We start from the raw sequence: 72,089 nt of genomic DNA on the forward strand, positions 1-72,089 counted from the left end.
ATAGCTTTCCATTTATGTATAATCTAAGACTTAAATTTCTATTAGAAGCTCTTGCACTAGTTAGACCAGGTTTTGGGAGATATATAAGACTAAGTTATTTCCGCACTTCTTTATATTTATGTTAAGACTATTGGATAATGTCGCAAGCATAATCAAATCTTTACTTTACTTTATAAATGATTTGCCATTTCAGGGACGGTTCGCCTACCGGTGGGATAGTGTTGGTGTCATCATGACCCGCGAATTTGGGTCGTGACAGCTAGCTATTTCAATATTTTTTACTTTTGGTTCTTGGTATGTATGTATTTTGGATAATCTATATTCTGATTGTGTTGTAATGATGACTATATATCTTAATTGTATACTATGAGCAATATTTTCTTCAATTACTTATTGTAGAGATTTAATTTATTGGGTGTATTCACAGTTATTAGCGTTTCAATTCAAAGCCATAACTTCAGATGAAATCTTTGGCGCTGTAATCTTGGTACAATATCTCGGTATATTCAGATTGATTTTTTGAATTATCTTTGGTATTATTAGAAACTTCATGACTTTATACTTGCAGAGACACCATAATCATTCAAAGTGAAAGGAAAATTAGAAAAACATCCGGATGCATAAAAGATAGTATATCACAAAGAAAAGAAAAATCAGAGTGTCGAAGTGTCAAAGAATTCTCATTTCATAGGTATATCTCTTTATGACTCTTTAATATTATGTGGGTGTACACACACTCAAAGAGCAATAAGGTGTCTTATTTCGTAAGCAAATAATTTTTGCCATTCCTCATTATTTCTTTTGTCCGCCAAATTATTTCGAAGGCACTTCATTTTATGATTATTAACTAATTAAGAAAAGACCAATTATATCATTACCAACTCAGTTTATCGGAGAAACCTTTATTCATCCGTATTATGACTATTCATTTGTTATTTTGGCCAATTCGACAATTAATCAGAATAATAAACAATCAGGTAAGGCAAAAACTCAATTAGTCAATTAGGACCAACAACACAGATATTCAATCAAGGCAAGAATGATGATACTATACAAAGGATATACATTGACATGTCTAAACCAAATGCTCCAAACTTGTATATGTATGACACTCCTCGGTAATCTGTAACGACCCATTTTGTCGTTACCGTGATTATTCCATTTTTTCCCTCGTTGATCCGTTCCTGAGTCTCGTTAGAACTATTTTGACCCGAGGAGATAGTTGGCATGACTTCTTAGGCATCGTTGTGGGCTTTAGAATGTTTTTTGAAAAATTGGGCTTTCAGCGAAAATGAGTTGACTCAAAGTTGGCTTTTGAGTAAACGGACCTTTTTCAGATATTCATTGATTCCGAGAGGCCCGGATGGTCATTTAGAACTTGTGTGCTTATTCGTTTCGGTTCCTAATGCACTCGGGTGCATTTTGGGACCTGGGTTGGAAAGTTAGTTTTGAGGTATCGGGGGTTGACTCGGTCAACGAGATGTCTGATGGGAATTCCGAGGTTATGAGTGCGTTCGTAGTGCATTTTTATGTGTATCTACATATTGTTTTTGTGTGTTTTGGGTCTTTGATGATAATCGAGTTTCGAAATTGATTTTACGAAAGTTAGGGATCTGTTTCTAGTGTTCAGGTTACTGGTGTCCGCTGCAGCGGCACCAGGACAGCTGTAGCGGCACTGCTGGGGCAGTGAGGTGACTGCAGCGGCATTGCAAAGGGGTAAGGCTAGACCGCCATAGCGGTCTGAGCACCGCTGGGTCGGCACGATGGTCGTTATAGCGGCATAACTGGACTAGAACACCCCTTTTATTTCATAAACCCTTAAACATTCCCCATCTATTCTAAGTTCGTTCTAAAGCATAGAAGAGGTAACTTTGAAGGCAGAAAGGTGAATTCCATCCTAAGGCCTTCTAATCGTTAATATGACCATAGAACCCATAGAATCAAAGAGGGTTTATGGGGTTTTTCTTGAAAAGGTTCTCAAAAAGAATTGGCTTCGTAGAATGTGAATAAATGATGTTAATGTTGCTATTTATGCTAAATAATGATATATCTAGGCTTGCTAACCAATAATCTTCCATGCTAGAGTTGAATTTCATGAATTAAAGTTAGGGTTTTTAGAACCAAATTTGGGGGTTTCCGTTATATTGATGATTTTGCGAATTAACTGAGTATTCCTATGATTATAGTAATGGGTTTTGACCTTTTGGTATTTTGGTCATAAAATTCCCGTTTTGCCCTTGAGACCTGTTTTTCCTAAATTAAGGGTTGGAATTTGACCCGAATAGAAGGTAGCCAATATGGGTATCATTATTCATGGTTTCTTATCTAGAATTCATATGTGATAGATTATGATTATTTGGAGACGCTTCGAAAGACAAGGCAACGTGTGGGTTCATGGCACCTGTTCGGCTGCTAGGTAGGTTATGGTTTTCCTTTTCGGTAGACTCCATTTAGTTTCCCATATTTGTGTATTAAAAGGAACGGAGAATGCATGTGTAGGAATTAGAGATTTGGGATGGAATCTTAGGATGGTATTGATGTGTGATTGTGTGTTCAGGCTTGTGGCCTGTACATTATTTAAGATGTATGATGTGGCCTTCTTGAAAATCGGTGGATTTCATGTGACTTGGGAGTAGCGGGTGATACCTATTTCTGTGTCTAATGATGAGAATTCTCGTAATATGTGATTAATTGAGTTATGCTATTAGTAGTGAATCTAGTTGATAAATGGAAGGATAAAATGCAGCAACGATTGTGACTGAGTTCTAGATTGAGTTGTGACGAATGATTGTGAGTGTAGAGTGAGATTTCTTGCTCTAAGCTTAGAGGCTGATTTAGGGAAGAGGTAATAATGTATATCGATTTGATTAACCTGTTGAGTGTTGGGACTAGCCACCCCATTGTGTTGTGATTGATTGTTCTATTGTGTCGGCTTGATGCCATGAGTTGTTGATAAATGTTGGATTCTGTTATCGTCTAGATTACGATATTATTAGCATACCCACTATTGGTATTTCTGATTCGGATATATTATTGGCATATCCACTGTTGGTATTTGTGATTCGGTTATATTATTGGCATACCTATTGTTGATATTTGTGGTTCGAATATATTGTTGGTGTAGCCACTGTTGGTACTTGTGATTCGGTTATATTATTGGCATACCCACTGTAGGTATTTGCGATTCGGTTATATTATTGGCATACACACTGTTGGTATTTGTGATTCGGATATATTATTGGCGTACCCATTGTTGGTACTTGTGATACTGAGCATGATTATCGATGTTGATCCATGCATTGCATGCACTCTCATTTTCATGATACACTATTACATGGCCGATATCCGAGTTCATCCCGGAATGGTTGATTGAGTGAAATTGATACTTCATAAAACTCTTTTACTTGAGTGACGTGAGAGTCCGATGTCCGATGTTCATCCCGGAATCGCTGATTGAGTGAAATGGATACTTGATAAAACTCTTTTACTTGAGTGACGTGAGAGTCCGATGTCCGATGATTAATTCCGAAATCTTTGATTGCATGGCCAATATCCGATGTCAGTTTCGGAATCGTTGATAGTGCATGGATTCCGCAGGTCCCCAAGAGTGGTGTCGGTGAGAACCCCCCGTGGGCAAAGATCCGGGACGGGTGGCACTTAGACTTCGCGAGATGTTGGTGTTGTACTGCATTGCATTCATACACTATTGCATTGCATTGCACTATGATTTGCTTTTGAGATGTTGGTGTTGTACTTGTGGTGTTGGAATCAGACTAGTTATATTCAGACTTGACACATTTGGGATTAGATGGTTTACTTAGGCAATGACATGTACTTGGATCTGAATTTATTGATTGAATTTGTTGAAGTATCCCATAGATCGTCCATAAGATTAGTTATATGTTTGGTCTCTATGTGATGTAGGATAACGAGTGTCTTAATGATGAGTTGACTACTAGACTAAAACGAACGATTTAATGATATGTGAGTTGCGAGATTGTTGTGAGATTGGCTGGCGATTATTGGGGTGAAATTAACGATTAAAAGGTATTGATGTACACTGTGTGGTAGATAGACGTATGACTTGATTGGGTTGTCATGTTTATCTGTGAATTCTTTTACTGATATGTGTTACTAACCATTGTCGGCCTGTGATTCTTACTCAGTACGTGTGGATTGTACTGATATTGCACTTTCTACCCCTTTTTGGGGTGTAGATTGTTTCGGGTGGTTGATTGTGATATGAAGCGGAAATGTACGGTGCCTATCTGGAAGGCCTCCTCCTATTTCATTCCGAGACGGAGGTTGAGTCTTAGAATGTAGTGGTAATCTGAAATCATTAGTCGCTCTTGTGCTGGTCTAGACCAGGTCAGGGGAAGTTGGATTGAGTCTGTAATCATTTATTGTTGGAATCTCTGAAATACTTGAGTTTATGGGAAATATTATGATGTTCCGCTGTTATTTCTAAATATCTATTGGTTTAAATGAATCGTCTTTATTTAATTGATGTGTTATTCAATAAGAGGGTTCGCCTACCCAGGTGGGAAAGGTAGGTGCCCGCGCGGCCTTAAAATGTGTCATGACATAATCTTTGGGAGTTCGTGACACATGAGGGACTCGTGAGGTTCATATACTCGTTGCAGGCATGTAACCCAAGCCAACCATATATAATCTATTACAGGAGTGCAACCCGAGCCAACCATATATAATTCGTTGCAGGCATGCAACCAAAGCCAACCATAGGCAAGTGTATGATATAACACATAAAACATTCATCATCTCAAATATGGACTGAATATGCCAAAGGTTCAGCATCAACAACAGCAAACCGGACTTAATAGCCGACAATTCATTAACATGTTATTTCATGTGTACGGGGTTTCTTGAGATGCCAAATATAACAACAATCAAGTCTACATATAGCACATAATAGCTAATGACTACATGGTATGGCATTCTGACCACAAACGTAATGACTAGAATACGATACAAACACCTAGTTCATGGCACCGGTACTCGTACCAATGCTCGTCACATCACGAATATGAGACCCCCTTGTACGTCCTTACCCCATTATTATTTCCATTCTTAATCTTTACTTAACTAAAACATCCCTTAAACTAAGTCTAGAAAGTCTTAACATACCTCAAGGCCAAGCAACGAACCAATGAAAATGCCTTTACTTTCTAGAGTATCTCCGAACGCTCCAAATCTCGATCTAAGCTAATATTAAGTCTTCAGGAAGCTCTACCGTGTCTAAATTCACCAAATGAGTTCAATCTAGTCAAATAATACTCCACATGTTTAAACGAGTCCAATGATACCCATATTGCTATACTTTTATTCGGAATCCAAAACGAACGCAGGACATCTGAGCCCACAAATGCCAAACTTGAATTCAGTGCAAAATAGATTTACTCATAACCTATAAATTCTAAATCCAAAAAAGGACACAAGATAGACTTTAATTCGATTTCCAATTTGAAGAAATTCGTAATTTTAATTTAGAGCTTTAAAATCTCAAAAAGTGACCCCGAACTCCGGCAACCAAATAAAAAAAACACAGCAGCTGTCCGACCCCAAAATTTGATGCTACATGATCGGGAATCTCTCTTTTGACAAGCTCAACATAATGCTTGCGAGATTCCACCCAAAACAGCCTTTTGAATCACCCAATTTAGCATTAAAATGAGAGAGATATGATGCTTTGAAGTTTTAAAGCAAGTTTGAAATTTGAGGACGAACTTAGGACATAATCGGTATTTCCGAAATTGTTGCCCCATAAAATTCAGCAATTGTAAAATCTTAGTTTTAGCACCCGAAACCTCCCGGATACAAACCATATATGCATGTCAATCATAAAACACTCTACAAACATGCTCGCCCACTCAAAACACTGAAAAGAGGTTGTCTTGACCCGGTGATCAGCAGTATCCACAACTCCTTTACGGGCTCCGTAGCAAGAAATGATGTACTCTGTTAAAGAAAGTCCTTCCCGCAAATTGCTTTGAATAGGTAAATCAATCATTTGTCCTTGAAGATAGGCGTCCTTGGGGTGATCTCGTAGTTCCTACGGGGTGGAGATGATGTGGTCGGTCCATGGATTTTCGTGACCAAGGTCAACTCTAGATTTTCAAAATACCATATTTTCAACCAACGATCCAAATCACACCTGAATGTCCCTGAACCAACAGTTCAACTAAGTTAAAAATCACATTTCGGACCTACTGGAATCGACGAAACTTCAAAAATGATGCATTTACCCCTAATGTTGAATTTAGTCAAACTTTTTCATTTCTTAACTTAGGAACATCCAATTTTGCTAAAACTTATCTGAAAATCACCTGATTACCTCAAGGACTACGCCGCTCAACCCTGCAAGTCATAAATACCAAGATGAATATATGAGAATGGTATTTTGGGGAAAACAAGTCTAAAAGCTCAAAATGACCAAGCGGTTCGTTACATCATCTATCACTTAAACACATGTTCGTCCTCAAACAGTAAAGAAAAGCACCAAGGCTATCAAGAAGCCGAATAATCTCTGTCATAAACCTTATGAAAGCCTCCATGATAAAGAATAATGCCGATAGCGCCGCTTGTTCACTTTATCAGTGAAAACTTCCTTTAACTTAGCTCAAAGACCCAAATTTTTATTTTTCCATACTCGAAATTTTCTTTCACAACTAATCCTCATATATTTGGACTGACTCCACCTGAATTCCCTGATATTGATTATAATCACAACTCTTAACACAATTGATTGATTCCGAAAATTCCCTCTTAGGCACCACAATCCTTTAGTTATTGCCTCAATCCATTGCCAAACTTATATTGGTGAAATACTCTAAGTCTATTTATCTTTCTCTCTCACCTTCCAAAGTCATCTTTAGCACCAAGAATTCATAGAAAACACGTTGTCGCACAACGCACATCTAAACCATGACTTTTTTTGACCAAAACATACTTTGAGCTTGTTTTGAGCCAATTCTAAGCATTTCCGTAAAAAAATGACCCTATCCAAGGCCGACTGCGCTAATTCAAATCTGTTAGTTTCTTTCATCGAGCTGAAGCTATTGAGTAATAACCCATAGTCCAATTCCTCTTAAATCTTCAAACAACATACTATGCGCATCACCCAAATGATTACTTCACCCTAACGACTTCCCATAACTAGTTGTACCTCCTCGATACATCACCCAGTTTTGGCGTAACCCATTAGAACTATCTGAATAACAGTCATCAGTAAAATATCATCAAGTCCACTTGCAAACTACAATAAAGCCCAGTAACCCCATCATACATCTGTTATGAACCGTAAATTTATCAAATCTTTCGAGTTGGGTTATTAGAATAACCATAAATCTTCCTAATAATATATCCATCAGCTACCCGGTATTACATGAATAATTATGGCCCAGTGTAAAGTGCACAATTCCCTAAATGTCACGAATAGTCACCTGAATTGACTCCAAACCCTCACAAAACTGATTATAGACCTTTCATAAGTCTGTAGTGACCCGTTCTAAGCTTTTTGCTCGTGAATACTCAATTGTGTGCTATCATTCCTGACTTCAAAAGCTGAATTCTACCCAAGTCATCAACTTAGCGCTGAGGAACTATACCTTATGACTTAAATCTCCCTGTTTTTAAAGTCACACTAGTCACGCAAATCTGATAAAACTCCATAGGATCTAAATACATCGAATATTCCTTCTTGTGCTTGCACTTAACTCGTTAACCACTTTGAATGCCATGACGCAAGGCCGACAGTCTCGTACTCCTTCACAATCATTGAACCTCTGATTGTAATACCTTTTTACTCCTTTAGCAAATTCAAGAGTACCAATTCTTGCAATCTATGTGCCTTACCATGCACAAACACTCCCAAGTTGTTAATATTTAGAATACTCAACCGTGTTATCTAGTCACCAACGCTTCGACATAGTCTACTATCACAAACACAATCTCACCTCAAAAATGTGACTTTAACTTTCAAACTAAAGAGATTTCAAGACTCCAATTTGTTAAACACACTACAAGAAATGATCTAGTCGCCATAGAAAGCACAAATGTCGCCACAAAATAGTTTTAGTGGCGACTTTGTGGTTGTAGACAATACCTAGTGTCTAATAGTTATCCATGGCAACATAATTAGTCTCCACAAAAGGTCTATTATTAGTGGAGACAAAGCCGCTACGAATTCTCTCTGAAAATTTGCTTTTTGAGAATAATCGCCACTGAATAATACCTTTTAGTGGCGACTCAAGTCGCCGTTATACACATTTAGTGGCGACTTTATAGTCACTACAGATGAATTATCATATTCGTGGCCATATTAATCGCCACATATAATCTCACCTTTTGCGTCAACTTGCGTCACCACTGATGCTATTTTGTGTCACTGAAAGGTCGCCATAGATACTCTTGTTTTCGCAACAAAATAAGTTGCCACCAAAACATTTTTTACCTAGTAATAATATACAATTTTACATATATTTATAATAGCCGCCAAACCATTTAACAACCTACTCATATTTTGGTAACAGAACATTCCTCAAAGCAGAAATACAGAATCTTTTTATTGTTAAAAAGTCTACTCAACATATAGTTAATATATTATCATTGTGCTTACAAACAAAAGAAAGCATTAAAATGTGTTCACATATATGCCAATCATTTCTACCATAGACAAAACATGAATAGAGTGTCATCAAAATATTCCAATATCTTCAAACTATGCCAATGTCTTCATAAAGCTCCTCGAGCAGCTTCCTTCTCCATTGTTTTTTTTTTATGACATAGGAATCCGCAGCCGCTATCCTTCGGGTGTGCACAGGGTAAACCCAGCTCATGTGCAATAGTTTGCAAATCACACGGGAGAGATAACCCGCACTAAGCAAGCCCCGTGCGACGAGCTCGACCCAGAAGGCAAATCCCCTACAGTCGTAGGCAGGGGGTTTTGAATTTGAGACCTCCATTATGAAAGCCCCATGCTCAACCAACTAAGCCACCCTTGCAGGTTCCTTCCTTCTCCATTGTTAAATACTTTATCCATGCTATTAAGAGAGAGAGAGATAAAAATCATAAGCATGAAAGCAACTTCCCACCAAGTCAAGGAGGAGCTAACCAATTAGTTTGATTTTAGTTATACTATTGAATTATTTAAGCCAATTACAGAGGCCAAGTGACACCTCCCCCCTCAAAAGGATAAGTCAAAGTATGCTTCTTATCAACAAATTATACATGAGCTTTCAGCGAGTTAAACTACCATAACCATTCCATATAATAAGATCCTAACATATTCGTGGTAGTAAATTTCTCATTCCCAAAATATTATTAGCTTACAATATGTTTACAGAACTTCGGAACTAAGAAAGCTTGAACTTTCAAAATGTACTATAATGCCAAAAGTTATCGGAGTGTCATGATGGATACAGAAAAGAATGTAGACCTCAAATCAATAGAAATTCAGCAACTTTTCCATAGGAAAAAAAAAAAACTACCAAGAAAACACACAAAATAATCAGCATCAATTACCACAAACTCACATTTCTAACATGTATTTAGCACATCATTTATAAACTTATAGTAAGGAAGAAATAAAAGATAAAGACATAAATCTGTTGTGCATGCCATGAAAAAATTACTCAGAATGCTAGTATACTTTTGAAATTACGCAAACAAGTGGATAGTAATAGAACCTAATGACACCACACTTTGAGAAATCCAACTCGATGCATCAGAACAACAATAAACCAAAAACAGGGAGAGGATCAAATGACTAACAGTTTTAGATTACCAAAATTATAAGGCCGAAATGCATCAGATGCTTCACATTAAATAAAATAGGGAGAATAAAGGTTCAAATTTCGAATTGTTGGAAATCTTACGGAAAATACTTCATCGCGAACACATGTAGGGACTTTTCTTCATCACGAACACTTGTAGGAACTTCTTTTACACTTGAGGAAAATGCTTGATCACTAACAATTGTAGAGAATTCTTTGTAGCTTGAGGCATGCCAATGACACTGTCCTTAAGGATATTTCACCCGGCATGGGTGTATCCCCCAGGATTCAACAAGCTCTTCTAGTATAAAACTAGGAGTCAGAATCTAACAAAGATTTATCTCAAAAGAAAACCCAGCACACAAAAATATGGGAGGAAGAACTTTTCTTGATTTATCTATTTTCTACACCCTTCAACAGTTAAGCCAAAGAAACTACATTCTCTCTCACAGAGTGAAAAACACCATAGGATTTTATATATCAGAAAACTATAAAATGAGAGGTTGAATCCACTAAATGATACAACGGACAAATGCCAATATCCAATGTATTAATCATATACCAACGTCCAAAAATATTAAGAGTAGTAAATAACCATAAAGACAATATTTAGCCATTAAGACCATTAATTAACAAATTGAATATAATAATACCGTTTGAAACTGTCAAATGAATTCTGCAATTAAAGCTAATAAAATAGAATCAAGTTTTTGTATTAAAGCCAATAAAAAATGTTATAGAAATAGTCCTTTTATTTTTGAGATATTAAATAGAAAATAATATTTTTCTAACAATCTCTCATATATCTCAAAAATAATAAAATAAATAAAAATAAGAAGTTTTGAAATAGAATAAAATGAGAAGTTTTGCTGGGTTCTCACAAAAGAGCATAATGCGTCGAATCTGGTGTCGCGTAGAATATGAACCAGACCTAGATAAAATAAGTATAAACTTACAGAATAATTGGTGAAGTTTAGAACTTCTATGAACCAAGAATTCTTTTGTAAGTCAGGGTCTTATTCTATCACATCATATTCGCACAATCTTTGTCGTTATCACGGTTTTGCGCTAAAAGGCCATGCGCGTGTCCTGGTGTTCATGAGTGCTCAAGATATCCGTCACAATTTCATAGAAGCGGCATCACTCCACACTCATATAGGTCCACCCATCAAGTGTACTCTGCAGAGCAATACACCACCTATAAAGGATATGGTAATGGATTAAGAGTTTATAACTCAACCTCACTTTACCTTGCAGAATTGCACTATATTCACACACCATAGGAAGAGATATAGAGCCTGTTTGGATGAGCTTATGTCTATAAGCTGCAAACAACTTATAAGCTAAAAAAAATAAGTTGGGGTAGTCTAACTTATTTTGTTTGGCTTATAAGCTGTTTTCAGCTTATAAGCTGCTTTAGATAAGCTAAGTCAAATGGGCCCAATTATTTTTTTGAGCTTATTTTAAGCACAAAATGACTTTAAGCTGGCCAGCCAAACACTCAAAAAAACTGAAAACAGCTTATAAGCAAACTTATAAGCAACTTATAAGTCAATCCAAACGGGCTCATAATTTTATAGTGCACACTTGATCAACTAATGACTTGTTATTACCCATATGAACCTAATTCATGGGATCTCCAATCACATAGGTTGGGTTACCATCATTGTTGATCTTCTCAAATTGACTTAAAAATCTCATTCCCCTCGATGTTTCTCATAGTCTGTGTATTGATCAAGTTCACCTTCTGACTTCACATAATTAATGAAAATAATTTCATCTTACAGCAGCTGCTTTATCACACTATGTCTCAAGCGAATGTATTTTATTGCCATTGAAAATTTTATTTTCCATTACAGCTAATGCTATTTAGCAATCCCAATTTTTAAACACGGTTTTATTCCGGTAGGAATACTTACAAAGAGGTCTCTTCACCACTTAGCCTCATCACCAATCAACTCCAAAATAGTAAATTTCATTTAATTGGTTTTCATGTTATGGCATCCCACCAAGAATAAACACATAACCACATGTAAATTTTGAGATCCACTTAGCATCATATTATCTCTCTAGTACAACAACAATTCACAATAACTAATTCCAATATTTTCAAAAATAGAGGAGTAAAAATCATCATCCAAAGATTTCTTTGAAATCATCATTTCCAAAATCTGTGATGCAACACTGTATCAACATGCAATTAAAAATCTTAAAACCTATTTTTCTTTTTTTAGCATCGTTTAGCATAATCTTAGCAAGACGCCCTTCAATCTAAATATAGTATATATAGATAAAGAACGCAAATAATTGCAGGCTAATTTTATAGCTAATAACACTGCCTCTGATTGCGAGTAACGGCAATATAGCAATTGACTTTAATGATTTTAATGGGTCAAATGATTAACATTTTGTAACTGTTATATGAAAGTCATTAAGGCTATTAAAAAAATCATATCAACACAAAAGCCTTCAAAGACCTTGTCAGTAATAGTATCAGGTACATATTTTTCACCTCTTTGAATTCAAAGATACATCATTATGGTTAGAAAATAAATCGAATTTCAAAAACATTCAAATGATCGGTTATATAAGAAACATATTCAAACATATGATTAATATAGCAAAGATCCATTAATATAATATTTAAAATAATAACTTTGGAGGTTTTTTTTTCACATAAGAAAAACTTAAAACTCGCATTTTCAACTGACATGCTCAAATCTAAATAAATCATATGATCAGTCAAGTACACAAAATATTAAAATTTCACCTTGAAAATTTTTAGAGACAGATACATCATGGTTACAATACTCATTGCTTATAAAAACATTGTTTTTGGTTTGCACAAGATTTATTAGATTCAAATGAAACTTTTTCATTTCAAGAACTTAAGCAGTTCTAGAATCACCAATATAAATAAATCATTCTTCTTCTTTCACTTGGGTGTAGAACACAAAATTATGTTAGCACAAATATGCTTAACAACACCAAAGCCTAACACCCAATCTCACACATTAGCCACAAGATTCGCTAGAGAAATGACCACAATAATTATATCATCCGCTTACTCAAATTTACTTTTCGCTTAGCGGGATTATCATTTCTCTGAATCTTCATCCATTTAGGGGCATAGATGGCTTATTTTGCCACACACAAAATAATACATATTTTCATTGAAGATTAAATTTTCGAGGTCATAAAGACTTAGTCATCCACACTAATTCTAACATTTTCACTTACAACCTCAAAAACTCACTGGACCGATCCAATTCATGAATTCCACGTGAAACCAAATTCAGGTAAGTCATAGAACAATTTAAAAGCTAAATCTATAAGGAACATTTGTATATACATATTAACAAGTGAACTGAAAATATATATACATTCATACTAAATCCCCCAAACAACTATTCTTATTTGAATATCAACTCCTTCTTTAATTGGTAAGAACCTGCGTTAGCACATATGCTTAATATAGAGGACAAAGTACAAGAATTCTCCTTGATACCTTGAGAAACCATTTAATTATACAAGTGCAGTAATTTTCTTGAAAACCGTTTTGACTATATGAGGAAATTATAAAGTTCCATCTAACCACTTCACGTTTTGGAAAACATAGTAGTAGTAGTAGAAGAAAATAACTGTGAACCATGGAGCCCCTTTATTAATTATAAATCATGAAAGAATGGGTCTATAAGCCTTTAGCATAAAGTGGACCCGTAACTAAATATATTCTTCTTCCCTTAGACTTTAACAACCACCCAGACCTATGTATGATTAGCATTCAAATATAAGAAGAAACATACCTGGAACTTAGACAGATTGTACTAAGTTATTATCTATTATTTTTCCGTAAGAATAGAGCGAGAAATATCCTTAAGATTGTTGGAAATCTTACGGAAAATACTTCATCGCGAACACATGTAGGGACTTTTCTTCATCACGAACACTTGTAGGAACTTCTTTTACACTTGAGGAAAATGCTTGATCACGAACAATTGTAGAGAATTCTTTGTAGCTTGAGGCATGCCAATGGCACTGTCCTTAAGGATATTTCACCCGGCATGGGTGTATCCCCCAGGATTCAACAAGCTCTTCTAGTATAAAACTAGGAGCCAGAATCTAACAAAGATTTATCTCAAAAGAAAACCCAGCACACAAAAATATGGGAGGAAGAACTTTTCTTGATGTATCTATTTTCTACACCCTTCAACAATTAAGCCAAAGAAATTATATTCTCTCTCACAGAGTGAAAAGCACCATAGGATTTTATATATCAGAAAACTATAAAATGAGAGGTTGAATCCACTAAATGATACAACGGACAAATGCCAATATCCAATGTATTAATCATATACCAACGTCCAAAAATATTAAGAGTAGTAAATAACCATAAAGGCAATATTTGGCCATTAAGACCATTAATTAACAAATTGAATATAATAATACTGTTTGAAACTGTCAAATGAATTCTGCAATTAAGGCTAATAAAATAGAATCAAGTCTTTGTATTAAAGCCAATAAAAAATGTTATAGAAATAGTCCTTTTATTTTTGAGATATTAAATAGAAAATAATATTTTTCTAACACGAATGACTTATTCACTGTATATCCAAATACTCATACAGTTACCAACATATTGAGTTGGAAAAAATCAAAACTAATGGCACTATCTTGTTATAAGCTTTATCTTTTTCCCACACATACAATTTATTCATTGATCATAACCAAAGTCCAAACTAATGCCACTGTCTTGTTATACTGGACTAAAATCACAGGCAGAAACACAATTACCATATAAATGTCAACATTGGAGGGTAATAATGTTAAGCCAAAGTTTGGTACTTCGGGATTAAACATAAAGTTTCAGGTAAGGGGAATTGTTATTACTTCTTATTTTTTATTAGTTAGGACAATAACAACAACTCATGTAGTCCTTTCTCACATTTTCATATTGTTCCGAGAAATGCCAACCGAAATCATAATTAACTTATAGCAGTGAACAAACCTGGACCATTATTTTCAACCTCTAGAGTGGGATGTGCACTTTCTGTAAAAATCCGGGATGAATGTGACTCAACTGAAAGCTATTTCCTTGGTCACTCCATATCACTATCCTCTATGTCAATGTCCTCTTCACTTTCTTCATTCTCGGACATATCTATATTATTGTCATTAATGAAATCATCTTCCTTATTATGCACACTTTTCTGAGCTTGTTCACTTGCATCATTTAAATTAATGCTTTGTGGTTGAACATCAGCCCGATGTAAAGACACCGCAATATCATTTTCTTGATCATCAGTATGCAACATATTAAATTCAACTTCCTCTTGTTGATAAGCTTCTCTATTCAGTAACACTTCAGCTTCAACCTCTATACAACTATCATCCTTTTCAGGCATATTATAAAGGTCACGAGGATTTGTTTTTTACAACGATGAGCCATTCTTTGTCAACCATATCGTTCAAGTAGAAGACTTTTTTTTAATAAGGTAACATTCGTTCAAGGTAGAAGACTTGTTCAGACTGAGATGCCAACACAAATGGCTCATTTGTACGCAAGGCACAACGAGTGTTCACACTTATAAAACGATATTTGTCAATCTTATATCCTTTTCCTCGGTGAGCCACATCCCACCAATGACACCTGAATAGGTAAGCTTTCCTATTTCCCGTATAAGAAAAACTTGTAAATATGTCACGACCCAAACCGATGGGCCGTAACAAGTGTCCGACCACTACTGGCCAAGCACTCCTGTGCTTGCATTTACTTCTCACTGACTGTCCTGGGCCCATATACAATCTGTAATTGAGCTATACAGTCTCCCAAACAACCAACATAAAAGACATCGTACCAGGAACTCATGGCCAACGCATACATATAAACATAAGCACTAAGAGTAACAGCGCAAACCAATTTGGCCACTACATATATACGGTACAACAAAAATGAGCGCCGACGAGGCTGTATAACATCATGGCTACATATCACTGTCTACAGACCTCTATAGAATACAGACTGTAGAAAGGACAGGACAAGGCCCTGCCATACCCATATATATACGTAACCAAATAGCATACCAAAAGGGTTGTAGCTCCGGATCAATGGAGCGTACCGACTACCGCTGAGGGGAGGTCCTACTGCTGTGAATCGTCCGACTGGCTACCTGATCCTGCGGGCATGAACGCAGCGTCCACAAGAAGGGGCGTTAGTACGAGTAATGTACCGTGTATGTAAGCCATGAATAATAACATATGAGGGATACATAGCATGAATAATAACATAACGGAAATATAGAGCATATCGTAAGATAAAAGAGTAACCTGTACATATGCGTGCTCCTTAAGGCGGATGCCATGCATGCTTAAGTTTCTTTGAAAAATATTTCTTGTTCATGTATACATAAAATAGAACATATCATGTTGCCGAGGCGTCGGCTCCGATCCATTTAACCACATATGTCCCGCGTCCGGGCATCCCACGTCCGGGATGGTATCATGTCATATAATACCAACTGATCAGGTGGTGACGTGACTATAGCGCTCTGGCCCTCTTTCCCATATACATATACATGTATCATGTTCATGTATCATGTACATATATCATATTCATGTATCATATACATATATCATACAAGCAGCATGCAGGAGAGCCCAAGGAAAGTTATGTCTCTATAGGAGTGACGTAAGGTCGGTAACCTCCAATTATTTTATGGAATAATCATCATCGCTTTGTCTTACCTTGAAGGAACAATTATTATAAGGTGAGACTATCAATGAAGAATAGCATTAAGAGAACATAGAATAAGATCATAAATCTCATGAGGCGTCAATTCATATACTACTTTGAAGTCTTTTGAAAGCGGAGTCATTATCAAAGAATAAGGTTGAGGATCAGGAAACAGCTCAATATTCTCATATCGTCATTGAAATCATAAATTGGAATCCTTTAGACATGAAATAGTTCTCATCATAGTCATCATAGAAATATTCTCCTCTTTGGCCTTATTGTCATAATGTGAAAACATGCTCATCGTTGTTATCATAAGAGTTCACATAATCATAAACCTTTGGTTTGGAAAATATGAGCATTTTGGAAAAACATTTATGGACCATCAGGAAATGAGTCATGTATTTGGAATCATAAGCTTTTAACTTTTGAAAATAAGAGGTTATGGAAGCATTTATGAAATTGTAACATAGGATTCATGCCTTTGAAAGAAAGGGGCAAGCCTTAACATACCTGTTCAACCTCCTATTGGCTACGCTTATGCGTCCGAGCTCGTAAGTCTACATTTAAGAGGATTTACACTAACGTTAGCCTCTTTATCGCACACTTATTCCAAGTTTCAAATCATACTATTCTATATTCTACCGAAAATCGGGCAACATTTCCCCTGTTTATATGCTTAGCCCGAATTCTCAATTCAAACACCAACAACAACAATAACAATACCAACATCAATAGCACCATTTCCAACACCAAAGTATTCCATAGAACAACCCACACGCTGTTTTCCAACTTCCATAACTAACCAACCCGTTATACAATTATTTAACCACACTATCTTCGTAAATAAGCCGGTATTAACATAAACAGAAAGAGATTCATACCTTTCTCTTGGTAATACTGCAATATCTTCACTTCTCCACCATGGACTTAAGCCACAATGCAAGATACACAATTTTGTTATCGCAACTATACGCCGTCTGGACCGGGATTTGGGAATTATACCTGGTTTCGGGCTAAAAAGTTGATGATGGAAAGTTAGAGAGTATTCTGGAAGGTTTGGGGAGGTTTGGGTGTGTTTTGGACGAAAATATGAGGAGGTCTCCCCTTTAAATAGCGGTCCAGGTTCTGCCTGGACCGAAGGGGGCGCGTTCGCGCTGGCTTAGTTTTTTTGCCTGCGCCTTCGTTCAGTAAAAAGGTCATAACTCTTGATCTCGATATCGTGTGAGGGCCCATGACCTATGGTTGGAAAGATATTTCAAGTATCTACAACTTTCATGCTTGGTATTTTTCCAAATTCCAAAATTATGATATCGTTTTGGCCCCTCCAAGTCAGATCATCCGAAAATGTTTCCTTAAATCGTCCTTTTGGAGGTCTTATGCCCATTTTTTGCTTAAGGGTCCTTCTTAGGACTTGCTCAACTTTCCATGTACTACTCATAGATCTCTTCATATGTCCTTTATAAAACTCTGATGTGTGGGCCCCACTTAGTTGCAGCAACGAGGGCTTTTGCTCAAGTGCCATATGAACCAATTCACCCCATATGGTCTCCAAATGTCATATATATGTTATTATTACATTCTTATAATATAAACTTCATCCCGAACCCGGGCCTCAAAATCGCTCAGCGCGTTCGCGCTGTGTTGGCCCTTGGCCTTCTGCGCGTTCGCGCCACTCCCTGGCGCGTTCGCGCAGACCATTTTCCTAGTCTGCCAGCCCGACTTGTAACTTCCATATCTCCTTACCCCGATGTCCTATTGAGGAGCGGTTTGTTGCGTTGGAAACTAGACTTATCGAACTTCACTTTAGACTTTTGTTTCACTTCAAAACTCTTAATATACTAAAACATATTCTTTCTTCCAGTTAGGCTAAAATTTCCGTACCAAACCTTGCCCAACTTTTCTTCAAAGCCTCGGAAGCTTAATCTCCTTAGTTCACTGGTTTTCCAATCCTCCTATAACCTGTTACGTGAACTCAGACTTTTATAATCGTAAAACGAGCACCTATGATCCTGCATCTTCTCGACAATAACTCCGTTCTCTGCAATTGAATGGCTAATACCTAACGAATCTCAACGTACAGAAACTATGGGGTGTAACATCCTTCCCCCCTTAGAAACATTCGTCCTCGAATGTTGCAGTATTGCCAACCCACAACACCATCTTTGATTCCTTAGAACCGTTATTCTTCCTTTAGGGTCCGATTACCGTTTTCTTAGACTATAACTTTGTTCAGTCTCTTCTCATCTTCCCTTAACTCTTTCATTGCCTTCAGTCAGCTTATTTCACTTCTTTGTCTTTATGTACATGGTCAGAAATTAACTAGCATCTCGCTCTCATTTTGTCTCCACTATTGTAGTCTTGACTTATCGTGCCATAACTATTCATCGGCCCGTAAGTATTTCTCTTTTTGTTGTTCCTTGTTTCCTTGTTAGTGACCCACTACCTTTCTCATATACGGTGCCTTTTCTGTGTTTATCCCTTCGGTACCATCTCGGGCTACTCTTTTTGATATCTGTTGGTCTTGGGTATACACTGTACTGGCTCCTTGTAGTTCATTGGTCAGCTTCATTAGTCCTTACATCCTTGTCACCATCTCTCTTACCCTTACATTCCGAGTGTTTATCCAGCATGACCTTGTCGCTAGTGGGCATAATGGTTGTGTTCCTTAAACTATTCCTCCTAGTTCCTTTCCAAGACCACTTCCATCAATCCAAAGTACGTATATACATAATGGTTTTTCATCCTTTACTATCCTTCGCAGTACCATTATACTTATGGTAAACTTATAATCCCAGTTCAAGCTAAATCCCTGGGGCTCCTGCCACAACTTTTTCGTTAGCTTCCTGCTCCCAAATCTCGCGATACAAACCCAGAAGCATAGGATTACGGCAATTCTCACTCTATTACAACTCTCTTACAACGTATATATATATATATATATATATATATATATATATATATATATATATATATATATATATATATATATATATATATATATATCTAGCTTCGATTTCTTTGTATCGGCGATCACTTCATCTGTCGTTATTCCTCATTGGCTTTCTGGTATGACCTTTTTACAATGATAGTTGGGCATAGCTTCACGTTAACGGTTCATATAATTCCATAGCATATACTCTCATGTTCAGTATAATTAGCGATCCATGAAGTGTTTTCTAATATCCGGTGAACTCTTTTATTCCCATCCACAAGAGCAGTGTTTTTCCTTTCCTCAGAAAATTACCAAACTACCAATCTTTGTTTCTTTTGTTATAATTGTTATCCCTTCCGGTGTAAAATCCCTTTTTTTTTTGTCATTCTTGGATTCACTGTCCTCTCTGTCATCCTCATGAATTTGACTTGGAACCCGTTCTTGCTCTCTTTACTACCCTTTTAGGCATATCACTACATACTTAGGTACGACACAATTTTACCCGATGCGAGGGATTCAAATCATGGTCTAGAAATATCGTAGTTCATATTGGCGTGAAGCATTCTCTTACGGTGTCTTCCATACTTTCTTTCTATGTCTGCCTCATGGCACACTTATTTTCCGTTCATTTCTGCTTCTTTCTGATATCTTCCTGATACGCCGATATGTTTCGAACTCTGGCCCCAAGCTAATAAATTTCTCCTTCTGGAGCTTGAAAACGTCATAATTCGTTTCAAGTCCAATATGTTCTTCCTTCCCCCCTTATTAAGGAGGTCCTAATACACCAATAGCTTTCAAATATCCATCATCTTCGGCAATTATCTGCCGCCCTTCACGACCTTCTCAAGGTTGGGGTTCTGTCATTGTATGGTCTGCCTTATCTATCTTCACTCTTGTATCCAATCGGAACACTTATAAGGGTTAGATCCAATTCTGATGCCTTCTTTTCTGTCTTTTCACACCTCTGTCTTTTATGACTAGAGGTTTTTCAGACACGCAAGTTAATGGGGGCATCGAGATTCACCACGTCCTTTATGAATTTTTCGGTTATACCTTACTCCTCGTCTCTTTTCCCGACTTTGCTTATGACATCTCTAAAACTTCTTACCCTGAGTTCTTCTTCCATTTATGTCTATATCATCATTTTTTCAATATTTCCATACCCTTCCATCCACTACTAGTCCTTTCGCCCGTTTAGCTCAGTTACTCATACTTCTTCTTAACTATGCGTTTATGTTGCAGCTGTGCATCCAAGTTTTCCGAATGTCCTGCTACTTCTTGCTCTTAGCACGAAATTCTTACGATGTACACTCTCTCCATCCTAATTCATCGAGCCTTCATCCGTCTTTCTGATGTCACGACTAGGTTGTCTTCTCATCTATGCACATTCCTTACATTTCATTCTATTTCCTTTATAATCGAACCTCTCAGTATTTACGAAAGTTCTTGCCTCATATCATTAATTTTCTAATCACATGGGTCACCCCATCATCTTCGTTCTTACCTCGGTGATTGATCGGTTTCCTACCGCCAACTCGTTAAAGTATCCTTCTTACTCTCATCGTTAAGGATTTCCAGTTAATTTGCTGCTAAATGCTCTCCCTTTTTTTTCGATCAACCCATTAGTATACCTTCCCTATTTTCATCCTTAACCTTCCTTAGGTTCCTTCCTCCTTGAGCGCCTTTCTTCTCTCGTTATTTACAGTATCGACCCTGAAGTTCGTGAAATATTCCTTGAAACATGCAAACCCGTTCTATTCTTAAGTCACCTTTTAGGAAAGCTTCTCTATATCCGAGGAACCATATCAATATGGCTACACATTTATCCCTTTATAAATATATCTTTCGAGAGTTGGTAGCATCGTTGCAAGGTCTAATCATTCTTTCTCTTACTTCACATTCCTCGTCGTGGTCACTATCCTTTTAGCCCCACTTATCAAAATTTGTTCTCTAACCCCACACATTCCTCTTTTGTTCCATACTACCACACTTTATCCCTGTCACATACCTACCTTCGAATTTTTACCCAAATAGTCTCGTGCTTAGCTCGTCGTCTCTCTTGGAGGCCTCACTCACTCATGTTTCTTACTTCTTACTTTTTCGATATTTTGATCTCCTTACCTTCCATATACTCACTTTCTTTCCTTTCCAGATGTCATTACATTAGAACTCTCCAAACCTAACCTGTAGTGAAAGTAACATCAGCTTACCTGGTAACGTTCTTCTGTCACTTGAACTTTATTACCCTGTTCGATCAATGTCTTCCATATACCGCAACGCCGGTTGCTGGGATACACATACCCATTGATACAACCACATATGGGATATCATACGCATTCATATATATATATATATATATATATATTTATTTATTTATTCTAACGCCTCGCTTACAAAGTGTCTCCAAATACTACTCAAACTCATCCTAGTTCCAGGGCTTTGATGCACCTTCTTTCTCTTCACCGATCTAGTCCGCCTCGTCCTACGCGACCTTTTAAGGTTTCCAACTATTCTGTATACTCTAATTTCCTGTAGGCTACTCTAGCTTCTCATTTGTCTCTTATGTCTGAATTTATAGGACTTTTTAGTACACTTCCCAGAAGGTAACCCATCCTAACATTTCTCTCACCCCAGCACGCTTAACCTTGAAACTCTGATGAAATCCGGTGCGTTAATGCTAGTATGATCACATCCACCTAACCGCATGACCGTCATCACATAATCTGGAGCAAGTTGAAGTCTTAACAGATTCCAAAACATTATCGTAACACATCTCCCTCCGAATTAGAAAGGGTCTTTTACTCTTCTGACTATACAATTACTATTTTAGCCTTTTCAATCCTCAATATTCACCTTTCACCTATGTGTATGACTACCATTCATCCTAGATTTCCAGATTCCCACTGGTGGCGAAAACACCTTGATTGTCGTTACTTATAAATACTTGGTTATTGGCCCTTGGATTTCCGCTCGCCGCTATTAAGTAATAATCTTACACCAAATACATATACATAGAAAATTCCAATAAAGGCTCATATACCTGTAGTCGATCGGTCTCTAGTCTGATCTGGCGGACTATAAGGTGAAGTGTGCTCCTCATCATTGTCTACCCACCATCTGCTCGTTTAGCCTTCGTCATCTCTCTCATCTGAATCCGAGGGATATAGATAACCGGGAAATTCCTGATTTACCGACGGCCAGGATAGGGGGCTGGAGTAATCCGTAACACTCACTGGGGAGGCTGGTCTGACTTAGTGCTCTACCATAGGAGCAGCTGGTACGGCCACGACAATCTCCTCCTCCGGTGTCCCAGACGAATACTCGGACGGATCCGTGTCATAACTATCCTCTAGGGGTTCCTCCTCCCTAGGAGTCAAAAACTCTGGAGGAATCGTTGCTGGGTCCTCCGAGGGATCAGTCTCAATGGAATAACTGAGGCTCCTCCTACTGGGTCCTGGAGCCTGGGGTCTTGGATCTGATCTGGGGGCCTTCTTAGCGCCCCCACTGCCCGAAGTTGATCTCTTCATCTTTTTGTCAATCTGCACCAACCTAAAGTTTATTCGTGATATGCATAAGTTGCTGCACCATATGGGGATAGTGGAGACCCGCGACGTTGATTATGTGTCCTGCCAGTTTCGCGGCGACGCGAAGATGTGGTGGAGGTATTTCGTGGCGTGTAGATCTGAGGGTTCTCCCCCTTTGACTTGGACTCAGTTCTACCAGGTCTTCCTTGAGAAGTATGTGCCCCGATCTTTGAGAGAGGCTCGTAGGGAGCAGTTTCTACACCTTAAGCAGAGGGGCATGTCCTTGGAGTCTTATGTGACCCGTTTCCTCTATTTGGCCCGATACTCTACTCTGTTGATTCCTACCAAGGCTGATAGGATCAAGTGCTTTGTTGGAGGACCTGTGGGCTCTTTACAGATTCCTTACCTTTAGATGGAGTCTATGAGGGCTTCCTTCCAGTCCATTATTGAGCATGCTTCGATGGTTGAGGGCGCAAAGGCCTGTGCTTTTAGTGATGGTGACCAGAGGCCACGTCAGACTGGCAGCTTTGGGGGTTCTGGTACGAGGGGCGCCGGTCAGTTTTCGAGGCCACCTCAGCCCTATTCAGATTGTCTCGTGCATTCAGCATTACTGAATTTCTCTAATGAGCCACCTAGACAGAGAGCTCCTGAGAGCTCGTTCTCTAGACCAGTGGACAGGACTGCTTCATCCGAGTCTTCAGTTTCCATGTTTCAGCACTTGACTCCTCTTACCTATTTCTCTTGTAGGGAGGTTGGGCATATTACCAAGAGATGTCCCCTACCTAGGCAAGATTATCAGCCGCCAGGGCTTTTGTATCATCCGGTGGTCGATGAGGGATTTCTCAGAGAGGCAGTGCTCAGTCAGGCCGCGGTATTTCCCATGGTTCTAGAGGTGGGTCCCAGCCAGCTAGAGGTGGTACTCAGAGTGCGAGAAGGGGGTCTCAGACTGGGCGTGGTGGAGCCCATTGTTACTCATTTCCTGGTAGGCCCGAGGCAGAGGCCTCAGATGTTGTGATCTCAGGTACTATTTTTGTCCGTCATAGAGCAGCATCTGTATTATTTGATCCTGGACCCACTTATTCGTATGTATCTGCATTTCATGCCGTTGGTTGGGATTTACCCTGTGATAGCATAGATATACCTGTTCATGTGTCTACTCTAGTCTCAGATTCTGTGGTTGTTGATCGAGTCTACCGGTCTTGTTTAGTTACTTTTATGGGGTATAACACCTGGGTAGATTTAATGATTCTGGATATGGTGGACTTTGATATTATATTGGGTATGTCCTGGCTTTTTCCTTATCATGCGATATTGAACTGTCACGCCAAGACAGTCACTTTAACCATGCCAGGAATCCCTAGGCTTGAGTGGAGAGGTACTCCTAGTCCCGCTCCGAAGAAGATTATTTTCTTCCTTCGGGCGAAGAAATTAGTAAGTAAGGGGTGTTTAGAATATTTGGAGCATGTTTGTGATACGACTGTTGCATCTCCATCCCTTGAGTCTATTCTTATTGCGAGCGAGTTCGGAGAGGTATTTCTGTCGGATTTGCCGGGTATGCCACCCGATCGTGACATTGATTTCTGTATCGATGTGGACCCGGGTACTCGTCCTATTTCCATCCCACCATATCAGATGGCACCAGCCGAGTTGAGAGAACTTAAGGAACAATTGCAGGATTTATTGAGCAAGGGGTTCATTAGACCGAGCGTCTCCCCTTGGGGTGCTCCAGTGTTATTTGTGAAGAAGAAAGATGGGACCATGAGGATGTGCATTGATTACCGCCAGTTAAACAAGGTCACTATTTGGAACAATTGCCCTATGCCTTGTATTGATGATCTATTTGACCAGCTTCAGGGTGCCTCGGTGTTTTCTAAGATTGATTAGCGTTTCGGCTATCACCAGTTGAAGATTAGGGCGGAGGATATTCCGAAGACAGCATTTCGGATGAGATATGGCCACTATGAGTTTCTACTGATGTCTTTCGGGCTTACCAATGCCCCGGCTGCATTAATGACCTTGATGAATGTCATCTTTAGGCCGTTCCTTGATTCTTTTGTGATTGTGTTTATTGATGACATCTTGTGTATTCCAAGAGTAGAGTGGAGCATGAGATCCATCTTCGTACCGTCCTTGGGCTATTGAAGAAACATAGCCTAGTTGCGAAATTTTACAAGTGTGAGTTCTGGTTAGAGTCTGTGGCATTCTTGGGTCATGTGGTGTCCAAAGAGGGAATTATTGTTGACCCATAGAAGATTGAGGCTGTGAGGGGTTGGGCGAGGCCCACTACTGTTACCGAGATTCGTAGTTTTGTGAGTTTGGCCAATTATTGCCGTCTCTTTTTGAAGGGTTTTGCTGCCATTGCTTCATCCTTGACCAGATTGACTCAAAAGGATGTTCCCTTCCAGTGGACGGAAGATTGTGAGGAGAGCTTTCAAAAGCTTAAGCTTTTTTTGACCACAACCCCGATCCTAGCCTTACTTGTGAAGGTCAAGGACTTCGCGGTCTATTGTGATGCTTCCCGTATGGGTTTGGGTGCGGTGTTAATGCAGGAGGGTAGAGTGATAGCTTGTGCTTCCCGTCAGTTGAAGGTTCACGAGAAGAATTACCCTACCCGTGATTTAGAGTTGTTGGCCATAGTCTTCGCCTTGAAGCTATGGAGGTATTACTTGTACGGTGCCCATTGTGAGGTTTTTATCGATCACCGTATCCTTCAGCATGTGTTTACCCAGAGAGATCTTAAATCTAGGCAGCGCCGATGGATGGATCTCCTGAAGGATTATGACATCTCTGTTCTGTATCACCCTAGTAAATCCAATGTGGTGGCTGATGCCTTGAGTCGCAAGGCAGTGAGTATGAGGAGTTTAGCTCGATTGGTTGTTTCCGAGCGTCCGTTGGCCATGGAGGTTCAGACTCCGGCTAACAGTTTCGTCCATCTCGACCTCGGGCAAGATCTTGGCTTGTATAGAGGCGAGGTCATCGTTATTGGATCGGATCAAGGCTAATCAGTTTGATGATTCTCAGTTGAGCAAGATCCGAGATAGGGTGTTGAATGGGGAGGCCAAGGAGGCCATGATCGATTCTGAGGGCATTCTGAGGATTAGGGGACGCGTATGCGTTCCTCGTGTTGGTGATCTGATTCAGTTGATCTTATCTGAGGCCCACAGCTCTCGCTATTCCATTTATCCGGGAGTGACTAAGATGTAGCGTTATTTGAGACAACACTATTAGTGGCGTCGTATGAAAAGGGATATAGTTGATTTTGTGGCTAAGTGTGGAAATTGTCAACAAGTAAAATATGAGCACCAGCGACCCAGTGGGGTGTTTCAGAGGATGCCCATTCCCAAGTAGAAGTGGGAGAGGATTACCATGAATTTTGTCACGGGTCTTCGGAAGACCCTTGGCAAGTTTGATTGTATTTGGGTGATAGTGGATCGATTGACTAAATCCACTCACTTTGTTTCGGTTCAGGTTTCTTATACCGCGGAGAAGTTAGCCGAGATGTACATTCGAGATATTGTGAGATTACATGGGATCCCTATTTCTGTTGTATCTGATCGGGGTACTATCTTCATTTCTCAATTCTAGAGAGCATTTCATGATGAGTTGGGTACCCGATTGGACTTTAGTACCGCTTCCATCCCCAGATCGATGGCCACTCCGAGCGGACCATTCAAGTGCTCGAGGACATGTTGAGAGCGTGTGTTATTGATTTTGGTTGTCATTGGGACCAGCACTTGCCCTTGGTGGAGTTTGCATACAACAACAGTTACCATTCGAGTATTGGTATGGCGCCTTTTGAGGCCTTATATGGTAGGAGGTGTAGATCTCCGATTGGTTGGTTCGATGGGTTCGAAACTCGACCTGGGAGCACGGATCTGTTGAGAGAGTCCCTTGATAGAGTGATATTTATTCAGGCCAGACCTGTGGCGGCTTAGAGCAGGCAGAAGATGTATACGGACCGGAAGGTTCGGGATTTAAAGTTTACTATTGGTAATCAGGTTCTATTGAAGGTTTCACCCATGAAGGGTGTTATGAGGTTTGGTAAGAGGGGCAAGTTGAGCCCTATATACATTGGCCCATTTGAGATCGTGTATTGTATAGGTGATGTAGCTTATGAGTTAGCATTGCCGCCAGGCTTGGCGGGAGTTCACCCGATTTTCCATGTTTCGATGCTGAAGAGATACCATGCCGACGGTACCTACATTATCCGTTGGGATTCTATATTACTTGATGAGAATTTGACTTATAAGGAGGAGCCTATCGCTATCTTGGATAGGCAAGTTCGAAAGTTGAGGTCCAAGGAGATTGCTTCTGTGAAAGTGCAATGGAAGCACCGTCCTGTGGAAGAGGCTACCTAGGAGACTGAGTCTGATATACGTAGCCGATATCCCCAGTTGTTCACTAATTCAGGTATTTTCCTACATTCCTTCTTTTCTTTGCTCGAGGACGAGCAACGGTTCAATTGGTATCTGATGTTACGACCCGTTTGGTCGTTATAGTCCTTTTGGCACTTTCGCCCGTTCTAGAGCATTGGTTGGCTCACTTTTGACCCGAGGGGACCGTTTACATGCTTCCCAAGGTGTCTAGACCGGAGTCGGGTAATTTTGGTGAAAATATAGGCTTAAAAGTGAAAGTGGTTGACCCAAAATTGACTTTTGGGCAAACGAACCTTTTCCAGAATTCCGTCAATTTCGAAAGGTCCAGATAGTCGTTTAGAATTTATGTGGGCATTTAGTTCGGTTCCCAATGCACTCGGATGCATTTCGGGACGTTGGATGGGAAATGAAAATTAAGGCATCGGTGGTTGACTCGGTCAATGAGACCTTAGCTGGGAATTTCGAGGCCACAGGCGCGTTCGTACCACGTTTTTATGTGGGACTAGGTATCTGGTATGTGAGCAGATAGGCTCGGGAGTTAGTTAAAAAATTAGATCGAAGGAAAATATTGGGCCAAGTTTCTGGTGTCCGGTGCCCACTTTGGCGGCACCAGCACCGCAACAGCGGCACCGCTGGGGCGGTGGACCTGCCGCTGAAGCGGTACGAGTCATTTAGGCTTGACCGCTAAAACGGTCAGGTGGCTGCTGGGGCTGCCCAGGTACAGGTACAGCGGTGACGGACAGTGACTGATTCATTAAATGTGTGTTAAATGAGTCTTAGACCCTCATTATTTCATATCTCAATATTGGGGGTTAGGAAAGTTGTTCTTGGAGACAAATTGAAGGAATTCTGGGAGGTAAAACCTTGTCTAATCCTTTACTTCTGTTTAATCACAATCATCTTAGACTTTCCCCTTCTCTTTTCAATCCCTTAGAAATGGAATATGAAGGAGGGTTTTGGGAGATTTTTCTCTAAGATTATACTTGATAAATTGATGATGTTAATGTTAAAATGTGATGAATCTAAGCTTAGTAAGCCTATATCTTCCACTTTTAACGTTGAATTTCAGATTTGGAGAATTAGGGTTCATACCCAATTTGGGGGTTTTTACTAGAAATCAAATTTAGGGATAATTCTTGAGCTAAATCAACAATTAATGATTGGGTTATGATTACCTAGAATTCAATTTGGTATTTTCCCCGCGAATATCCCATTTCGCCCTTGTGGGCCCGTTTTTCCAATTTCTAGGGTTAAAATGGACCTAATTGATATCATAGTAATATTGGTATCATTCTCCATGGTTTCTAACTTAGAATTCGATTATGCTTAGACTACTTTGGTTCTGAGCTTCAAAGGAAGGGCAAGGCGATAAAGTGACTTGTTGGTGTTACGGTTCGGCAGTCTAAGTAGGTTATGGTTTACCTTTGTTCAGACTTCGTATAGCGAATCACATATTTAAATTATAATATCGGAGACAGCATGTGAACCTTTGGGTGTGGAGTTGGGATGGATATTTCCTTAGGTTGGGCCCTAATATGTGTTGGGACTAGTCACCCCGTTATGCGTGTCGATTATTCAATTGTGTTGGCTTGATGCCATGTGTAGTTGGTAGATATAGAATTCTGCTCGTTTTCCTGATTTGGAATAGGATTAACATACACGTTTTTGGTACTTGTACTTGATATATTGTTGGCGTACCCACTGTTGGTACTTGAGTTATTGATATATGTTGGCATATCCACTGTTAGTATTGTGATGTGATACGTTGTTGGCATAACCGTTGTGGTATTGGTGATATTGAACTCGACTGTTGGTGATTGACATATACATTGCACGCATTCTCTCATATTTATCATGCATGGCCGATATCCGGTGATGATCCGGTATCGTTGATTGAGCCAAATTGATATTTGATAAACTCTTTTACTTGAGTGATTATGAAAAAAGGCCGATGTCTGAAGATCCATTCCGGAATCGTTGTTTATATGAAACTGACACTTGATAAACTCTTTTACTTGAGTGATTGTGATGAGAGGCCGATGTTCGAGGTTCAATTTCGGAATCATTGATTTATGAAACTGATATTTGACAACTCTTTTGAGTGATTCTGAGGAGGCCGATGTTCGATGGTTATATTCGGGCATCATTGTTACATGGCCGATTCTGATGTTATTCCGGAATCGTTGTTAGTGCATGGGCTCCGCGGGTCCCCTAGGGTGGTGCACTGAGACTCCCCCTGTGAACAATAAGCTAGGATCCCGTCTGTCTGTTTGGCAACGATTCGGGACGGGTGGAACTTAGACTTCACGAGTCACGCTGTTACACCTCGAAAAATTTCCCGTTGATACGCAAGTGAACGAACTAGTGATGTGTGCGAGGAGTGCGAGAGTATAATGTTTCATGAGCAATGTGCGTAAATGGACGAGAATGATTAGAATGAAAAGTCGAGAAATTTGAAAAGTTGAAAGTTGGCAAAACTGCCCAGTGGTCGTAAAGTGCAAAATACGGACCGTAAACTGGTATACGGTCCGTAAACTGTAAGGTCGTAAACTGCCATGCAAGGCTTCGACTTTCTGCCCAGTGGAGAAATGGTAAAATACGACCAGGAGGACGGACCGTAAAGTGATTTACGGCCCGTAAACCATGGTCGTAAATCACCATGCATGCAGCCTAAAGTTTCTGGCGCTGCTTAAGGTTAAAGACGACCACGAGGGACGGTCCGTAAACTGAAATACGGACCGTAAACCTCCATGGACGACCACTGTTCACCCCAGCACAGATTTTCAGTTCATTAAATATAAGGACCAAGACTTGTTTTATTTCATTTCTACACTACACTTCTCTCTAGAATCATCTCTCTACATTTATTTCATAAGTTTTCAAGGACTATAAGCCACCAACAACATAAACAAGTGAATCAAGTGTAAGCAAGCCATTAAATACCATTCAAGTCAAGAAATGCAAATGGAGAAAAACTAGGGTTTTGCTCAAAGTGGAATATTATTAACCAAAGCTTATTCCTACAACTTCTAAGGTAAGATTCATAATTTTTACATGATGTTTAAGTTATTGAAGAGTTGAAATACATGGATTGTAGAAAATATGGTCAAGTAAGTCATGAATGATGAATAGTGGCATTTTGAGGAATAGCTTGAATTGAATCATGAATGTTGTTGTGTTGTGATATGAATGCATTATAAATGTTACTAAGATCATGAACTAGACACTTTAGACGAATGGACGAAGTTGGATGTTATGACCATGAATATGGGTGAATTAGAGGCAAATTAAGGAGTCTAAATAATGTGGATAACGTGAATGACTAATGACCATTGTTATGATACTAATGAAGGTATAGACGCTAGCATTGGAAGGAAGCGTGCAAGTGTAGAATAGTCCGACGAAAAGGTATGTAAGGCTAACCCTTCTTTCATGAGGCATGGTTCCTTGGCCAAACTCTTAAATCCTCTATATGAGTATGTTGTATTCAAGTGACTGACACTCCGAGCTCATAAGCTCACGACCCTCGATACGTGCTACGAATGTACTACGCACCCCATTGACGAGTAAGCATAAGATAGAGATGTAGCGAAAACGATGATGATAGTGATGACGATGATGATAATAATGATGCTAAAGGTGTCTACGGGCTATTATATTCACATGTGCCTATGAAGGGCTATAATGACACCCCGAGCTTATAATGCCGGGTAGAATATATGTATATGGATGTATATATATATATATATATATATGTATGTATATGATTACGTAACGCGCACACACATCTGCAGATGGTACGGATAACCCTGAAGCCTTGGTAAGGCCAGGTAGAAATAACATTGAGCCTTGGTTGGCCAAGTACGTATGAAACACCGAACCTTATGGTCGGGTACGCTATGTATGTATATAAGTGTATGGCTATGTATATAATATGAATATGAATGTGAAAAGACTATGTATACGAATACGGGCCCTATTATGAAATACGCATGAGAAATGGAAAGTTCCTATGAAAGGCAGGTAAGTGACATGATGATAATATTATTGTCTTCCCTCCTATGCCACTTCATATATTGTCTATGATGCTTCTACATTGATGTTGATCATGTTTTACATACTCAGTACATTCTTCGTACTGACGTCCTTTTGTTTGTGGACGCTGCGTCATGCCCGCAGGTGCACAGGGAGACAGACTTGATCCATAGCTGCTTATTCAGAGATTACATAGCGGAGCTCCATTTCCTTCGGAGCCATAGCTTTTGGGTACTTATTCTTTTGTGTATAGAATTATGGGCATAGCGGGGTCCTGTCCCGCTCATGTGATGTGTTATACTCTTCCTAGAGGCTCGTAGTCATGTGTATATGGTTAGACATGTCCGGCCTTATCAGCCTATGTTTTGTATATCATTTTGTCGGCCACGTTGGCCCACTTACATTGATGTGGCATAGATGTCTATGGTGATATAAATGTACCGTTGTCCAATTGGGACTAGTTGACGAATGAATGGAAATGTATGTATAATTATGTGGCTCACCTAGATGTAAGTATAAGAGTAAGCTAAGAGGGTGGTCGGGTGGGTTAGCACCGGGTGCTCGTCGCGGCCCCGAGTCGGGTCGTGACAAAAGTGGTATCAAAGCAGTTCAATCCTAAGGTGTGTCTACGAGCCGTGTCTAGTAGAGTCTTGGTTATGGGTGTGTTGCGCGCCACACTTATAAACAAGGAGCTGCGGACATTTTAGGAATATATGACTTTCTTTCTTCATAAGAATCGTGCGATAGAGCTATGATGTAGGAAATTCTTGCTCCTAAATCGTGTGTTGTGTATTTCAGAGATGCCTAAAAAGAAAAAGGCTACAGCAGCCCAAAAGGGCAAGACGGTGGCAGAAAAGCGGGCTAAAAGAGCACCGCCACCGGTAGCAGAGGAAAGTGAGTCCTAGAGTGCGACTCAATCTCAGTCCTCCCAGACAGTGCCTATTACTGAGGAGCATGAGGGATCCTCAGCCCCAGCTCCAGCACCTCCAGCTCCTCCACCAGATGCTTCGGGCCAAGATGTGAGAGAGGCCATTAATTTGTTGATTCAGTTGGTGGCGGCCCAGACTCAGAGGCAAAGCTCGGGGCAAGGCGACAGGGCTGTTAGTGCAAAGGCCCGTGACTTCATTACTTTGAAACCCCCGGAATTCTTTGGGTCGAGACCGGAGGAGGATCCTCAGGACTTCATAGACGGTATGTTGAGGACGCTCCGATTGATACATGCTTCAGACACTGAGTCGGTAGAGCTAGCGTCGTATAGGTTGAGGGATGTCTCAATCCAGTGGTATACGGTTTGGATGGCTTCACGGGGAGCCAATGCACCTCCCCCGGTATGGCAAGAGTTTGTTGATGCTTTTCTCCGTCACTATATGCCTCCAGAAGTTCAGCGAGCAAGGACCGATAAATTCTTGAATTTGAGGCAAGGTAGTATGAGTGCTACAGAGTATAGTCTCCGCTTCAACTCCTTGGCCAGGTATGTTTCGGCCATGGTAGCGGATATGGGCGATCGGGTTCACCGGTTCGTGAAAGGCCTAGGGCCACACTTAATGGATAAATGCTTGACTGCGTCCCTTCAGGATGGCATGGATATTGCATGCATTCAGGCACATGCTCAGGAATTAGAGGAACACCTACAGCAGCGGAGAAATGAACGTGAGCAAGACAAGGGACATAGCAAGAGGGCTAGACCTTCGGGTTCGATAAGTGAGTCCAGGGGCGGGCACAGACAACAGTTCCCCAAGCATTCAGGCTATCCTACTACCAGTACACCTCCACAGTTTACGGGGCAGAGAATTGACAGATCTACTCATTCCGAGCCGAGTCAGGGTTACTGGGGGTCTCAGTTTAGAGATGATTCAGGCCAGTCAAGGCCACCTGTACCATGATGTTCCCAGTGTGGGAAGTTGCATTGGGGTCGATGCCGATTGGGCTCGAATGGTTGCTTTTCATGTGGTCAACCAGGCCATATCATGCGTGATTGCCCCTCAGTACAGGGTAGAGGTAGGACCCAGCCAGCAGGGTCGACAGCCGGATCATCAGCATCTGTACGCCATACGGGGCCAGGTTCACATGCACCAGTCGGCCATGGTAGAGGTAGAGGCAGAGCTCCCAATACTAGCGGTCCTCAGCACCGTATTTATGTTTTGGCTGGACGCCAAGATCTTGAGTCTTCTCCTGATGTGGTCACAGGTATATTATCGGTCCTCTCTCATGATGTATATGCTTTGATTGATCCGAGCTCTACATTATCATATGTTACTCCATATATTGCGGGTCGATTTATAGTCGAGCCGGAGTTGATCAAACCTTTTGAGGTGTCTACGCCCGTTGGCGAATCGATGATAGCTAGCCGAGTGTATAGAGATTGTGTAGTCGTGATATGTGACCGTCGTACTATAGCTGACTTGCATGAACTAAAGATGGTAGATTTTGATGTCATTATGGGCATGGATTGGTTGGCTTCTTGCTACGCCAATGTCGATTGTAGAATGAAAATGGTTCGCTTCCAGTTTCCGGGAGAACCAATTTTAGAATGGAAAGGAAATACGGTGTCACCAAAAGGTAGGTTTATTTCCTATCTGAAGGCAAGGAAGATGATCACGAAAGGGTGTATCTATCACTTAGTGCGAGTTCAAGATGTTGAAGCTGAGTCTCCGACTCTTCAGTCAGTTCCAGTAGTGAATGAATTTCCGGATGTGTTCCCGGAAGAGCTTCCAGGCCTTCCTCCCGAGCGGGAGATTGATTTTGCGATTGATGTGTTGCCAGACACTAAACCCATATCTATTCCTCCTTATAGAATGGCGCCCGCAGAACTGAAAGAGTTGAAGGAGCAATTGAAAGACTTGCTTGATAAAGGCTTCATTAGGCCCAGCCCCGTGGGGAGCCCCTGTATTGTTTGTCCGAAAGAAGGATGGCTCCTTGAGAACGTGCATTGATTATCGACAATTAAATAAGGTGACGATTAAGAACAAATATCCTCTTCCGAGGATTGATGATCTATTTGATCAATTGCAAGGTGCCAAGTGGTTTTCAAAGATCGATTTGAGGTCCGGGTATCACCAAGTAAGAGTTAGGGAGAAAGATATCCCTAAGACAGCTTTCAGAACAAGATACAGTCATTTTGAGTTCCGAGTGATGTCGTTTGGGTTAACTAATGCACCGACAGTGTTTATGGACTTAATGAACAATGTATTCAGGCCTTTTCTGGATCTATTCGTGATTGTATTCATCGATGATATCCTAGTGTATTCTAGATCCGAGGCAGAACATGCGGATCACTTGCGTATTGTCCTTGGAGTTCTTCGAACTCGAGAGTTATTCGCGAAGTTTTCCAAATGCGAGTTTTGGTTGAACTCAGTGGCATTTCTGGGCCACATTGTTGCAGTTGACGGTATTCGAGTGGATAGCCAAAAGATTGAGGCAGTGAAGACTTGGCCAAGGCCCACGACCCCTACGGAGGTTCGTAGCTTTTTGGGCTTAGCAGGTTATTACAGAAGATTTGTTGAGGGTTTCTCTTCTATTTCTGCACCGCTTACAAAGTTGACTCAGAAGTCAGCCAAGTTTCAATGGACAGACGCTTGCGAACGTAGTTTCCAAGAGTTAAAGGGTCGATTGACTTCTGCCCCAGTTCTGACACTCCAGAGGGATTGGAAGGATACGTTGTTTATTGCGATGCTTCAGGTGTTGGGCTAGGCTGTGTATTGATGCAACATGGCAAGGTGGTTGCATATGCTTCCAGGCAGTTACCGAAACATGAGCAGAATTATCCTACCCATGACTTAGAATTGGCCGCGGTGGTCCATGCATTAAAGATATGGAGACATTACTTATATGGTGTCCACGTGGATATTTATACAGATCATAAGAGTCTCCAGTACATCTTCAAGCAGAAAGAGTTGAATTTGCGGCAACGGCGATGGCTAGAGTTGCTAAAAGACTATGATGTTGAAATCCTGTACCACCCCGGAAAGGCAAATATTGTGGCTGATGCTCTTAGCCGTAGGTCGATGGGAAGTCTAAGTGATGAACGACCAGAAAAGAAAGAGATGGCCCGTGATCTTCAGCAGTTAGCTAGCCTAGGAGTCCGAGTGGTGGACTCAGGTAGCAGCGGAGCTGCTATTCATAATTCAGCAGTTTCATCGCTAGTAGCGGAAGTAAAAGAGCGACAGTATGAGGATCCCACGCTAATGCAGTACAGAGATGCACTCCCTCAGAAAGAAGAGTCATCGTTTGATATTTCAGTAGACGGAGTTCTCTGATGCCGGGGCAAATTATGTGTTCCCGATGTGGCAGGTCTACGCCACCAGATTTTGAGAGAAGCTCATTGTTCCCGTTACTCCATTCACCCTGGAGCGACGAAAATGTATCATGATCTTAAGTCCGTATATTGGTGGAATGGTATGAAGAAAGATATAGCGGAATTCGTGGCTCAATGTCCTAATTGTCAACAGGTGAAAATCGAGCACCAAAAGCCGGGTGGATTATTGCAAGCTATAGAAATCCCGACGTGGAAGTGGGAAGTGATTAATATGGATTTCATTTCAGGCTTACCCCGTTCTCGACGTAAATATGATTCCATATGGGTGATCGTGGATAGACTCACTAAATCAGCTCATTTCTTACCGGTCAGGACGACCTATGTGGCTGAAGATTACGCAAAGCTTTATCTTAAAGAGATAGTGAGACTCCACGGTGTTCCAGTATCTATTATCTCCGATAGGGGAACTCAGTTTACAGCCAAGTTTTGGAGGTCTTTCCAAGAGGGTTTAGGGACCCAAGTGCGCCTTAGCACGACATTTCACCCCCAGACCGATGGGCAAGCTGAACGTACTATTCAGACTCTTGAAGATATGTTACGGGCATGTATGATAGATTTTGGAGGAAATTGGGATGACCATTTGCCACTCATTGAGTTTGCTTACAATAACAGTTATCATTCTAGCATTCAAATGGCACCGTATGAGGCTTTATATGGGCGAAAGTGTAGATCCCCGATTGGGTGGTTTGAAACTGGAGAGGACAAGTTGATAGGGCCAAATTTGGTCCAGCAAGCTATAGAGAAAGTCAAGCTCATACAAGATCGGTTGTTAGCGGCTCAAAGTCGCCAGAAGTCCTATGCGGATAATCGTCGAAGGGACTTAGAGTTCCAAGTTAAGGATTGGGTATTCTTGAAAGTGTCGCCAATGAAAGGCGTTATGAGATTTGGCAAAAAGGGGAAGCTCAGTCCCCGATATATCGGACCCTATGAGATTGTGCGCAAAATAGGCAAAGTGGCCTATGAGCTAGATCTACCTCCAGATTTGGAGTCAGTCCATCCAGTATTTCATGTCTCGATGCTTCGGAAGTGTGTTGGAGATCCTACGAGGATCGTCCCAGTGAATGATATTCAAGTGACAGAAAAGTTAACTTATGATGAAATACCCATTGCCATATTAGATAGGCAAGTACGAAGGCTTAGAAACAAAGAAGTGGCCTCAATTAAAGTTCTGTGGAGAAATAACAATCGAAAGGAAATGACATGGGAAGCGGAAGAGAATATGCGATCCAAATACCCACATTTATTTCAGCCATTGAGAGAAGTCCAAGATGAGACGTCGAGATCATGAGGTATGTATGATTCCCTTTTATACATTCAGGTCGTGTGTGGCCAAATTTCTAGTGTTGTTGTATTATTGCCCTGTGAGGCATTGTTATTGTGGGTTGCTGTGACAAGGTGGTAGTGCCACATTACAGAGAAAACTCTGGCGAAATTTTTATGGAATTCCCCAAGCCTTTAACATTCGAGGACGAATGTTCCTAAGGGGAGTAGAATGTTACACCTCGGAAAATTTCCCCTTGATACGCAAGTGAACGAACTAGTGATGTGTGCGAGGAGTGCGAGAGTATAATGTTTCATGAGCAATGTGCGTAAATGGACGAGAATGATTAGAATGAAAAGTCGAGAAATTTGAAAAGTTGAAAGTTGGCAAAACTGCCCAGTGGTCGTAAAGTGCAAAATACGCCGTAAACTGGTATACGGTCCGTAAACTGGAAGGTCGTAAACTGCCATGCAAGGCTTCGACTTTCTGCCCAATGAAGAAATGGTAAAATACGACCAGGAGGACGGACCGTAAAGTGATTTACGGCCCGTAAACCATGGTCGTAAATCACCATGCATGCAGCCTAAAGTTTCTGGCGCTGCTTAAGGTTAAAGACGACCACGAGGGACGGTCCGTAAACTGAAATACGGACCGTAAACCTCCATGGACGACCACTGTTCACCCCAGCACAGATTTTCAGTTCATTAAATATAAGGACCAAGACTTGTTTTATTTCATTTCTACACTACACTTCTCTCTAGAATCATCTCTCTACATTTATTTCATAAGTTTTCAAGGACTATAAGCCACCAACAACATAAACAAGTGAATCAAGTGTAAGCAAGCCATTAAATACCATTCAAGTCAAGAAATGCAAATGGAGAAAAACTAGGGTTTTGCTCAAAGTGGAATATTATTAACCAAAGCTTGTTCCTACAACTTCTAAGGTAAGATTCATAATTTTTACATGATGTTTAAGTTATTGAAGAGTTGAAATACATGGATTGTAGAAAATATGGTCAAGTAAGTCATGAATGATGAATAGTGGCATTTTGAGGAATAGCTTGAATTGAATCATGAATGTTGTTGTGTTGTGATATGAATGCATTATAAATGTTACTAAGATCATGAACTAGACACTTTAGACGAATGGACGAAGTTGGATGTTATGACCATGAATATGGGTGAATTAGAGGCAAATTAAGGAGTCTAAATAATGTGGATAACGTGAATGACTAATGACCATTGTTATGATACTAATGAAGGTATAGACGCTAGCATTGGAAGGAAGCGTGCAAGTGTAGAATAGTCCGACGAAAAGGTATGTAAGGCTAACCCTTCTTTCATGAGGCATGGTTCCTTGGCCAAACTCTTAAATCCTCTATATGAGTATGTTGTATTCAAGTGACTGACACTCCGAGCTCATAAGCTCACGACCCTCGATACGTGCTACGAATGTACTACGCACCCCATTGACGAGTAAGCATAAGATAGAGATGTAGCGAAAACGATGATGATAGTGATGACGATGATGATAATAATGATGCTAAAGGTGTCTACGGGCTATTATATTCACATGTGCCTATGAAGGGCTATAATGACACCCCGAGCTTATAATGCCGGGTAGAATATATGTATATGGATGTATATATATATATATATATATGTATGTATATGATTACGTAACGCGCACACACATCTGCAGATGGTACGGATAACCCTGAAGCCTTGGTAAGGCCAGGTAGAAATAACATTGAGCCTTGGTTGGCCAAGTACGTATGAAACACCGAACCTTATGGTCGGGTACGCTATGTATGTATATAAGTGTATGGCTATGTATATAATATGAATATGAATGTGAAAAGACTATGTATACGAATACGGGCCCTATTATGAAATACGCATGAGAAATGGAAAGTTCCTATGAAAGGCAGGTAAGTGACATGATGATAATATTATTGTCTTCCCTCCTATGCCACTTCATATATTGTCTATGATGCTTCTACATTGATGTTGATCATGTTTTACATACTCAGTACATTCTTCGTACTGACGTCCTTTTGTTTGTGGACGCTGCGTCATGCCCGCAGGTGCACAGGGAGACAGACTTGATCCATAGCTGCTTATTCAGAGATTACATAGCGGAGCTCCATTTCCTTCGGAGCCATAGCTTTTGGGTACTTATTCTTTTGTGTATAGAATTATGGGCATAGCGGGGTCCTGTCCCGCTCATGTGATGTGTTATACTCTTCCTAGAGGCTCGTAGTCATGTGTATATGGGTTAGACATGTCCGGCCTTATCAGCCTATGTTTTGTATATCATTTTGTCGGCCACGTTGGCCCACTTACATTGATGTGGCATAGATGTCTATGGTGATATAAATGTACCGTTGTCCAATTGGGACTAGTTGACGAATGAATGGAAATGTATGTATAATTATGTGGCTCACCTAGATGTAAGTATAAGAGTAAGCTAAGAAGGTGTTCGGGTGGGTTAGCACCGGGTGCTCGTCGCGGCCTCGAGTCGGGTCGTGACACACGCTGGGTTGTGTTACCGAGACGTCGATATTTCCGTCCGGAGTGCATGTGTACACCGCATTTGCATAGCATGGCATGGCATCACATTCATACCATTATTGCACTCCATTGCATTATGACTTGAGTGAGAAGTCGTGATGACTGTATTGTGAAGATTGTGTTGTTGATGATTGGGTTGTGATGTTTCTATTGTGGTGATTGTTTCAGGATCGAATATACTCAAACTTATTATATTGGGGTTAGATACTTACATAGGTGTTGACAGATACTCGATTACGATTATATTGTGTCGTGATTGGTTTACTTGTTTATCTGCGTTATTTTCTGAATTGTGTTAACTATGCTTAATCAGCCTATGATGACTACCAGTACGGTTGTTTGTACCGACCTGCACTTGCTACATTCTTTTATGAATGCGGAGTATCATGCTGAATCTACTTCTCTGACTCATGGTTGATCGACTTTTTAGCTTACACTTGAGTTTTCCAGGGTGAGCATGGCGTCCGCTGACCTCGAAGACTCTTCTGTTACTTATGTCTTGCTTTTCATTCAGAGACATGATTTGAGACAACTTATGTATTATTATTCAGACCTTTAGTATTCGGATTTAGATGCTCTTGTATGACCAGACCAGATACTGGGGTGGATTTCATTTACTTCCGCACTTGTTAACATTATATTATGTGTCAGATTTACGTTATTTTACTTTCTTCCGCTATTTTCGTTTATTGTGAATGTTGAGTTGAGAGTTCGCCAACCGAGGTGGGAAAGGTAGGTGCCCACATGACCTAGGCTAAAATGGGTCGTGACACTATCCCTCCAATATACCTTCTGTCACATCTATTCTTAATATTAAACCAACTTTTATCCATCTTTATTTTCTGCAAAAAAAAAAAAAAAAAAGGGAACACAATCAATTAATAAACAAAAAGTGTGAAGTGATAAATAATCAAAACAAACAATTATATAGGCATGTGTTGAACAAGACGATTCTGGGCGAGAAAGAAAGATAAACATCTGCTGATGATTCTGAACGAGACTATTCTAGATGAGAAAGAATGATCAACATTTGCTACCTAAGATAAACTCTAGCAAAATACTTCTGGTGAAAAACCCATTTAAGTTCACATATACAATTGTGCAAAGTGACTCTCAACTACATCGTGTACAAGGAAACCATAGATACTGCCTAAGTCTGTAACTGATTCCTATTAATTACATAGTTGTTGTAGAAAAGGAAACAATTTCAGCTATTGCATACAAGAAAACAATAGATACTACCTATTAAAAGGTTCAGACGGGAATTTTTCAGTTATGCAAGACTACTTTATTAGCTTAAGTTGAACCTATTAATAATATTATAAATGATCGAAAACAAACAAATCTACACACCACAGCAGTAGCAAAAGCAGAGAAATGAAAAAAGAAGGAAAAGGAAAACAAGACAGACAGTCCCCTCCCTGTTTCACCTAGATTGGAAAATGAAGTCGAACATTTACTACAATTCTAAAGTGGTAACTGATTGGCATCAATTTTTAAATTTAGAGTAATAAAGCCACCAGTTGAAGATTAAACATCGTAAGAGGAAAAAATATCAATCCTTAAGAACAAACAACTTGTATCCAACTTTAAAATATGAACTAAATTTGTATTTACCTTTCACTAGAGTGGTGTGCTAAACTTGATTGGTCTTCAACATTACTTTGCTCATTTTCTACGATAAGTAAAGAATTCAAGGTCATAAGAATATTCACATGACTATCCGATCCCAATAGAAGTATTTAACACAATAAAATAGTGGCAAGAGTTCCAGAGAAATCAAAATAGATAAACAAACTTGAGACATTTGCCAAGATTTTGACATAAGTACCTAAAAAACAAATAAGTTACATCCAATGATAAAAGAGAATTTGACTCTCGCTATTTGTCTACTCTTTCCTATTACTTCTCACACACCATGACTGTACTAAAAGAACTAGAGCTTCCAAGTTGGGATGCATATCTACACTGACTGCTCAGTTTAAGGGAATATAACTTTCAGTTTCAGGAGTACTTGTGTGAACTTATAAAAATCCTCTCCTTGGAATATCATAGTTTTATTCTTTAAGAATTCTTTCAATTAAACAAGAGCAATCCAGGAAAATTAGTTGTGTTGCAGCAGACTGTGAAAGTAAACATTGATACAGGGGTAGTGATAAGTTTAACACTACAAATTACAAAGAAACATAAATCTAAGAAATTGTTAACTATGAAAACCAATCCAAAGATAAAAACAATAGAAGTTAATTATTAAGGAACAACAGAAGTTAAGTACTAAGGGATTTACTCCATCATTGTACTAATATTTTATGCTATCATATTATTTTAAAGAAAATCTACAAGTAACTTGTTTTTTAAATATAAGATTTGTAATATTTAAAATAAAAAAGGTTACCTAAAGTCACAAATAAGATAACCTGATAGTGTATAATTTTCTTTATGCCTCTTAATGGTTGCTGAAGTTTTAAGTGAAGCAGCAAACAAGAAATCCAAATATCTACCACTGGGGCTGGGCATAAAACACCGAATTATCGAATCGAATCGGGGATTTCGGTATTTCAATTTTCCGTTCGGTTTTTGGGGATAAAATTAAAAATTATGGTATTCGGTTTGAGATAATTATACCATTCGATAATTCCATAATACCGAATACCGAACTGTGTAGCACACTCGTTCAGCAACACCATAATATTACTGGCTAAGTCCTAACAAGTGGTCCTTGAGAAGTGAACAAGTAAAATGCAGCTACTATGTACTTAACTATTGCAGATATTATTTAGCATATCCCAACATTCCCTTTTGTGTATGTTAAATAATGTCACTGATAACAAGACTAAACATAGTAACTCGCAGTAAAATTGTTGAAAGAAATCTCTGTAGACAGTCCTTAAATAAAGATGGAAGCTTCGCTGTTCCACTCCAAGAATAACCATGCACCTTATGGTCTCTGAATGAAGAGGTGAATTTGCTTTATTTGTGCTCTCTGAATGTTGCGTCTTACGTAGTATATATTCTTCATTGTTTGTTACATTTCAGTTGTTTCAACATGGTCATCTGTATTTCCTTGTCAACGTTGGATTTATCAAATTTCTTGTTTGATACTTTAAATAGTGAGGTTCTTATGATGTAATACAATGGACTTCAATTTTAATATGATATTACCTAATACTGAATCGAAGTTAGATTTACCGATTACCGAATTATCGAATCGAAGTTTAAAAGTTCGATATTTGGTATCTACTTTCAATCATTGATTACCAAACCGAACCCGAACTTTGAAAATACCAAACCGAATACTGAACGCCCACCCCTATCTACCACTAAAGGTGTAAAAGTGTAAATGGGTAACAAACCTCTTATAAAAAGGGTCTTAACAGCACAATCCAGAATAATCTTGCTACTAAACTCTTGTATCAGCTGATTAAACAAGACAATACCCACCCTACTCCGTCCAAATAAGAAAATAATTAAATGGAGTTTCAACAGCACACAACTAATAATTTGCCTAAATATTCTTGAACATAAATCAATATGATTATTCATACATCTATACAATCTAACAATTAGATCTGTGATAACTCTATATCATCCAAAGATTTACTCTTGATATGGAAAAAGCTCAATTCTAAGAGTCGTACAAACAGAACTAGCTTTCATTAATCAATGTTCATCAAAGTTCACTAAATCTTAGTATCCTTATTCTTAATTATATATAATCTCAGTATAACCTTTCAAACCAGTAATTCCTAAAACCCAACACCCACAAATGGCAGCCCAAAAATACTAGGTTCACCCTCTTCCATGTCTCCTACTTCCACTCAAATCCAAAACACACAAAATCAATGCAGCTATTTCAAACAAAAAACCTTATATCTAGTTGTCTTCGAGTTTCTGACCTAGCAGATTTTGCCGCTATAGAGTCGAGAAAGAATTATCAATAAACCCACAAAATAAAACAATGATTTAAGAAATTAAGAGAGAAACTAACCCAAAGTAGTGCACTGTGCACAGAGAGGAGGAAAGTCAGGTTTGGGACATGATTTTTTCGATTGAAATGGCAATTTGGGATGAAATCTTGTCGGCTTCTTGAGTTTTAGGTATGACTTAGGGTTATAGAGGGAGAATCGGTGGAAGTTGTCTTTAAGCTATAATCTGATCCAAAAGAAAAATTACTCTGCGTTTTTTCATTTGTTGTCTCTTTGACCTCCTTTTTGGAAGTATTTTTCTTTTTAATTTCTTTTATTCCAACATAAACTTATTAGTGGCGACTAAGTCACGACAAAACTCTTTTTATGGCATTAAAATGTAAATCGCCACAAAAACATTTGGAGCCAAACTTTCCCATAGCGCGAAACAAAAATTTAGACTTTTAGCAGTACATATTTGTTCCGACATATAAGGAGTCGCTACTAAAAGTGTATATTGTGTGGCGACTTTAAAGGTTGCTGATAAAAATATAATTTTCTGTGGCTACTATGTAGAGTCGCCACCAAATCCCTATTATTTGTTGCGAGAAATAAAGTCACCACGGAATACTGCGACTAAAAACTAATTTCTTGTAGTGACAATTCTCGCCCATTCATTCGAGAATGCTATGAAATTACTCACCTTGGTACAACGCATGTTACCTTCCATTCATTCTTATCACTAAAATTTTCACCTCACCAGTCGCCAATCGAAAAACCCCATGACGATTCCTCAAAACACTTAGTCAAATTCTGTAGACTTCCTCCTTCAAGCATGCTTTAGAATTAAATCTCGTCTGATTGATGTAAGATAACGCCACTATTATTCATACCTGAATTAAGTAATCCCGTCACTTCGAATTCAAATCCTTTGCCTGAAGTTGACCCTTAATCCACTCAAATTGGAAACAGAAATTGTTTTTACTATGATTCTTCAATTTCAATATCCCATTCACAATCACGCTCACTATCAATCATAAATTACTCAAACCCACTCAAGGATATATGAAAATATCATAACTCTTGCAGAATATCTAAGCCGATCAATGGAGATAGTAGTAAGCCATAACTTGAACAACTAAAAGTTTCCCTCGCCTCACTTGAACCTCGAAACTGAAAACTCATCCAAGTTAATTCCATCACCAATACCGTCCTTCACGAAGCCTTTCCACAAGAAATTTCCAACCAACTCTGGCTATTCTAAAAAAATCAATTATTTCTGATGTAATACCCCAAACTACCACTGCACTGGTCCATAATCTGTAGAGCAATCCTTACTTACCGTTTACACTATCCTACTAACATTATCAAATGATTGCATACCTGCATCCTTTCCAAAGATCCCTTAACTGAAGAATCCTTCTTCTATCTTAGATTACAAGTCCACCAACCCAATACCAATAAACAAAAGCACCATAGTGAATTCACTTCTCTTGGTTTCAACCAGTCTTACTGATCCTTAATTCGATTTCCGAAAGGCACTTCACAACTTGAATTAGTTAAGACTCACCATTGATCTACCACTTTAAATATTGATGACACCTCACTAAAGGGTCCTTAAGAGATTCTTGCCCACAAAGAACCACCTCTTGCCTTGTTTCGCCAAACCAAAATGCTTCCAAGAAATCATGTGATTCTCCCTCCTATTTCATCAAATCCACAGAGTCGCATCACCAGCATGTGTAGAAACTTGTTGAGTCCTAAGCAACAGGCATAACACCCACATCCCTTCTCCAACATTAGGTGCAATTGTTCATAACTCCTTAAGTAATAAATCTTCACGCTGGTCCATTGCTAGATTCATTTCCATTAGTCGATCATTGTCCCCCCAGTAGCCTACAATGTGGTCAAACATACCGACCAATTCATATTCCTTTAACACTCACTTTACAAATAGAGTAGACTCATTCCATGAAAACCTAATGCGTTCATCCCACTTATGACACCATAACCCTTGGAAGATGCCATCCTAGTATCACCCATCATCATTGCATATCAAATAATTGAAGCATATATCACAAAATCAACAACCTCTGTGATCCTTCTTATTGCCAACCTCGAAACAAGCGGACCTATGAACCCGCCCTTTACTGAAAAGATCACAACTGCCTATTCCCATAATGGTTCAATCTCCATGGGTAACTTTCCCCACTTATCCTAAGGCCAACAACCATTTTCGTAGAGAATCCACAAACCACTTGTACTTATTCCACCACCACAATGCCATCCTGTCGAAACTCTACTTAGCTTTCATACTCTCATGCATCATCAGACTTAGCACACCTCGTGCTTCCTTCAGATGGATACTTTACCATTTTAACCATCGTGTCACCAAATTTGGACTATTTAAATTCTCCTTTGTGCACCTCAACCCCATAGGTAGAAAGAAAAACTTTTCATACGAACCTCATAACACGTCCCATCACTCCCAACCTCATCACTGAGGATTACCTTTTATGCCTTTGTCTTTTCTACACTTCTCTTCACAGTTGTAACATGGTCGTTATCCTCTATATGATCAATTGATCCTCCCAAGTTTAAACCTATCTTCAAGATACAAACATGTGTACCCTCCGATTACTAAATCGTTGACATGTCATTAATACACCCGCGTCGTAAGACTGTCGTAATAAATCCAAAGGATGTTGAAGCATTTCCACATAAATGATTCCTCCAGTAAATCATCCTTGATATGTCAAACCTCCTCGAGTGCAGTATTCAAAGCGGCAACGTTTATTACTTAGTTATTTCGCTAACCATACCAATTCATATCACCAACTCTCTTCACATCACCTGTTATACCATAAATGGACTTTTTCAATTTCCGAGCAACTAACCATTAAAGACATGGCATTCATACAGTCCTTCATACCCTCACTCTCATTTCATAGGAATATCACTGAACTAAAAGGTATGAATCACAACCCAACTCCATTGAGTATTCAAGTCATAGCTATAATTTGAACTTGATCTCGCATTCTTATCACGATGACACATCTCGTAAGATACAGCGCGATGTCACGTCCAGCCGCTCGTGTACGAACCTGAGAATGTGTCCTCACCATTAGTGAGAGATTGAAACAAAAAAGTTTAGACCTTAATCTGAATGACATACGCACGATAAAGAATGAAAGAATGAAACTTTCCTAAATGTCCTTTAGCCTCTCAAAGATAAGTACGAAGCTCTTCATACCGATTTGCAAGACTCTACTAGACATGCTCTTGTACTCAGCGACCAATGAATCTAGTTCGCTGATACCAAATTTTCACGATCCAAAATCTAAAGTCATGAAGGAACCTACTATCAACCCGATAGGTAAGCCAAAAAAATAATTAAAAGTCGATTCATTTTAAGTTAAAAAAAATAGAAAGTAAAGTGAAAACACGAAATATCCATAATCAAGTCTACGTATTTAGTCAAAATACAGAAACAACCCAAAATATCACCCAAGACTGGTGTCATGTGTACAAAAGCTACTAAGAATACTAACACAAGTTTGAATTGACAAATACACTATGTAGAATGTAAAAGAGACAGGAATAAATAAAGATAAAAAGAGATTAGCATTGTAGATCATCCAAGCAGCTCAACTCTAAATCTCCTAAAACAACAGCCTCGGACTCAAACCACTCTACGAGACCCGCTAGTATTCAGAACATAATCTACACCACAAAGAGTGCAGCAAGGGTAGTTTGAGCACGAAACCACATGTGCCCAGTATATCTCATAGACCGACAACATAAGAAATAGTGACAAAGTAACTAAGAAAAGACCAATTATATCATTACCATCTCACTTTATCTGAGAAACCTTTATCCATTCGTATTGGGACTATTCTGTCACAACCCAAATCAACTAAGTCGCGCGGGCACCTACCTTTCCCCCCTCGGTAGGTGTACCTTCAACCTAACGTTAGTAATGTCACGACCCCACTAGAAGTCGTGACGGATACCCGATACTACTATACCGAGCACCTCTTATCTCGCATCTTATTCTTACTACTGAGTGGGCTGTATGAACGATACCGTCATTGCTTTACTCAACACCATCATTAATAGCATACTCGAAAACAAGTGTCAATAAGCTTTACTAACATATTATACAGCGACAAGGACAAACAAGATTGTGAAACATCTGACTGTACATATCTGTCTACGAGCCTCTAAACAAGATACATATATTCACAAGGAGGGCCGGGTTCTGCCATGCCTAAATATATACACAAAAGTAGTACCAATAAACTGAAGCTCTGGAACAACTGGGGCGCTCTCAATGTACCGCTGGTGGAGCTTCTAGGAATCGAACCCGTCTACCTGCTTACCTGCGTGGCATGAAACGCAGCATCCACAAGAAGGGACGTCACTACGAGTAATGTACCGAGTATGTAAGGCATGAATAATAACATACGAGAGATACATAGCATGAACAATGGCATAAAGGACATATAGAGCATATCATGAGATAGAAGAACAACCTGTACATATGAGTGCCTTTTGGCGGGTACCATGCATGCTTAGTGCTGCGGAACGTGCAGCCCGATCCATATATATGTATATATATACTATATTGCTGCGGAACGTGCAGCCCGATCCATTTATATATATTATATTGCTGCGGATCATGCAGCCCGATCCATTTATATATATTATGTTGCTGCGGAACGTGCAACCCGATCCATTTATATATATATATATTATATTGCTGCGGAACGTGCAGCCCGATCCATTTATATATATTATATTGCTGCGAAACGTGCAGCCCGATCCATTTATCCATATATCCCGCGTCCGGGACGATATCATATTATACCAACTGATCAGGTGGCTATGCGTCTATAGCGCCTCACCTTTTCCATTACCCCATATACTTACACATAGATCATGTCCATGTATCATATACATATATCATATACGTATATCATGTAAGCAGCATGCAGGAGGGCCCAAAGAATGTTATGTCTCTATCGGAGTGACGTAAGGTCGGTAACCTCCGAATATATTATGGAAGACTCGATGGACAAGTATACTTACCGACACCTGAAAGCTCAGAAACAAGTTTCGGGTCAATCCGACTTAGTATAAGAAAGTTATGAGCATTTGAAGTACAGAACCTTCTACAAGCGTTTCAGTAGCTATTTTTGGAAAATCGAAGCAACAATCATATCAAGTACCTTTCGGATATCGTTATGGATCAAATCAAATATAGCTTTTGGAACCATATATATACGTATCAAAATATATCAAAGACTCAATGGAATAATCAAACGTATTATCATTTGAAAATCAAAACTTTAGTCATATCAATTATCTTTTGAATGCCATTCGGAAACATATCAAATATAACTTCGACATCATGGATACGCATCAAAGCCATATGAAATAGCTTATGGAAATCAAGAACGTTAGCCATCCTAGTGGCTCTAAGAATGGGAGTTTCTTTGGAGTCATATACATATACTTGGTCATGTTGGTTTCACAAAGATCATGCCAAAAGAAAGAAAGGGTAAGCCTTACATACCTGCTCCACGTCCTATTAGCTACGCTTATTTATCCAAGCTTGCTAGTCTACATTCAAAAGAATTCACACAATTATTAGATTCGTTGTCATACACTTGCCTTAGTTTCTCAAATAAATTCACTTATGATCTGCCGAAATTTCGGCAGCATTTCCCCTGTAAATACACCATCCCCGAGAATCTAACTCGGCCAATTTTATCAACAACAATCCGAGAATTCAACTCGGCCAAATTATCAACAACAATACCAACCACCATACTAACAACTTTAACAATTTATCCAAAATACATTCTAACATTAACAATCCTTGCCACATACTTCATCGGCATTTCATTTATATTCAATTCAATCACATATAATCAAGCCAATACCAATGATCCCACATTCAAATATTTATCCGAAATCACTCTAACATGATTCAAGAACACTTCAAACAATTCACATAATATGCAAAACAACCCAACAAACATGCTACTTCACCCGAAACCTTCCAAATCAACAAGAACAATAACAACACATTTCCTTCTTTCAAGTTCATGAACCATACCAACAATTTACACACTAACAACATCATTTTCCATGAATATATGAAATGATTTTTTTAACATCACATTAGCTTCTAAACAACTCTCCAACACTTACAACTTCAACTAGAATCATTAAACTTTCATTCCCATTATAGATTCCATTACAACAACAACCAAAATACTAAGTAAAATTGATTCATTTTCTTCCACACCACACCATATCTACACGGCCACACACTACATATACACGGCCACATATAACATCCCTATTTTCATGAATTTCATCCACTTTTACATACTACAACATACATAATCATCCATAACATATAAGAAAAGGATTAAACCTTACCTTTTTCCCTTAACTTCTCACTTGGCTAGAATTTGTAACTTGCAAGAATATATGTTTTACTTGCTCCAATGACCACTTCACTTTGCTAGGGACCTTTCAATTGGTTGTTTAGCTAGAAGAAAATAATTTTGATCAATTTTTTTCCAAGGTTCTTGTTTTGTTGGGGTATGGCCGAATGGCCTCTTATTGTTCTCCTTCTCTTTTTGTTCTCCAAGCTTCTTGAAATTTCTAGCGATAAAGATGAAAATTATGAGGACTTAGTCATCTTTTATCTTATTCATTAAGCTTCTATGTGGGCCTAAGCCCATGCCATTTTGGACGGCCAAATGGCCCATTAACTCAAGCCCATTTTTTTTTTAATTCATGAAAATTTATTTTCCAAATTTGCCCTTAGCCTTCCTCCATATTTTCTATGAGCCATCTTGCGAATTTCCCTTTTTGCCCCTAGCCTTTCTTAATATCCCCACTTCAAATTTTTTTATAAACAACTTGTGTATTAAATAAGGTCAAAATATAGCCTTGTCCTTAACTTCTTGCAATTGTCTTGATTTATCGGAACGCACAAAATGCGGGATATAACAAGTAAAAACACAACAATTAATTAAACAAGCGAAAGAAATATAATCACGTAAGTCTGACGATAATAATATAGAAAATATGCAGAAGTAAGGAAAATACACCCGAGAGTCTGGTCTAATCCATACAAGAGCATCTAACTAGAATATACAAGTTTGGAATATCAATAATACATCAAGTTTGAATATGTCTCGAAATAGAAAATAAGACATAAATAAGGAAGAATCTTCAAGGTGGCGGACATCTCGTGCTCACCCTGTAGACTCTAAGCAACTCTCAGAGCGACTATCAGCCATGAGAAACGGAAGTAGATCCCACCTGGAATTCTGCTTTCAAAAAGGAACGTAGCAAGTGCAGGTCAGTAAAAAACCACAGTACAGCTAGATTATTGGTATCATAGGCTGTCTAAGTCTAGCTAACATAATCCAGACAATAAAGTAAGATAAACAGGTAAATCAACAAGTATAAGTCAACACAAATCAGAAATAAGAAAACGTCGTCACCTAGGTTATAGCATCTAATCCAAAGTGTGCCAAGTCTCAATATAATCAATCTGAATCCAAATAACACAAGTATATCACCAGATAATCAACACCAATCCATAATGCAATGCAATGCAATAATGTATGAAATGTGGATGCAATGCAATGTTGTGTACACATGTACTGCGGACGGAAGTATCGACGTCTCGGTAGCACAACCCATGGGGTACCTGCGGAGTCCATGTACCTCACAGTTCGAAGATAACATGGATACCGCTACCTCACGATCCCGGCACACCACACAACCATGATTCTGGGACAACCAACGGATATCGGTCCTCACGTCACTCTCATCCAACTGAGCCCAGCTCATCACAGTGTTTTCTCAAGTATCATCAATGTATCAACAGTATATCATGAAGGATAAGAATATGTGTAATGTATGAGTTCAACATCAATGATCAGATCAATATCACAAGTACCAAGAATGGGTACGCCAACAATATCATGAAAAGGATACACAATCCATACAGAACACTATCCTCGTATCAAACGTCAAAAAGTAAGATACTACAATATTATGATCAAGATATATCAATAGTCTCCAATATCTACTATCGTCAAGTGGCATCAAACAAACAATAATAGAACAAATCAAATCACAACACAACGGGGTGGCTAACCCCAATAACACAACAGGGCCCAACCTAAGATAATATCCAACCCAACTTCATACCCGAAGGTTTACATGATTTCTCCGACAATATCATCTAAATATATGCTTCGTTAAACGAAGTCTCACCATAAGGTAAACCGTAACCTACCTAGAAAGCCGAATAGCAATAACACCAACAATCACTCCTTAGCCTTTCCTTTCCTTTGAGCCTAGAGATCAATAAAGTCTAAGCATATTCGAATCATGGAATTAGAGTCAAGGAGAACATCAAAACAAACCCTACTTCTATCAAGACCCAAATTCCCAACCTATGGAATATGGTTTATGAACTAGAAGGGTGAAATAAGGGATTTAAAGGTCCCAACATGAAATTAAACCTCAAGGTGATCAATTCCCATCATTAGCAAGCTAAATAATCAACAATTCACTCTATTTCAGATTCTAGGCAAAACCCCCAAATTTGGATATAAACCTTAACTTCCAATTCCACAAATTAGCCTCTAATTAGGAAGAAATTATAAAATAAAGGATTCTAATCATCAATTCAATGCCTAAAGAAGCTAACCCAACCAACAAATCATGATTTAGAAGCCTAGATGGAATATTCATTAAACTCACTTTTAATCCTCCATTAATTAATGAACTAACAAGGTAAAGGGATTCTAAGATGATTAGGGGTAATGGAATAGCAAAGAGATTAAAAGGACTTACCACAAAAAATCTTCTCCAAGAATACTCTAGAATTGCTCCCAAAAGCTCAATTTTCAGATTAGTAATAAATGAGGGACTAAAGGCTTTTAATACACAATTAATGAAATAACAGGCCCTATACCGATTCAGCGACCCGACGACCTCTCAAACCGCCGAGACGGTCAGGCGACAATACACTTGACTGCCCTAGCGGCCTATCCCACCGCTATGGCGGTGCCGCTGGGATGGTAAGGGTGCAGTCATGGTGAACACCCGCACTAGAATTTTTCAAAATAAACACAATCTCAAGCCAAAATCTCGACTAATACCTGAGGCCATCTACTCACAAACCACATACATAGACACACATAAAACACGCTACGAACGCACTCGTGGCCTCGAAATTCCCAATGGAGGTCTCGTTGACCGAGCCTACTCCTGATACCTCAATTCCAACTTCCCAATCCAAGTCCCAAAATGCACCCGAGTGCATTGGGAACCGAACCAGATATACACATAAGTTCTAAAAGACCATCCGGATCACTCAAAATTGACGGATTTCTGAAAAAGATTTGTTTACCCAAAAGTTAACTTTGAGTCAACTCTTTTTCGCTTTAAGCCCAAATTTCACAAGAGTCGCCCGAATCAAATCTAAACACCTCGAGAAGAGTATCAACGACCCTCTTAGGTCAAATGTGAGATAAACAAGCTCGCGGAAAGGCCAAAAGTGCTGAAAAGACTATAACGACCAAGCGGATCTACCAATTAAACCATCGCTCATCTTCGAGCAAAGAAGGGAAAACAGCGGGGAAGTACCTGAATCAGTGAAAAACTGAGGGTATCGGCGACGCATATCAGACTCAGTCTCCTAAGTAGCCTCCTCAACAGGACGGTGCTTCCATTGCACTTTTACAGAAGGAATCTCTTCGACCTCAACTCTCGAACCTGCCTATCCAAGATCGCAATAGGCTCCTCTTCATAAGTCCAATTCACATCAAGCAATATCGAATCCCAACGAACAAAGTAAGCACCATCAGCATGGTACTTCTTCAGCATAGACACATGAAAAATAGGATGAACACCCGTCAAGCCTGGCAGCAAGGCCAACTCATAAGCAATATCGCCCACACGGTTAAGAATCTCAAAAGGCCCAATATATCTCGGACTCAACTTGCCTCTATTCCCAAACCTCATAACACCCTTCATGGGTGAAATCTTCAATAGAACCTGGTCACCAACAACAAATTCTAGATCTTGAACCTTCCGATCCGCATATATTTTCTGTTGACTCTGAGCTGCTAAAAGCTTGGCCTGAACAACCCTCACTCTATCAAGGGATTCTATCAACAGATACGTATCCCAAGGTTGAACCACAAACCCATCAAACCAGCCAACCGAAGATCTACATCTCCTACCATATAACGCCTCAAAAAGGGTCATGCCAATACTCGAATGATAACTGTTGTTGTACGCAAACTATGCCAAGGTTAAGTGTTGATCCCAATGACCACCAAAATCAATAACACAAGCTCTCAACATATCCTCGAGCACCTGAATGGTCCGCTCGGACTGCCCATCAGTCCGGGGTGGAAAGTTGTACTAAGATCCAAACAGGTACCTAAATCCTCGTGAAAGGCTCTCCAGAAACGGGAAGTGAAAACAGTACCTCGATCAGATACGATAGAAATAGGAACCCCATGCAATCTCCTAATATCCCGAATGTACAACTTGGCTAACTTCTCCGCGATTTAGGAAATCTAAACAAGAATGAAATGAGCGGACTTAGTCAACCGATCAACTATTACCCAAATCGAGTCAAACTTACCCAGGGTCTTTCGGAGACCCACAACAAAATCCATGGCAATCCTCTCCCACTTTCACTCGGGAATGGGCATCCTCTAAAGTAAACTACCGGGTCACTGGTTCTCATACTTAACTTGCTGACAATTACCACACTTAGCCACAAAATCAACTATATCTCTCTTCATCCAACGCCACCAATAGTGCTGCCTCAAATCACGATACATCTTAGTTTCCTCCGGATGAATAGAGTATCGAGAGCTATGGGCCTTAGTCAAGACCAGCTGAATCAAATCACCAACACGAGGAACGCACATGCGCTTCTTAATCCTCAAAATTCCCTCAGAATCTATCATGGCCTCTTTTGCCTCACCCCTCAGAACTCTATCTCGAATCTTGTTCAACTAAGTATCCTCAAACTGATGAGTCCTGATCTGATCCAATAAAGATGACCTTGCCTCTACACAAGCCAAAACCCTGCCTGGGGCTGAAATATCAAGGCAAACGAAACTGTTGGCCAGAGTCTAAACCTCTATGGCTAACGGACGCTCGAAAATAATCAAATGAGCTAAACTCCCCATACTCACTGCCTTGCGACACAAGGCATCAGCCACAACATTGGCCTTTCCGAGATGATAAAGAATAGAGATGTCATAGTCCTTCAGGAGCTCCATCCGTCGGTGCTGCCTAGAATTAAGATCTCTCTGGGTAAACATATGCTGAAGGCTACGGTGATCGGTGAAAACCTCACAACGGACACCATACAAGTAATGCCTCCAAATCTTTAAAGCAAAGACCATGGCTAACAACTTCAAATCATAGGTAGGGTAGTTCTTCTCATGGATCTTTAACTGACGGGAAGCATAAGCTATCACTCTACCCTCCTGTATCAACACAACACCCAAACCCATACGGGATGCATCACAATAGACCGCAAAATCCTTACCCTCCACCGGTAATGCTAGAATCGCAGCTGAAGTGAAAAGGTTCTTGAGCTTTTGAAAACTCTCCTCACAATCATCTGACCACTGGAAGGGAACATCCTTCTGAGTCAACCTGGTAAAAAATGAAGCAATAGCAGAAAAACCCTTCACAAAACGGGGGTAGTAGCTGGCCAAACCTACCAAACTATGAACCTCGATAACAGTGGGTAAACCATAATCCTATCCTTAGACATAACGTGGCCTAAGAATGCCACTGACTCCAACCAAAACTCACACTTAGAAAACTTAGCAAACAAACTATGCTTCTTCAGCAACCCAAGAACAGTACAAAGATGGCTCTCATGCTCCTCTCTACTCTTGGAATACACTAAGATGTCATCAATAAACACAATCACTAAGGAATCAAGGAATGGCCAAAAGATGCCATTCATCAAAGTCATAAATGTAGCTGGGGCATTGGTAAGCCCAAAAGACATCACTAGAAACTCATAATAGCTATATATGGTCTGAAAGGCTGTCTTCGGAATATCCTCAGCCCTGATCCTCAACTGGTAGTAGCCAAAACGCAAGTCAATCTTTGAAAATACTGAAGCACCCTGAAGCTGGTCAAATGGATTATCCATACGAGGCATAGGGCACTTGTTTCAAATGGTAACCTTGTTCAGCTGGCAATAATCAATGCACATCTTCATGGTCCCATCTTTCTTCTTTACAAATAACACAGGAGCACCCCAAGGGGAGACACTCGGTCTAATGAACCCCTTGCACAATAAATCCTGCAACTGCTCCTTAAGCACTCTCAATTTGGCAGGTGTCATCCGATATGGCAGAATAGAAATAGGGCGAGTGCCTGAATCCAAATCGATACAAAAGTCAATGTCGCGATTGGGTGGCATACCCAAAAAATCCGTCGGGAATACCTCCACGAACTCGCTCACAATAGGAATGGACTCAAGGGGTAGAGATGCAACATTCGTGTCACGCATGTGAGCCAGATAAGCTAAACACCCCTTATTGACTAATTTCTTTGCCTGAAGGTAGGAAATGATCTTCTTCGAAACGGGGCTTGGAGTACCCCCTCCACTCAAGTCCAGGGAGGCCCAGCATGGCTAAAGTGACTGTCTTGGAATGACAGTCCAAGATCGCATGATAAGGAGAAAGACAGGTCATACCCAAGATAATGTCAAGTCCGCCATATCAAGAATCATCAAATCTACCCAAATGTCATACCCCATAAAAGTAACAAAGCATGACAGATAAACTCGATCAACGACAACAGAATCTCCAACCAGAGTAGACACATGAACAGATATAGCTATGCTATCACAAGGCAAATCCTAATCTACGACATGATATGCAACACATGCGAATAAGTGGATCCAGGATCAAATAACACAGAAGCTGCTCTATGTCAGACAGAAACAATACCTGAGATAACGACATCTGAGGCCTCTAGTTCAGGTCTACCAGGGAATGAGTAACACTGGGCCCCATCACGTCTAGACTGAGATCCATCTCTCGAACTCTAGGACCCACCTCTACCAACTTGTGATCCACCTCTAGAAACTTAAGAATCACTGCGGCCTGAGTGAGCATCGCCCCTCTGAGAAGCACCACCTCGACTACCAGACGATGTCGGAGTCCCTTAAGACCAATAATCTCACCTGGCTCGGGGACATCTCTTAGCAATATTCCTGAGCTCTCCACATGTAAAATAGCCCTGAGAGGGTAGAGGATGATAAACTAAAGCTGAGGACCCGGCTGAAACAACCCTGTCTACTGGTCGAGAAAACGAGCTCTCAGGAGCTTTCTGCCTGGGTGGCTCCCTAGAGAAAACCTGCAAGGCTGAGTGCACAGGGCGGCCAGAATATGGCTGATATGGCCTAGAAGACTGACCGGTGCCCCTCAAACTAGAACCACCATAACCCCCAATCTGATGCTGCCTCTTCTCACCACCCCCTCCAAATGCAGGGGCCTTAGCAGCCTCAAACAAAAAACACATGCTCAACGATGGACTGGAAGGAAGCCCCATAGCCTCAATCTGAAGGCAAGGAATCTGAAGAGAATCAACTAGCCTACCAACAAAATGCCTAATCCTGTCAGGCTCAGTAGGGATCAAGGGAATGGAATAACAGGCCAGATACAGATAGCGGGTCACATAGGCCTCCACACCCCTTCTGCTGAAGATGTAGAAACTCATCCCTACGTGTCTCCCTTAAAGCTTGGGGCACATACTTCTCAAGGAAGGAGCGGTAGAACTGAGTCCAAGTCAGGGGAGGAGAACCCTTAGATTTGCAAGCAACAAAATACCTCCACCAAGGCTTCGCGTCGCCGCGAAACTGGTAGGACACATAGTCAACTCCATGGGTCTCTACGATCCCCATCCTATGTAGTAACTCATACATATCCAAGATGAACTTATAAGTGTCCCCTGCAGAAATACCCAAAAACCTCGGTGGCTCCAACTTCCTAAACCGCCTAACAAGATCCTGGTGAGTCAAGGTAATAAAAAGGCCCGCCACGGGTCTAAGATCCTCCCCGGGGCTGGCACTGCATCAATACGAGGAGCCATAGCTACAACGGGGTGTGCTACCCAAACAGGTCTCTGCTCAAGGGTCTGCACCCCAACTCTGGTCTGCGAACGCTTGCCAGGAGTAATAACACCAGCGGCAGCCTGCTGAGCATCGAGATGGAGTAGAACACGGGCCATAGTATCCTGATAGTCTGATCAGAAGTAATCTCAAACAGTGTCCAGGCCGGGGCCACATCTTCCACGGCGGCCTGGTCTCGAACCTGCTGATCCTCAGGCTCTGGAGACGGAGATCTCTCGCACTGCTGTACTACCACAGGAGCCCTGCCCCTGGCTGGGGCTGCCCCGCGGCTTCTAGCTCTGCCGTGCCCTCTGGCTGTCGCTCGCCCTCTAGTGCCAGCCGTAGCTACGAGCTCTTGCACCTGATCTCAGGCTATAGTAGCTCGACTCCTCACCATCTGTGAGAGAAGAGATAAGAGTCAGAAACCAATTCGCTTGTTCCAGATACCAAATAGAATAAAGTAGCATAAAAGAATAAAAGAAAGTGAGATTTTCTAAATGTCCTATAGCCTCTCGCAGATAAGTACAGAGCTCATCGTACCGATCTACGAGACTCTACTAGACATGCTCTTGTATTATAGACCGGGTAACCTAGGGCTCTGATACCAACTTGTCACGACCCAAATAAACTAAGTTGCGCGGGCACCTACCTTTCCCCCCTCGGTAGGCGAACCCTCAACCCAACGTTAGTAAAAAACACAACAATTAATTAAATAAGCGGAAGAAATATAATCACGTAAGTCGTCACGATAATAATATAGAAAATATGCGGAAGTAAGGAAAATACACCCGAGAGTCTGGTCTAATCCATACAAGAGCATCTAACTAGAATATACAAGTTTGGAATATCAATAATACATCAAGTCTGAATATGTCTCGAAATAGAAAATAATACCTAAATAAGGAAGAATCTTCAAGGCGGCGAACGTCTCGTGCTCAGCCTGTAGACTCTAAGCAACTCTCGGAGCGACTATCAGCCATGAGAAACGAAAGTAGATCCCACCTGGAATTCTGCATTCATAAAGGAATGCAGCAAGTGCAGGTCAGTACAAAACCGCAGTACAAGTAGGTTATTGGTATCATAGGCCGATTAAGTCTAGCTAACATAATATAAACAATAAAGTAAGATAAACAGGTAAATCAACAAGTATAAGTCAACACAAATCGGAAACCAAGTACACGTCGTTACCTAAGTTATAGCATCTAATCTCAAGTATGTCAAGTCTCAATATAATTAATCCAAATCCAAATAACACAAGTATATCACCAGATCATCAACACCAAACCATAATACAATGCAATGCAATAATGTATGAAACGTGGATGCAATACAATGTTGTGTACACTTATACTCCGGACGAAAGTATCCACGTCTCGATAGCACAATCTATGGGGGACCTGCGGAGTCCATGCACCTCACGGTCCGGCAACAACCGGGATACCACTACCTCATGATCCAGGCATAAACATCGGGATTCGCTACCATACAACCACCATTCCGAGACAACCATCGGATATCGGTCCTCACGTCACTCTTATCCAACTGAGCCCAGCTCATCACGGTGTTTCCTCAAGTATCATCAATGTATCAACAATATATCATGAAGGATGAGAATGCGTGCAATGTATGAATTCAACATCAATGATCAGATCAATATCACATGTACCAAGCATGGGTATGCCAACAATATCATGAAAAGGCTACACCAGCCATATATAACGCTATCCTCGTATCAAACATCAACACGGAAGATAGTACCATTTTATGATCAAGATATATCAATAGTCTCCAATATCTACTATCGTCAAGTGGCATCAAACCAACAATAATAGAACAAATCAAATCACAACACGACACGACAGGGTGGCTAACCCCAATCACACAACAGGGACCAACCTAAGACAATATCCAACCCAACTTCATATCCGAAGGTTTACATGTTTTCTCCGACAATATCATCTAAATATATGTTTCGCTAAATGAAGTCTCACCATAGGGTAAACCGTAAACTACTTAGAAGGATGAACAATAATAACACCAGCAATCACTCCTTCACCTTTCCTTTCCTTTGAGCCTCGAGATCAAGAAAGTCTAAGCATATTCAAATCATCGAATTAGAGCCAAGGAGAACATCAAAAAAAACCCTACTTCCATCAAAACTCAAATCCCCAACCTATGGAATAGGGTTTATGAACTAGAAAGGTGAAATAAGGGATTTAAATGTCCCAACATGAAATTAAACCTCTAGGTGATCAATTCCCATCATTAGCAAGCTAAATAATCAACAATTCACTCTATTTTAGATTCTAGGAACAACCCCCAAATTAGGGTATAAGCCCTAACTTCCAATTCCACAAATTAGCCTCTAATTAGGAAGAAATTATGAAATAAAGGATTCTAATCATCAATTCAATGCTTAAAGAAGCTAACCCATCCAACAAATGATGATTTGGAAGCCTAGATGTTATATTCATTAAACCCATTTTTAATCCTCCATTACTTAATGAACTAACAAGGTAAAGGGATCCTAAGATGATTAGAGGTAATGGAAAAGCAAAGAGATTAGAAGGACTTACCACCAAGAATACTCTAGAATTGATGCCAAAAGCTCAATTTTAAGTTTAGTAATAAATCAGGGACTAAGGGCTTTTAATACACAATTAATGAAATAATAGGCTCGATAACCCGGCGGCCTCTCAGACCGCCAAAACAGTCGGGCTACAATACACTTGGCCGCCCCAGCGGCCCATCCCACCTTTATGGCAGTGCCGCTGGGACGGTAAGGGTGTCGTCATGGTGGACACCAGCATTAGAATTTTTCAAAATAAACACAATCTCAAACCGAAATCCCAACTAATACCTGAGGCCATCTGCTTACAAACCACATACACAGATACACATAAAAACACGTTACGAATGCACTCGTAGCCTCGAAATTCCCAACGGAGGTCTCATTGACCAAGTCAACCCTGATACCTCAATTCCAACTTCCCAATCCAAGTCCTAAAATGCACCCGAATGCATTAGGAACCGAACCAGATGTACACACAAGTTCTAAAAGACCATCCGGTCCTCTCAAAATCGACGGATTTTCGAAAAAGGTCCGTTTACTCAAAAGTCAACTTTGAGTCAACTCTTTTTCGCTTTAAGTCCAAATTTCACAAAGAGTCGCCCGAATCAAATCTAAACACCTCGAGAAGCGTGTCAACAGTCCCCTCAGCTCAGGAAAAGGTCAAAAGTGTCGGAAAGACTATAACAACCTAGCAGGTCGTTACATGTTTCTTATTTAATCCAATTCGACAATTAATTAGAATAATAAACAATCAAGGAAGGAAAATTTCAATCAGTCAATTAGGTGAAACAACACAGATATTCAATCAAGGAAAGAATGATGAGACTACGCAAAGGAAATACAGTAACATGTCTCAACCAAATGCTCCAAACCTACATATATACCACACTTCTCGGTAATCTTTGGGAGTTCATGACCCATAGGGGACTCGCCAGGTCCATATACCCGTTGCAAGCGTGCAACCCAAGCCAACCATATATTATACGTTGCAGGCATGCAACCGAGCCAACCATATATAATTCATTGCAGGCGTGCAACCCGAGCCAACCATATGCAAGTGCATGATATAATACATAAAACATTCATCATCTCAAATCGAGACTTAATATAATATGCCAAAGGTTCAACATCAACAACAACAAACCAGACTTAGTAGCCAATAATTCATTAACATGTTATTTCACGTGTACGAGGTTTCTTGAGATGCCAAATATAACAACAATCAAGTCTACATACAGCACATAACAGCTAATGGTCACATGCTTTGGTATTCTAACCATAGACATAATGGCTCAAATATAATACAAACTCCCAGATTATGGCACTGGTACTCGTACCAATGCTCATCACATCACGGATACGAGACCTCCTGTTACGCCCTTACCCCATCATTATTTTCATTTTTAATTTTTTTCGTAACAGAAATGTCACTTAAACGAAGTGTAGAAAGTCTTAACATACCTTAAGGCCAAGCAACGAACCAATGAAATCACCTTTACTTTTCGGAGTATCTCCGAACGCTCCAAATCCCGATCCGAGTAAAGATTAAGTCTTTCGTAGCTCAACCATGTCCAAATTCACCAAACAAGTTCAATCTAGTCACAATAATACTCTACAAGTTTAAACAAGCCCAATGATACCCATAATGCTATACTTTTATTCAGAACCCAAAACCAAACCTAAAAGGTAATCCTAAGCCCACAAGGGAAAAGCTGGAATTTTATTGCAAAACTGATTTACCTATAACCTATAGAGTCAAAATCAAGAAAATGACTCAAAACGAACTTTGATTTCCAATTTGAAGAAATTTGTAATTTTAACTTAGAGCTTTAAAATCTCAAACAATGACCCTGAACTCCGGCGAGCAAATCAGAATTTTCCTTTCAAAATTGTTTGCCCTCTGTCACGACCCAACCCCGTAGGCCGTGACTGGTGCCCGACATGGACACCCGTATACAGACTCTTTAGCTATATGCTCATTTCACATCAAACTCAATATGGATCTTATAACAACCAAACCATGGTCTCGGGACTGTCACATAAATATACATATAAATGCAAACCGACAAGGTTGCTACCATATAACAATATCATATGCAAGCCGACAAGGCTGCCATCATATAGCAATATCATATGCAAGTCGACAAGGCTGCCATCATATACGAACATCATACCACAACACATCGTATAGACATAGCTGAACAGAACCCATACACAACCCACACATATATCCACAGACCTCTAAGAGTATCAACAGTAACGTAACATATGACGGGACAGGCCCCGTCGTACCCTTAAACAACATATGCATATATTTAGATCAAAAAGGATCTATACCAAATTTTGGGCTCCGGAACAACGAAACTCTCCAAGATAGCAGAAGGGGAAATCTTAAGCTGTCGGATCACCAAAGCGAGTATCTGCACCTGCGGGCATGAAACGCAGCCCCCCCGAAGAAAGGGGATCAGTACGGAATATGTACTGAGCATGTAAAGTATGAAATACAGTAAACAGGATCATAACTGAAATAAGAGTACAAAACATGAGTACAATAACCAGAATACCAAGTACTTGCTTTTGAAACATAACTCATGCACATCAATATCATATGTCAGATCCGGCCCCATTATGGGACTCGGTGAACATGGTCGCCACCCCGTCTCTGGCGCCATAACACAACATACTCCAGAATATAATATAACTCTGTAACACAGCATAACTCCGTAACACAACATATCATAACACAACATAACACCATAACACAGCATAACTCCAGAAGTATATATATATATATATATATATATATATATATATATATATATATATATATATATATATATATATATATATATATATATATATTGTACCCGGCCCTTTAATGAGGGATTCGGCGAACAATGCAGTGGAAGTGTGCACGATAACATACCCGGCCCGGGACTCGGTGAAAGATATATTGAGGTATGCACGAGCAGAGTAGTGAGAAACTATATGCAATTCAAAACATTTTTAAGGACTCAATAGGATAGTCAACACGAACCATCGTTCGCAATTTCAAATAATAGTCATACCATATACCTTTCGGATGTCCCTGTGGATCATATCAAAATGGAACTTTGAAATCATGTGTACATATCAATATATATAAAACAAAACATACGTTATGGGAATCAAGATCAATAGGCATCCTAGTGCTTCTAAGAATAGGAATTTCCTTTGGAATCGTATATATATATATATATCGTATATTCATTTCACAACGATCATGTCAAAAAGAAAGAAAGGTTAGCTTCACATACCTTTAGCTCTTATTCGCCACACAATAAGTATACGCTTCCCAATAATACTTCAACCTATATTAAGACGCCAACAACTACGGTTAAGCTACGGGGAGATTCAAAACGTATTCTAACGTTAGTAACTCCTTTCTAGATGTTTAGGCGACGTTTTCTCTTGTATCCAAACCCACCACATACAACCAATCCAACATCCATAATTATATGTTCAATACCAATCCGGACAGCCCACGCAACATTCCAAACAACCCACATTCATAACATGCAATAACGATTCACATACGGCTACTACATTCTCAAGTTACTTCTAATAGTTCGTAGCCTTAACGTTTGCATGTAATAACTTATAACAGCCCATCCAACATACAACACAATGCATAATCTTAATTATCATTAATCTCCCAAGCTCAATAAGAATAAAAACAACGTGTCAAAACAGTCTGCACATTACAACACCCAATAATAGTCTACATGCGATTATGACACGTCCAATTTATTCTTGTTAGTCTATAGTCATAACATTTCGTCGAAACGATTCTATAACATCCCAACCTCTATGAAAACATGATGTATATTCTTAACTATAATTAGTTTTTCCAACTTAGCCAAAACAACACGTCCAAAACAGTCCCTAACCTACAACATGTCCAAAACAGTCCCTAACCGACAACATAAAAATGTTCGGAATTCTTGCAAACATTTACGAACATACTAAGCAAACCACATACGATTTTTACACATCATTTAATGTCTTCTTTTCATATAATTTCAGTAAGTTATGACCAGCTATCCACACGACAAGTACAACATCAATTCATACGCAACTAAGCTATATCGTCATTTCTATAATCCTTACAACAACTCACAAACGACTTTAGCTCCAACTCCACCCATTAAACACCTTTATTTACATCATAAAATTCATGACAATAACAAGCAAAATATCAAGTAAAATCAGTTCTCTAACTTCCACACAAAACAGTCCATACATGGTTTCAACATGCTTCAACATCACTCACATAAAATCATAGATTCAATTATTTTCATACTAACACAACTTCACCTTTAACCTTCCAATTATTTTCATTCTTTTTACCATGAGATCTATGATAGTAACAACCATATTTATTAAAGAAAATTAGTTCATTACTTCCACCAAAACAGTCCCCTCGGCCACATAGTCATTCCAACACCAACATTCATGATTTTATGCATGCGATTCATGTTCTTCAAGTTACAACCATACTTCAACATCAACACATATAACCTCATGGTTACTATCATGTTTCAACATCAACACACCTTATTTCATGCATACAACTTATATCTACTCATCTACATCACCCTTAATGCATGGAAAAGAAAGTTAGATCTTACCTTGACAACTTGACTTCTCTACTTGGCTAGAGTTGGTGACTTGAGATGAAAATGGTTCTTGTTGCTCCAAAGACTATATTCACGTTCTAGGGACCTTCTAAAGGGTTGAAACACCTTGGAAAATAATTTTTGGATCAAGACTCAAGAGCTCAAAAATCAGCCATTGTGGCCCAGAGCTTTCTCTCTCTAGGTTTAGGTTTTCTTTCTTTGTGTTGTGTAGTTGAAATGAATGTATTTGCTGATCTCCTTAGTCATTATTTGGTTAAAATATGATGCCTACAAGGTGGACACATGCTCCACTCATGACAATGAGTCACTCCATTAACTTTACACTTAAAATTCATCTTCTTTTTCCTACACCTTTCGGCTAGGTGGTCGAATGTCTCCTTGTTGTTTCCTTTCTTCTTCTTTCTTTTCAATTATTTACAAGACAATTGCATGTGTAGTGGATGACTCATACACTATCCTTTGTCCATTGCAATCATACAAGATGAATGGTCAATATTTAAATATGAAATGATTCCTCCAACATGTTATGTCTTCATAAAATAATGGATGCTTCAATACTCAATTGCATGCTTCAACTTTTTCTCCTCCAATTTTCAGCCGTCTTGGCCGAATCCCACATGTGTTTTTCTTCCAATTTAATTGTCCAAAATATAATGAAAATGTAGTGAATGAATCAACATTTAAATGCATATTTGTATGTCTTCTATAATAGCTTTATTTTAGATGACTTTGAGTCATCTTTTGGACCTTGCACGTTGGTGTTTCTTCTTGGTTCATTGTTGTCACAAATTTTTACTTAACACCACAATTAAGTAATTCCTAATCTCCAATAACATTTTTATACTAAGTAAAATTTATAACCGATTAGTTCTAGTTTAGAAATTAAAAATCTGAGGTTTTTATCTCACGTCGATTCCTTTGCGAATAACTCAACGTATAAAATACGGGGTCTAACACCCTCGACTCAAAGAACTTAAATCCACAAACCCAGTAAAAAAGACTCCAACTTGAACTTCAATTTCTTATTTTCCCAAAAATCCAACCTAGGGGAAAAACCCACAATATTTCTAACACCCAACCATGAAATCAACTCTAAATAATGTAAGAAATCTATGGAGTACCATGAAATAAGATTTAGATTCTTATCCCAAGAAAATACGAGAAGTATGCCTTGAAATCATGTCATGACCCAATTTGGTTAAGTCGTGCAGGCACTTACTTTTCCCACCTGGGTAAGCAAACCGTCAACCCAACGGAAGTAAAGACATAAATAAATAAATCAATCAAGCGGAGGAAAATAATCATGTAAGTCTTACAATAATATAAAATAGAAATAGTGCGAAAATAAGGAAATACCCCCAGGGTCTAGTCTAAGTCATAGAAGAGCATCTAAGTGAAAATATACAAGTCTGGAATATAAAATACATCAAATCTATCTATGTCTCAGAATAGAAAAGTAAGACATAATAAGAGGAGTCTTCCAGGCAGCGAACGTCTCGTGCTCACCCTGTAAACTCAAAGCAGTCCTGATAGTGACTATCAGCCACGGGAGATCGAAGAAGACCTAACCTGGAACTCTGCATTCATAAAAGAATGCAGCAAGTGCAGGTCAGTACAAAACCACAGTACTGGTAGGTATCATAGGCCGACTAAGTATAGCTAACATAATCCAGACAATAAAGCAGATAGGAAGATAAATCAACAAGTATAAGTCAAACATAATCGGAACCAAGTACACGTCATCGCCTAAGTAGAGCATCTAAACCCTAATGTGCCAAGTCTCAATACGTCCAATCCGAAACCAACATCTCAAGTAAAGCACCAAACTATCTCAACATAAGCAATAATGCAATGCAATGCAATAATGTGTGAATGCAAATGCAATGCTATGCAATGTTGTGTACACATGTACTCCGGACGGAATACCTCCACGTCTCGGTAGCACAACCCAAAGTGACTCGCAAAGTCTAAGTGCAACTCGTCCCGGATCTTTGCCCAACAGACAGACAATACTTCGGATCATTGCCTACGGAGGGTTCTCATCGGCACCACCCTGAGGGACCCGTGGAGTCCATGCACTCACTCAATCCAAGATTTTGGGACAAACATCGGATATCGGACTCTCACATCTCTCATCCAAAACCGAGCCCAGCTCATCACAGTGTTAAGTATCAATAATGTATCAACAGTATATCATGAAGGATGAGAATGCATGCAATGTATGTGTCAACATCAATAATCAAATCAATATCACAAGTACCAAACATGGGTACGCCAACAATATCATGAAATACTACACAAGTCATACAGAATTGTATCCTCGTATCAACATCAACCAGTAAATTACTACAATATCACAATCAAGATGGAACAACAGTTCCCAATATCTACTAACAACACGTGGCATCAAGCCAACACAGCAGAACAATCAAGTCACAACACATTGGGGTGGCTAGGCCCAATCACACAACAGGGCCCAACCTAAGGCAATATCTAACCCAACTTCATATCCGAAAATTTTTTATGCTGTCTCCGACAATATCATCTAAATATATGCTTCGCTACACGAAGTCTCACCAAGGGTAAGCCATAACCTACCTGGATGGCCGAACAACAATACACCAGCAATCACTTTTTAGCCTCGCCCTTCCGCTGAGCCACAAGATCAAAGAAGTCTAGGTATATTCGAAATCTAGATTAAAAATCATGAAGATTGATACATATATTGCTATCATTTAAATTAGGTTAAAACCAACCCTAGAATTTGGGGAAACAGGCCCCACAAGGGAAAAACGGGAAGCTCGAGGGTAAAATATCAAATTAAACACTAGTGATCAAAACCCATCAACTAATTGCTCAATTAACACAAAGATTTACCCAATTTTGAAATCCAAGCAAAACCCTCAATTTTGGGTATAAATCCTAACTCTTTGATTCAAGGATTCAATACTAATAATGGAAGATATATGATTAATAACCTTATATACATCATAATATAGCATAAACCCAATCAATTTCACCATTTAAAAGCCTAAGTAGAATATCCATTAAATCCACTTTTTATCTTCCATTACTAAGGAATTAATAAGGAAAGAGGAATTCTAAGATGGTTAGGAGTAATGAATTAGTAAGGAGATTAGCAAGACTTACCACCAAGGATGTTCCCAAGAATCTTCTAGAACATTTCCCAAGAGCTCAAATTTTGTAATGGTGATAAATGATAGAGTAAGGGCTTTTTAATACACATTTAATGAAATAACAGGCTCGATACTGCCCCGACATCCTCTCAGACCGCCGGGATGGTCTGGCCAAAACGGACTTGGCCGCTAGGGGCGGCCATCCCACCGCTACAGTGATGCCGCTGGGATGGCACTAGCACCGCTCTGGCAGACACTAGGTACCAGAATCCCAAAAGTCTTCGAAGTTCCAACCGAAATCCCAACCAACTCCCGAGGCTATCTGCTCACAAACCACATACACAGACCCACATAACAACACGCTACGAACGCACTCGTGGCCTCAAAATTTCCAACGGAGGTCTCATTGACCAAGTCAACCCCCGATACCTCAATTCCAACTTTCCAACCCGACTCTCAAAATGCATCCGAGTGTATTGGGAACCGAACCAGATATACGCACAAGTCCTAAACGACCATCCGGATCTCTCGAAATAGACGAATTTCCGAAAAAGGTCCATTTACCCAAAAATCAACTTTGAGTCAACTCTTTTTCGCTTTAAGCCCAAATTTCACAAAAAGTCACCCGAATCAAATCTAGACTCCTCGGGAAGCGTGTCAACGGTCCCTCGAGTCAAAAATGAGCTAACCAAGCTCGAAAAGGGGTGAAAGTGCCGAAAAGACTATAACGACCAAACAGGTCGTTAAATCAGATACCAATTAAACCATCGCTCGTCCTCGAATTAAGAAAAAAAAGGAGCGGGGAAATACCAGAATCGGTGAACAACTGGGATATCAGCTATGCATGTTGGACTCGGTCTCCCAAGTAGCCTCCTCAACAGGACGGTGCTTCCATTGCACCTTCACAGAAGCAATCTCCTTCGACCTCAAATTTGAACCTGTCTATCCAAGATTGCAATAGGCTCCTCCCCATAAGTCAAATTCTCATCAAGTAATATCGAATCCCAACGAACAATGTAAGTACCTTCGGCATGGTACTTCTTTAGCATAGAAACATGAAAAACTGGATGAACTCCCTCCAAGCCTGCCGACAAGGCTAACTCGTAAGCAACATCGCCCACACGGTCAACAATCTCAAATGAGCCAATATACCTGGGGCTCAACTTGCCCCTCTTCCCAAACCTCATAATACCCTTAATGGGTGAAACTTTCAGTAGAACCTGGTCATCAACAACAAACCCTAAATCTCGGACCTTCCGGTCCGCATACATCTTCTGTTGACTCTGAGCTACCAAAAGCTTCCCCAGAATAACTCTCACCCTATCAAGGGACTCTCTCAACAGATCCATAACCCAAGGTCGAATCTCGAACCCATCAAACTAGCCAACTGGAGATATATACCTCCTACCATATAACGCCTTAAAACGCGTCTTGCCAATTCTTGAATGACAACTGTTGTATTATACAAACTCTGCCAATGGTAAGTGTTGATCCCAATGACCACCAAAATCAATAACACACACTCTCAACATGTCCTCGAGTACCTGAATGGTCCGCTCGGACTGGCCATTGGTCTGGGGATGAAAGGTTGTGCTGAGACCCAATCGGGTACCCAACTCCTCATGAAAAGCCCTCAAGAATCGGAAAATGAAGATAGTACCCTGATCAGATACGATAGAAATAGGGACCCCATGTAACCTCATAATATCCCGAATGTATAACTTGGCTAACTTCTCCGCGGTATAAGAAATCTGAACCGAAACAACGAGAGCGGACTTAGTCAACCGATCAACTATCACCTAAATAGAATCAAACTTGCCTAGGGTCTTCAGAAGACTCACAAAAAAATCCATGGCAATCCTTGTTACACCTTCCGTTTTAGTCGCAAGAAAGTCATTTGCTTATTAGTGGGTTATACCCTTAGTATAGAAACCCGCGCCTGAGTTTTTGAGATATTAAGTCCTTTACCTTGCGTGTACAAAAGTATAAGTATGTATTCTTTGCAATACAATAGGATTAGAAGTGAAACAAATCGAATCGATGCGAACTAGGCGACTCAGAAAATTAAGTCCTCAGAGCACATTGACGGTGCAAAGGGACGGCCCGTCAATATGTTGACGCCAGCGTCCTTGACACCATCAACTAGCAGCAGCCCTTGAATCTCAGGTGGTAAGGAGACGGTGCAAGTTGACGGCTGTCGACGAGGCCGTCGACCTGCTCGTTGACCCGCAACCACTAGGGTTTTTTTTGTCCCACCTATATACATGGAGCCCTCACATTTTATTTCATTATTTTACACTCCCCAATCATAGCAAACCCTAGAATATTTCCCCTTTACAATTACCATCATATTGGAGGAATTCTAGTAAGATCCGACCCCATAAACCCGAGCTTGTGAAGAAGAAGGTTGTTCCTAGGGTTTCATTAAAGTTGTGAAGCTTGGGAAGTTGGAGTTGAAGTTGATCCTTGGAATATTATACCCCTCACGATATGTAAATGATTCCTACCTTTGTATTTAAGTTAATTACTAAGAGCTTTAGTGGTTTTAGGTAAAGAGAAAATAGTTATGAAAGTGGTAAGTTGATGAAGGGTAAGATGGTGATTAGGGGCTGTTTTAAGAGATGATTTGGAATAGATTTGATTATGTCTTCATATGTAAGTGTTGACATTGTTGTTGTTGATATTGTGAATGATGTTGGGTTGAATCGGAAGTTGGAGGATTGTTAAGTTTATAAGGGATATGTTGTCCCCAATTCGTTAAGCTCTTTTTGTATTTAAAATGGTTAGTAAGTGAGGTAAATAGTCTAATTAAGGCTTATCTTATCTTGATTGTAGACTTACGAGTTCAAGAAGTAGAAGTTGAACGATTAGATACACTTCAAGGTATGTTAAGGCTAACCTTTCTTTCATTATTAGCATAATCATGATATGGACGAACAAACGTGTAAGCAAGCTTCCATATTACTCTATTCTTAGAAGCACTAGAAGTACCTCAATCTTTGATGATCCTATACCCTTTTATGATTGTTCCTTGTGTTCATGGGTCTTGAGATTTCTTATATTAATGATGTTAGCTCAAAGAATGTTCATCGGAGATAGTACGATCTTATGTCACTCCGAGAGTTCTATGTATTCATTTCATTTATGCATTGCATCCATATTAATATGCATATTGACCCGTGACCAGAAGGCATTTTATACGCGTATATTATATGTATGTGGGGTATGGGTAAAGGGATAGGCGTTATATACGCATTACCACCTGATCAGCTGGTGCACCATGGTGATGATATATGGATCGGATTGCACGTTCCGCAGCAATGTATATGATGATAATGATGATGATGGCCGCAGAGAGACCGATGGGATATGAGATAATGGATCGGGCTGAACGTTCCTCAGCACTATGACCTATATATATATATGAGCATGATTATTATTGCGAGCATGCATAGTATACGCCCACTAAGGCAGTGTCAGTTATACAGATTTATGCAAATACTTTCAGATTCTCAGTCATACAGATGCATTCAGACAGTCAGTTAGGCTTCGAATTTCGGATTCCGTTCATGATTCTTATGTATATGCTACTCCTATGCCTTACATACCCAGTACATTATTCATACTGACTCCCCTATTGCTCGAGGGGCTGCGTTCATGCCTGCAGGTTCAGGTAGGCAGACAGGTGGTCCAGCGTAGTAGGACCTCTACCCAGCGGTGGTCAGTGCGCTCCACTTGATCCGGAACTACAGTCTGTTTTGGTATGCAATTCTTTTGAGATGTATATGTATATGGGTATGACGAGTCCCTGTCCCGTCCTTTCTACAACTTTTATTCCAGTAGCAGTCTGTATACAGTTGTATGTAATTGATAGATGATGTAGCCTTGTCGGCTTCTATTCTTTTATGTACACTCTATGTAGTGGCCTAGTCGGCTTGCATTGTTCTTTCCATTTCACATGTATATATATGCAGATTGTACAGAGATCATGATGTCCTCCTTTCTTGAGACAGTATAGTCCAAATTGAGTTGTTTAT

At 39.7% G+C, this 72,089-nt stretch overlaps 1 long non-coding RNA gene across 1 annotated transcript; it reads right to left on the minus strand.

Moving 5' to 3' along the window:
* Positions 1–15,728: 15,728 nt before the first annotated feature.
* Positions 15,729–43,735, minus strand: LOC132624877 (uncharacterized). Its single transcript, XR_009576553.1, has 3 exons — positions 43,536–43,735; positions 41,165–41,222; positions 15,729–15,967 (listed from the first exon to the last, which is right to left on the minus strand). It is a non-coding gene; the product is annotated as an uncharacterized LOC132624877 (long non-coding RNA).
* Between the last annotated feature and the right edge of the window lie 28,354 nt (positions 43,736–72,089).

Source organism: Lycium barbarum, chromosome 12 (genome assembly GCF_019175385.1).
Source record: "Lycium barbarum isolate Lr01 chromosome 12, ASM1917538v2, whole genome shotgun sequence".
In the NCBI taxonomy this organism is placed as follows: domain Eukaryota; kingdom Viridiplantae; phylum Streptophyta; class Magnoliopsida; order Solanales; family Solanaceae; genus Lycium; species Lycium barbarum.